General features: G+C 45.7%; 1 protein-coding gene and 1 long non-coding RNA gene across 4 annotated transcripts; both read right to left on the bottom strand.

Annotated features, from left to right (window-relative positions):
- Positions 1 to 32,492: 32,492 nt before the first annotated feature.
- On the bottom strand, positions 32,493 to 39,688 carry LOC118591631. The gene is made up of 6 exons (XR_004945949.1): positions 39,662 to 39,688; positions 38,690 to 38,849; positions 38,136 to 38,479; positions 36,584 to 36,740; positions 33,507 to 33,668; positions 32,493 to 32,778 (listed from the first exon to the last, which is right to left on the bottom strand). It is a non-coding gene; the product is annotated as an uncharacterized LOC118591631 (long non-coding RNA).
- Positions 39,689 to 54,890: 15,202 nt separating this feature from the next.
- Amer2 (APC membrane recruitment protein 2) lies at positions 54,891 to 58,144 on the bottom strand. 3 transcript variants are annotated; one of them, XM_036198982.1, is made up of 3 exons: positions 57,936 to 58,143; positions 56,626 to 57,860; positions 54,891 to 56,454 (listed from the first exon to the last, which is right to left on the bottom strand). In XM_036198982.1, exons 2-3 carry the CDS (start codon positions 57,620 to 57,622, stop codon positions 55,586 to 55,588), a joined length of 1,866 nt encoding a protein of 621 aa, XP_036054875.1. In that variant the 5' UTR covers positions 57,623 to 57,860; positions 57,936 to 58,143; the 3' UTR covers positions 54,891 to 55,585. The 3 variants fall into 3 exon arrangements, with proteins under 3 accessions (XP_036054875.1, XP_036054876.1, XP_036054874.1); XM_036198983.1 differs by having other exon boundaries at positions 56,833 to 57,860; positions 57,936 to 58,141; XM_036198981.1 differs by having other exon boundaries at positions 54,891 to 57,860; positions 57,936 to 58,144.
- Between the last annotated feature and the right edge of the window lie 13,777 nt (positions 58,145 to 71,921).

Here is a 71,921-nt window from a genome sequence, read left to right as displayed (position 1 = left end):
TACTTCTAAAAAATTGAACTAGGGAAGGAAGATCCACCCCAAATGTGGGCTGCACCATGCCATGGACTAGGGACCTGGGCTGAACAAAAAGGAGGCGGCTAGCTGAGCGTGAACATTCATCTCTTTCTGACTCTTGCCTGTACGTGTGGATGCATCATGACCAGCCACCTCATGCTCCCGTTACTAAGCCTTCCCCACCACCTTGGACGGCATCCACTCAACCCATGAGCCAAAATAAGTCCTCTCTTCCTCTCAGTTGTGTGAGTTGGGTATTTTCTCAGAGCAGCATGTAAAGTAACGAAGGCACTAGAATGCTGTCACAGCTGAGCTCCCAGGAGGGAAACCGTGGGCCTCTTCTGACACCCCAAAGCCTGGAGCAGTTTTCTTTTTCCATCCTCCTTCCTGGGACCCGTGGCCAGCCTCTTTCTCTGCTAGTGTTAGCAGTGAGGAAGCCCTAACTGCCCAGGCTAGTGTAGGTCTACTAAAGTCAACAAATACCTAAAAAGAGGATGCACGGATTATGCTAAAATCAGAATAGCTTTGTCTATATCTTTATGGCAAAAATCAAGATTTTGAGGGATTTTTTTTCATTCTTGTGCTTCTATTTTGTTGGTGTCCTAACTAAAGCCCCACCTGCCTCCTGGGGAGCTCAGCTCTGCTTTTGAGCCAGTGAATTGTCTCTGTCCTGTGCCCGACTCTCTCCTGTCGCCCCAGGCTGCCTCTCCAATACTCATTACTGGGTCAGGCTTCCCTGCTCTGTGTTCCTTTCCAATGCAATCAGTGCCAGCTGAATGCCTGAGCAGCCCCAGCATGCAGGATGCAGCATGGCTGATGGCCTTCATGTGTGACAATGCTATGGGAGTCCCCACAGTCTTGCTAGTGACCCTGCCTTGCCCAACCCCCACACTTTGGAATAGGTTTGGTGGAGCAGAGCAGATGTCCAGGCAACCAGCAAGGCCCTCAGTGCAGCCCTGCCCGAATCCAAAACACAGCTGTCCCTGCGCTGACCCTGAACAAGAACTTCTTAGTCTAAAACTAATGTAGCCACTACCCCCAAATCCAGAGTTAAACTTAGCTCAAATACATATGGGAAAAAAAATGCATCTGTACTGTGGGAGCCAGTTTTCGGGTTCCTCGTGGCTTTACCCAGCAGGTCCAAATAGAGCATGATTATGGACACAGGCCTGAGTGCAGGTGTCTGAAATGGTCTGCACTTGGCTGTGCTGGAGGAGGAGGTCTTTTGGTCCACCCCTTGGCGTCTCTTTAAATATCCTGGGGCAGAGACAGTCGGGCTTTTGGAAAAGGTTCCAGGCCCTCTCGAGGCTGTCCTTTATTTTTTATTTGTTTATCTCTGCACTATAAATCCTTCTATCTAATATTTCCTGCTGCTCACACTCACGAAAACTCTGGGGAGCTGTAGGGTTGGTGGGTAAACGCCCCACACTGTACCAAACATGTACAGACTCATTTTCCCTTATTGCGATCACGAAACAATACAGCAGTCACATTGTGTAGATACTGTGGGATCTTAATGCCTGAGAGAGAATGCTCACAGGTTCTATGCACACACAACACTATTTGAGTTGTGTTGAGCTCTTGAGCAGCCACAGGATTGAGTACCTGAGGGAAACTGGGGACCAGTGGCCTTGGACTGACGGATGACACACTTTCTCCATTTACATTGAAATGCTGTAGATGAAGTCACCCAATTATACCATTCATGGTGGTGAATAAACATTGTCCACTTGACTGGATTTGTCACCAAGTGTGTCCTCAGGGACCTTTCCAGAGAGCTCTGACTAAGAAGAAAAGCCACCGGGAGGTGGTGGCGCACGCCTGTAATCCCAGCACTCAAGAGGCAGAGGCAGGCGGATCTCTGTGAGTTCAAGGCTAGTCTGGTCTCCAAAATGAGTTCCAGGAAAGGTGCAAAGCTACACACAGAAACCCTGTCTCGAAAAACCAGAAGAAGAAGAAGAAGAAGAAGAAGAAGAGGAAGAAGAAGAAGAAGAAGAAGAAGAAGAAGAAGAAAAGCCCCAGCCTAAATGTGGGCAGCACCATCCCACGAGCTGGGGTCCAGGCTGAATAAAAAGAAGGTGGACTGAGCTCCAGCATTCATCTCTCTCTCTCTCTCTCTCTCTCTCTCTCTCTCTCTCTCTCTCTCTCTCTCTCTCTCTCCCTCCTAGACCTCGGGTGCCATGTCACCAGCTGCTTTATACTCCTGCCATGCCTTCCCACCATGACAAGCTGTATCCCCCCACCCCACGAGCCAGAGGCAACGTTTCCCTCCTTAGGTTTCTTGTGTCTGGTATTTTGTCGGAGCAAGGAGAAAAGCAACTAAGGAAGTCCTGAGTCCGACCGAAGTCTTGTCCTGGAAGAATTTATTAAAGGAATGTTTTAAAACCGCAGCCTTAGGAGGATGTCTAGATCTATATTTAGAAATCATCATATGGATATTTTGCTTTCTGACACTTTTGGGAGAGAGGCGCACAGCAGGAGGAAGCTGAGCGAAGCACTCTGAGCCTGTCACTAACTGGGGACCAGCCTCCACTTCCTGTTTGAGGGCCTGCGTGCTGGCCTCTCCTGAGGGCTGGGGTGGATGGACTTTTCATCACATTCCCTATTTCCTATTGGCATTCGGATGCTAACAACAGAAACACAGTCTCCCTCTCCTCTCCCCGCTTCCCACCGCCCAGAAGTCGTTTGCGGATGGCCTGCGTCAGAGGAAGCAGCACCTTGCCAGGGTGCATAGGTGGGTTAGGTGGGTTAGGCTCTTTCTGCAGAATCAAGATGCAATTCTGTTGGTGTTGACTTCAGGGTGGCTCATCTTCATCGCTGAGTAAGCTTTAGTTCTCTTATGCATCCTCCTGGTAAGATACAAAGATTCTGAAAGAATAGAGGGCGGTCGTCTGACTTGGTCCTCAGCCCAGGTAAGAGGGTGCTCAGTGTGGTGGAGCTTATTGTGGATTCCTCCAGAACCACACACAGTGAACCCGATGGTGGCAGGCTTTTTCCTGGCCTGGACAATCAGGGTACCACGGGTGGCAGCTCTGAGAGCAGGCACCCCAAGATCACTGCTACATGCTCTCCCTTCAAGCAGCCCTGTTCCAGCTTCTCAGGCAGGGCAGAGCAGGGGAGAGAGATCTGGACCCCAACGCCAGAGCATGGGCTCTGCCCTAAACTCAGGATATTGCTTGACATGACATCTCTCTCACAGCACCCAGAATCTCCATGTTTCCAAAGGCCTGGATCCTAGTGTTCCTAGCACACCAAGAACTGAGCCCCTGGGACCCACCTGCCACCTTGGTGATCTGAGGAGCACTCACAGAACAAGTGTGGGGGGAGTCTCGGAGCCTCTGGAGGTGCTTGATACATAAACACACCATTGCTGTCCCCCCGGTTCCCGTTGGGATGTGTTCAGGATGCAAATCTGAGGTATTTGGGGACTGGGGACATAAGCAGGGCTTACAGGTGAAGAGGGTAAAAGGAGGAACTTAGTTATTTTAGGGAGAAGATGACGGTCTCCATGTTTAATCTGTGGTATTTGAATTTTCCACTTTATTTTATTTTATGTGTGCACATTTTGTCTGCATGCATGCTGGTACCCATGGAGGCCAGAAGGAGACATTGGGTCCCCTGGAACTAGAGTTACAGATGGTTGTGAAACATCTTATGGATGGATGGGAATTGAACCTGGTCCTCCGGAAGAGCAACCAATGCTCTTAAGCTCTGAGCCATCTCTCCAGTCCCCAATCTGCTGGGTTTGAAATGTCTGCGGACCATCTAGGATAAAGCAACATCCAGCAAGACAGCGGCTCCACTGGGGCACCGAGCTCAGGAAATCAAATTTGAGGTCAACAGTGTATGGTGGTCACTGTACCCTTGTGATATGGGTCATGCCACTCAGGAGCACATAGAAGAACAGAAGTTGTTATTGGTATTTTGCTCTGTTGTGGGAGGCCCGCACCCAGCTCCCAAATAAATCACACATGGAGGCTTAATCTTACTTATGAATGTCCAGCCTTAGCTTGGCTTCTTTCTAGCCAGCTTTCCTTAACTTTAAATTATCCCGTCTATCTTTTGCCTCTGGGCTTTTCCTGTTCTCTTACTTCTGTAAATCTTACTCTTACTCTGTAGCTTGCTGGTTGTGTAGCTGGGTGGCTGACCCCTGGAGTCCTCCTCCTTCTCTGGCTACTTCTCCTTCCTCCCAGTTTTCTCCTTCTGTATATACTCTCTGTCTGCCAGCTCTGCCTGTCCTTTCTCCTGCCTTGCCATTGGCCAGTTCTTTATTAGACCATCAGGTGTTTTAGACAGACACAGTATCACAGCTTCACAGAGTTAAACAAATGCAACATAAACAAAAGCAACACGCCTTAAAATAATATTCCACAACACGGAAGCATGAGGCAGAGATTTGGAGAGGGAAAAGGAAGCAAGAATGGTCACCCCAGAGCTTGGAGAGAAAGTCCAGAAACACAGACACAATTACACAAAGCCTGGTCCAGCAAGGTACAGCCTAAAGGCTGGCTCTTGGAGGTGTAAACAGATGGCTGCCGATGTCCACCCAGGGTCTAGAGCACACTAGCAGGGGCCAAGTTTCCACCCTGAGCCAGTGTATCACAGCTTTGGAGTGTACTGGCCTTGTGCCACACCCCCCAAACATTGCAACAGTCAGACACTGTGAGCAGAGCTGCTGTCCCGTGCTCTAGCCACTTCAGGAGCCTCTTAGGCCAACCTGAAGCAGGATGTGGAGTCCACTTCTTCCTTGCTGAGGATGGCCAGGAAAGCCTGCACACCGTCTCCAGTCGGGTTAGCTACTCCTCAAAAACGTTACTTAAGATGGTCTCTGAGTGTCCAGGGAACAGGAGTCTTCTGCCCTTGACCTACGGTACTTACTGGCCTGTCACTTGGCTCCTGTTTCTTACAGCCACTCTTGGTTTCCCGCTGGTCAGTCGATGTACTACACTATGATCTGAGTCTACTCTATGAGCACCAGTCCTGCACAGCACCCAACATGTATGTGTGAGGGAAAGTCCCCAGAAAGACGCTGCACCTGCAAACTGGAACCTCCTGCAAGGCTGACGACAGATCAGGACTCCAGTGATTCTGCAGAGGGTGGAATGTTGTAGGTCTGGAACTGATTACAATTTATCATGGTCACCTTTAGTCCTCTACAGAGCCATCCCCTGACCACCTCTGGGTTGCACCTGACATCCCATGACTAACCGGTAAAGCGCTTTTATAGAGTCTTAAAAAAAACTCTTGTTTCCACCAATCAAAGGGCTAAGAACACTGTCAAGCCTCATCTTAGGCTTATTGCAGAGGTCTCCATATTTGGCTGTAACCTACTCCTCTGATGTTCCTACCAATACATTCGAAAAGTGTCTTGATTTATGACTTTCTCTGTTCCGATACTATAGAACCTTCATGAAATCACTTCCACATTGGAACACGGAATTTAAGGTAACCTAAATCTGTGTCTTTAGGCTATGATTGCTCAGATTTGGCTCCAGAATAAACTGTTTCTTATCCCCTTTGAAGTGAGAACTGTGTTTTTATGACATCATAGTGTAAGGAATATTAAATATGAGTCTTTCTATCCAATACTATAAAACTTGTATTTAGGACAAGGAATTGAAACCTTTTTTATCTTTCCCACCTTCGAGACTTTTATGCAAGTGTTTTAATTCCCCACATGCCCAATAAAACCTCTGCTTTCACAAGCCCCGCCCCCATTCTTGCATTAAAATGCTTAACTACTTTTCCCTTCACTTCCTTTGCCCCACTTCCTTTAAAAGTAACCAATCACGAAAGACTGAGGTCAGACACCAGCCAATGGGGACAAGACACAGTCACCACCCGCATTAGAATAAATACCAAGTGCACACTGTCTCAGTGTGTCGGAGCTTCTGAGTACACCCCCTTGATCAAGAGGAAAGCCAGCCTTTTCCAGACATGTCAGATGGGGTGGTGGTCTCTTTCTTCGGGGTGACCCCGAACTTATTTCTAACAATAGACACTCATAGACTCAGAAGTAGAGTACTTGGACTGTTTCTTGGCCATTTGCACAGCCAAGTCGCTCTGGCAGCTTTCCTGTGGAACATGGAGGCAGGCATCTCTGTGGATCAGATAACTCAGCAGCACATATGTGGAGCATTGTGTGCCCCGGAGCCTCCAGCCCCTCCCATAACCCCAGAGCACTGGTCCTTGAGACCCAGGTGGTAGAAGGAGAGAGCTAACTCAAACAGGTTGTTCTTTGATGCCCTGACCACACTGCAGTACATATACCAGAGCCAGAATAAATAAATAAATAAATAAATAAATAAATAAATAAATAAATAAATAAATGCAAAAAGGTTTTAAGAGTGCATTGTGCTTAGAAAGTGAGAACACAGCCCTCATTTCTGCATTCCAGTCTAGTTAATATTCTGATGTGCTGAGTTTGTTAGCAAAACTGGGGGGCGGGGTGGCAATTTCACTTTCCAGTGACCATTTTATTTCAGTGACAACTTTACTGAGTTGGGACCAAACAAGAAATTCAAAGGAAGAAAGGAAGAGAAGGAGGAGAAACCGAAAAGCGGGCGGCTGAGCCCACACAGCGCTTCACAAGAAGAGCGGTCCACCCGTCGCCATCTTGGGGTTATTTTTCACAAGAGCTCCTTGTGGCTAGCTGTTTTGCATACAGGAGGAGGCTCAGCGCTTCCACAGTTCCCATGCTTCAGTATCAGCAAGTAATGTTGGGGGAATCCACGTTGGCCAGCAACAGCCATTCCTTGTCTTTCGTTAAAACAGATGTGCATGGGGACCGGCATTAGCTCAGTGTGTGGTTTGCTTCTCCCAAGCTCAGGAAAAATTTTTAGTGGCAAGAAAGAGAAATTCAATTAAACACAGGTAATCTAATTCAAGCCCTGCTCAGAAGAGAAAGGCCGCTGGGACCCCGTGTTAGCTACCTTTCTCACTGCGGTGACCAAATGCCTGTAGGAAACTAAGGGGCAGAGGGCTTCTTTGGGATGGTGGTCCGAGGACACAGTCCATCAAGACCAGGAAGGCTTGGCTCTGACAGCAAATTAAGGCTGTTTGCTCACCTCGGGTGGATCAGAAAGCAGAGCTTAGCAAGAAACTTCAGGACCTGGTCCCACTGACAAACTATTTAGCCAGGCTCCACCTCCTAGATGTTCCACAACCTCCCCCATAAAACTTTCTCAGCTAGAAACCAAGTGTTCCAACACCTGAGACTATGGAAGACATTTCACACTGACTCATAGTAAACAAATGATGACGTCATTAGCCATTACAGATGAGGCCATTGCAGGAGAACCAAGTGCAAGGGAGTAAGAGACTTCATTACATCTGACTCCACAATGAGAGGTGCTCACCCTGCCCAAGGCTGCCTGCAGGGCCCTCTCCTGTGTAGTCTGGAATGTGCATTTTCACATTGCAGCAAGGCACTGGGGTGGTGAGGAGCTGCCTGTGCTTTCCCATGCCACCTGAGAAGAGCCGAGAGGGTTGGGCGTGCCCTCCTAGAGTTCACATGTTGAAACCTTAGTCCATCAGTGTAGCAGTGCTGGAAGCAGGGTGTGGTGGGACATGTTGAGCTGTGTGTGTGTGTGGCGGTGGGGGGGAGGGGGGAACAGGGGGGAGGGATGCTCTTAGGTGTGGTGATACTTTCTTCAGGGAGTTCACCCTTCTTGTCATTCCTCTTCTGCACACACTTTCTTGGCTCACCCACTTTCTTCCAGGAGTTGAAACAGCCATGAGATCCAACTCCAGAAACAAACATCAAAACAAACCTCTATTCTTTACAAACAACCTAGTCTTGTGTATTCTATTATAGCAACAGAAGCTGGGCTGAGAGGAACTGAGTGGGTGATTGTCGGGGTCCAGCTCTGACCTGCCAAAGGGTTCTTGGAAGAAGGAATGGGGAATTGAGAAATAATAGGGAGAAATGGAGATGGAGAGAAAGAGACACAGGATAGCTTCGGGAGGGCCCTGGGTCAATACCCAGCCACCCCAAGTTTACTCATGATGGGCTTTTTAATGCATCAGTAAGGGGAAGGACAAAATATGTCCCCCTTTCAAGGTTCAGATATAAAGTACCAACAAGTATAGACCCTTCAAAACACCAAGTAACCACCCTTTTGGCCAAATCATCCCATTATGCAGCCCTGCTGGGCAAAGCAAGCTCAGACTTTCTGACCTTGAATAAGCCTTTACTAGGGAGCCTCTGTGGGCCCCCACAGGTGATGGGCTTTTATTAAATTGGTTCTCCTCAAAGAGTAGGACCCCGTGAATGAGAAGGACCACAGCTTCATAGACAACACAAGACCCTACCTTAGACATACAAGGGAAGTACTATTCAGCCAACCCCTTTATTTCTGGGAGAACATGATGGAGGGGATGCTGAGGTGTCAAGTGATAAAGTACACAGGGGTCATTCTGAATGAAGAGATCTCTCTCAGGAAACACTTGTTTTTTACAAGTGAGCTAAGAAGTTGTTCAAACGCTGCGCTCTATAGAAAATGATGGTATGTGCACTCCTGATGAGCACAGGGTGGGTGGGTTGTAGAAGAGGGGAGTGGCTAACTGCAATGACAGTCAGAGAGGGCTTAGTGGGAGAACTGAGTTCTAGTCTTGGCTCAATACATGGGGGTGGGGTGAAGAGCAGGGAGGAGTCATGAGTGAGTGACTACTAGTTCCTTCGCCCCTGGAGCCCACAGTTCTTAAATGTGAGTGTGGTAATATGCAAATTCCTTCAGTGCAATTACTTCGGCACACACATGCACAGATATTAGACAGCATACTTTTCTGTGATCTGGATGTGATGTTTGATGAAATTTGATTGCAAATGTAAAAATATTGAGAAGTGGTGGGCTTTTATAATCCATTGTTATCCATCAAATCTTTGGGATTTACCATTAAAATGGTCCAGATTTCTTATAAGGCTTAGAGAGCATTGGGGTAGAGTCTTTATGATGTCCTTTGGCTGGTTCTGTTGTAGTAGGGGTGGAGCACTCCAAGGCGAGTGCTCTACCCTGGAGCTATGTGACCAGCCCGAGTCTTTCATCTCCCCATGCAATATAATTTCCACTTCTTATCTATGTGCTTCCCCTCTTCAGTTCTCCCTGGAGCACAGGGCTTTCTTGAGTCTCTAGCTTTGTGTGCTCTCTGTCAATCAATCTGAATCCAGCTGCATTTTGCTTGCAAGAGATTCTTTACAAGTCCCTGTACTGCCAATCTTGTCATGAAAATGTCACCCACACAGAGCTGTCACTAACACATGTCTGTGGCAGATCTGGGATATCACAGCCATCCTCAGTGTCCTCTGGGACTTCATTCAGGCCCTGAAACTTGCTCCAGCTTCGGTCATTGCTGCTTTTCTCCCAGACTTCTCTCTCCTGTGACCACTGCCCTAAGTGATACCTTCGCTAACAGTCTCCCTTGAGATGAGGGGCTGCATCCACAGGCTGTCTTCTCAGAGTCATTGTCCCCACAGGGTGTCTGGGGAGAAGTTACACAGTCCTCATCTTTTCCCTCCTCAAGCTCCCCGACACACCCCACTTCATCCTTCCATCTTGTTTAAAGCAGATGACTGGGTGGCTTCATCTGCCCTGGTACGGCACCCAGCGAACAGGCCGAAATGAATGGAAAGCAGTGACTAAATAAACCACTGACAGGTAGGATGGAGAGCCCTTGGTGTGATAGCTAACCCCTAACTGGGAGCCAGGCTGAGGATGGAGCCTGCTAAGGCATCCCCAAGTCGGCATGGACGCTAGTATAAATGGCACCAGAAACCACACATGTGGGATTTCCGAAAGACTGTTAATGTGCGCACACTTTAAGTTCCTGTCATTTTCCAGTAAAAACGTATTCATAGCTGGGCATGGTGGCACATGCCTTTAATTCTAGCACTTGGGAGGCAAAGGCAGACGGATCTCTGAGTTTGAGGCCAACCTGGTCTACAGAGTGAGTTCCGGGACAGCCAGGGTTACACAGAGAAACCCTATCTGGAAACAACAATGACAACAAGATGTATTCATAAGCTATTCTTGCTTTTTAGTAACAGAGTTCAAAGAAATCATGTGTCATGATAGACCAACTACCCTGATCTGAACATTGTACATAGTGTACATGTACTGAACCATCACACTATCCTCCATAATTCACAAGATTACTGTGCATCAACTAAAATGTCTTGGGCTGGAAATATAGTTCAGTTGTACAACTTGCTTAGCATGAGAAAGGCATTGGGTTCCATCTCCACCATAGCAAAAAAAAAAAAATTAGTAAGTAAATAACAACTATTATAAAAACATACAAGTGTTCCTTGGTATCTACAGGGGATTGGTTCCAGGAACAATGTGGGTATCAAAATCTACAGATGAAGATCTTTATATGAAATGGTGTGATATTTACCTATAAAATCTATACATAACCTCCTGTGTGGTATCAGCATTCTCTAGATGAGCTATGCAGTGTACTAGTTAGGAAATAATCACAAGATAAAAAGGTCCCTAGAGTTCAGCACCAGTGCAAAAAGTCTTGGAGCAGTGGGGAAGGGTCTCATTGTGTGGACAATGGCAGCATCCTCATACACTAAGGGGTTATGTGTGGCTAGGCACCTTGAAACAAAATGTTCATGGAATTGCGACGAATGGCTTGCATGGTGTGGAAATGCACTCATTTCTGTCTACTTCTCTTGAAGATCAGTTGCACATGGGGATCTCACAGAGCACTGTACAGGGAGTGGGACAATGAGCGGTCATCCTTGCCTTTGTGGCATTATCGTCTCCTAGAAAAGCAGTGAAGCTTATACACAGATGTAATATCCTGTAACCAGAGGTTCTGTCTTATTGGTTTATTCTGGGGAAAGGGACTCTCCTCTCAGTGCATCTGTGGTGCCATTAGATTAGAAAAGAGCTCCGAGACATCCATTCACATCAGACACCTACTAGAACACACCCACCGGAGGAAGTGATTCCTGAGTCACAGATGTGAGAAAGGAGGCAGGCTGAGAGCAGACAGAACATTCCATGAATGCAGGGCCCATTTTCCATCATTGCCAGACTAGTAGAATAAAGAGAGGGGCTTCAAATGGACCTGATCTGATGCTAACAGTGACATGAGACCCCAGAAAGCAAGCTCTGGTAGACAGAATTTAGCTTGTGTCGATATTGGAGAGCATGCTCTTTAGCTCCTGATTCCTCACAGTTGGTGAACCTTGGCAGCTCTTACAAGGGCCGAATCTGGAGTACCACTTTAGACTTACAGAATCCGAATGTGTGTTCCAGAGACACCTCCAGGTTCACAAACACAGAAGTCTCAGAAGTGCTGGGTAACAGATGCAGCCTAGGATGGAGACAAGATACCAGGATACTGAGACCTTCAACCCACAAAAATCAGGTCTTCACAGAGAACGGGGACATCTATTCTGAATGTGGTGTTTGAATGAGAATGGCCCCATAGGCTCATAGGTTTGAATACTTGGTCCCTTGGTGAAACTGTTTGGGAAGGATTGGGAGGTGTGGCTTTGTTGGGGGTGTGTCACTGTAGAAGGGCTTTGAGATTCCAAAAGCCCATGCCAGGCCCAGTTAGCTCTTGTTCTCTCTCTCTCTCTCTCTCTCTCTCTCTCTCTCTCTCTCTCTCTCTCTCTCTCTCTCTCTCTCCTGCTTGTGGATCAAGAGGTAAGCCCTTAGCTGATGCTCCAGTGCCACGCCTGCCTACTTGCTGCCATGCTCCCTGTCATAATAGTCACAGACTCACACTCCATAAGTCCCAATAAACTCTTTCTTCTACAGGTTGCCTTGGTTGTGATGTTGTATCACAGCATCAAAAGGTAACTAAGACACTGAGCTAGGCTACTTGCTGCTTTTCCTGGTATGGTTTGAATGTGCTCCTCAAGCAAGGTTCACATAACTGGGGGGACTTTGAGAGATGATCAAGATGAGGAGCTGTCATAATGTCCCCATGATGGCATTAATTACTTTATAAGAGGAGGTACACGGAGCTGGCTAGGGCTTATCCTACCTCTCCACAGGATGCCCTCACCATGTTATAATGCTGCTAAGGGTCCTCTCTAGCTGCTGGCCACTGTATACTGGACTCTCCAGCCTCCAGAAGAGTGACTGAAACAAACCCCTACTGTTTAACATCTGCCGACCCGCAGTATTCTATTATGACAGCATGAAATAACCATGGCATGTCTTACTAAAGCCAACACCTGTACAGCACCCTGCCATCTTCCAAAGGCCTTGCTAGGGTGCAGTGACCTCCCTAAAGCTCACAGAGACAGCAAGCATCAGAAGCAGGACTCCAGCTTAGGTACAGTTGCTCCAATTCTGGGGTCTTTTCCACCCTGCTCTTGGGATTTGCAGGGTCTTGAGATGTTTGCACTTGCTTTTTGTTCTGGTTTCGCTTAGCGTGTTTCCCTTGCTCTATTTCTTGGGTATTACCCTTTTGATTCTGCTGTCCCCAAAACAAACAGGAGCCTGATGTGTCCTGAGCTGGAGCATGCAAGCTGGAAACCAAGGGCCGAATACAGGTCTTGCTCTTTATAAGTGTCTTAAAGATTAAAACATTTACAAAAAACCAAAATTAAGAACTAACTCATAGCCAAGCAGTGATGGTGCAGGCCTTTAATCCCAGCACTTGGGAGGCAGAGGCAGACGGATCTTTGTGAGTTCGAGGCCAGCCTGGTCTACAGAGTGAGATCCAGGAAAGGCACAAAGCTACACAGAGAAACCCTGTCTCGAAAAACCGGAAAAAAAAAAAAAAAAAAAAAGAACTAACTCATGACCCAGCTCTATACCTCTTGGGTATATTCCCAACATACCATGGAGGCACCTGCACCTCCGTATTTATTGCTGCATTAGTCACCATAGCCATGATCTGGAGCCAGTCTAGATGGACACAAACAGATGAATGGAGAGAGAAAATATGCATATAAACGTGGTGCATATACACAATGGAATTTTACTCAGCTTCAAAGAAGAATGGAATGACCACACATACATACGAAGATGTGGAAGCAGAAAGGGGACTGAGAGAAGGGGAAGATGTGGAAAGGAAGGGGAAGTGGAAACAAGAGGCGCGGGGGGGGGGGCGGGGGCGGGGATATATGTGGCACTGTATAGCAATTTTCTCTAAACTAAAACATTCCTTTCTGGAGGGAGGGTGGTGGTGGGAGACCCTCAGGAGTTCAGGCAGTTAAAGTATCAAGACCCCTCCCCTCAGTTATGAAAGCGTAAGCAACTGCTGGGGGAGAAAAGTCTCTGATGGCCCAGCAGCCTGTGAGTGTTGCCACAAGCTCCAGGGAAGCTGCTTTTGTGAACCATCATCCCAGCTGGAGTGGGCTGTTAGTGATGAACTCCTTCCCGCTCACCTAGTAAGCAACCCCTCACCCAGGTCCTGTAAGTTGCCCCCGTAAACTCACTGGCTCACCAAACTAGAGTTGGGGGACACTGTGTCTTTGGTCTGTTGTCTGTTCCCTGTCTGAGATGAATACACGTTTGTTCACATCCCTCTAGGAAAAGTCACACAACAGACATGAAACCAGGAAGGGATCTGTTGTGAGGATGGCTGGGCAGAGAACAGCGAAGGGATAGGGAGAGGGATGTGGAGGAGGACAAACTAAAACAAAGTATAATGGCTCATATGTGTGAAAATATCAGGGCGAAACCCATTCCTTTGTATATTATCCAAAAAATTAATGAAAAACTTTACACCAAGGTCTAACTATTCACATTATATCACTCTTTCTGGCTCACCACAGTACCTATTACTTCCTGGGGAGCTTATTCTGGCTGTTACATGGATTAGTCTGTTTTGTCACAAAGGGACACCTTCCCTCATTTGTCTCCTCTGTTCTCCAAGCTGCAGGAAAATGCATGTCTTCCATTAGTCAGTCACCTGCCTCACGCCAGCCCAACACCATGCCTGAATAATCAGCTAGATTGCTGATCCATACTTATTACCTTCATTAAAATATAGAGTAGGAGTAAAATGTCCAAAGTAGAGTGGAAGGCAGTGTCCAGAGGAATGACCACCCTAGGAAGTCTGGGGGCCAGCAAAGAAACCTGCAGAGGGAGGCTTCTGAAAGTCATTGTGGGCTCACAGTGATCCAGAGACAAGCTGTTGGGAAATCCCTCTCCTCTTTGAATTGAACCCTAGTCCCAAGTTCTATGGAAATGTGCCACGTTATATCAAGTAGCTGATTTCTTAATAAGCTAATTCATCTCTTTCTTCACTGTAGCACACTCTTGCCTCCATTCACCATCTGGCCTTCTGAGTTTGTGTTAATGGAAGCCAGCCAAGACGTACGCAGGTTCTGAGTGGGAAGCATGTGTGCACAGGCCCCACTGCCAGTGGTACTGTTCCACGGCCCAGAGCCAGGACAGACGTCTTCCTTGTCCTCTTTCCTCCAAGTGTAAGCATTTGTCATTTACAGAGACATGGAAATAGACCTTTTTAAGGGAATGGTACTGTGCTGTCTTAAAGGACAATGCAAATAAAGCTGGTGGCTTTGTGGCTTTCATTTGGAAAGACCTAGGGCTCCATGTTTCTACTTGGAGATTCAATTCTGGAATATAGTTACAACCATAAAGGAAGAAACATTTTGGGTATAGGAGCTTGCTTCCAAACCAAATCTTCATTTAAAGCAAGAGACTATTTTCAGCCACTTTCAGTAAGTAACAACTTTTTAAAAAAAAATCTACTGGGAAAATAGCCAAGAGGAAAATCAAAGCAGGGGACCATTTCTGGGAGGCAGAGACGAATCCTAAGATCTTTGCTGAGCGTGAGACAGAAGTGTGAGGGCCCTTCATTCTTTCTCTCCCATCCCCCCATTTCTCTCTCAAATCCATGTTGTTGTTTTGTTTTGAATTTGGTGACCGTGATGGTTAATTGATGTTAAATTTGATGGAACTTGGAGTCATCAGGAAAACACACCTCTGATGTCTCTGAGAGTTTCCTGAGAGGTTTGACTGAGGCGACACACCCTTCACACAGACAGCCACACACCATGGGGTGGCAGCGGGGCTGAGAAAAGGAGAAAGCCAGATAAACACCAGCACTTGTCTCTCTTGGCTTCCCGACGGTGGACACAAACCCTTCCACAGAATTGCCCCAAAGTGATGGATGGTAGCCTCTCTGCAAGCCAAAATTAACCCTTCCTCCATGAAGTTGTTACTGTTGGCTCCTTAGTCTCAGCAACAAGCAAAGTCGATGACATAGTAATGCTTATGCCACTGAGTTTTAGCCTTTTCAAAGTCCCTCCACCATGGCTAGGTGGAGAAGCAGCCTCACTTGCCCTTTGCTTTCTATTGTTCCAGTTATCAGCTGCTAACTATAATTCAAACTCTTTATATGGGAAATTGCATGAATAAATAATTCACCGATTTCAAATGGCACCATTTTGGGTAGCATGATACAATCCATCCACTCCGTAGGGAAAGCATCCATTTATCCACTCTATCCACACAGTATGTACCATCTGCCCACTGTTGGGAGCCATCTCAGTTTTCAGACTATCTTCTGCAGTTTCAAAGGTGATGTTCAAGAACTCCTGTATAGTGTCCTAACGCTACCACCCACTGCCCTTATCATTGACTCCACCTCCTTGTTTCTCACAGTACTATCCCAATGAATGTCGTCTCATGAAGAAGGGTGGGTAGAGTGTAATGGGGTATTTTGAAGGAAAGACATCACATAACTTACTACAGAAAATGGTTATAAATATTCTGTTTTATTGTGAAGTATTATATTTTATGTATTTGTTTTATTTTTAAGTGTGTGTGTGTGTGTGTGTGTGTGTGTGTGTGTGAGAGAGAGAGAAAGAGAGAGAGAGAGAGAAAGAGAGAGAGAGAGAACAAACACATGTGTGTGTGTGCACGTGCTGGAAGAGGACAGAAGAGGGCATTGGGTCCCCTTGAACTGGAGATCCAAGTGGTTGTGAACTGCCCAGTGCGGGTGCTGAGACTCAACCTCAGTTCCTCTGCAATAGTGGCAAGCACTCTTAACTACTGAACCATCTTTCTAGCCCTGTTATTTTTAATGTATAAATTGTAAGTTAAATTTTGTCATAGTGTATGTGTATGGAACAATACCCAGTAGTTCCCTTCTTAGGGAAGGAGACACATGCCTGAAGCTGAAGGTGGAGCCACATCTTACCTACACCCTCTTTTCTCCTGTACATACATGCCCACGATCAATTCAATGTATAAATTAGGCACAGGAAGGAATTAGCAACAATTACACAATAAAGTAAGCAATTATAACAATATGCTGCAAGATAGTTGCCAGCATCAATACTCTTGAGCTTTGACACCATTGTTAGAGATTTTTACAATTATTCATTATTTTGTGTATTATATTATGTGGAGGGGAGCAATGCCTCAGTTCCGGTTGCAGAGAGCAGAGGACAACCTGCAGGAGTCAGGTTTTCTCTGGGGGTTGAAGTCAAATCATAAGGCTTACATTTCTCTGTCTCTCTGTCTCTCTGTCTCTCTCTCTATGTCTGTCTGTCTGTCTTCTCTCTCTCTCTCTCTCTCTCTCTCTCTCTCTCTCTCTCTCTCTCTCTCTCTCTCTCTCTCTCTCTGTGTGTGTGTGTGTGTGTGTGTGTGTGTGTGTGTGTGTGTGTGTGTGTGATTATGTGGGCTCACATGCTAACTCAGGCTATCAGGCTTGATGGCAAGCGTCTTTACCTACTCTTGCCAGCCTCTCACCATCATTAAGCAAGACAAGACTTAACACAAGGACTGTGGTGATGACATGAGTTGAGCTCAGGAGAGCTTTTGCCAGGCTCTTGGTGGACTTGGCTCAGGGGAAACTCAACTGTTACCAAAGCCACCAAAGCCAGTGGCTTGCAAATGCCTCATATTCAGGAATAAGTAAACACAGACAAGGAGTGAGCCAAGCAAATTCGGGTTTATTAAGGAAAAGTGAGAAAACTCCTGAGTACGACAGGGACCCCAAGGGACATGCAGTCTTCCCTGTGGCTCTTTGTGGGTCTTACGGTAGTAAGTGGATGAAGACTGGGTGGTCTTTATCATGATTGGTCATTTTTTTTTAGTGCATTATGAGCCAAAGCAGTAAGGAGCCCACATATCTTGACCAGTTGGATAATTATTTGCCTGTTCCAGGCTGGGGTCATGAATGCCACATAAGTAGCTCATGATCCACCATCAACCCTGTCCTTACTGCCTAAGGGAAGCAAGCTAGTTCCTGTCTCAATACTCCAGCGGTGGGTCTAGTAACTGAAATGACCAGGTATCATGCACAGTATGGAGACACTAGACAGAGACGGTTCACTGTCCGTCCCAGGCAGGACAGGAAGGACAGTGTGAGGTTTGAAAATGCTATTTGGGAGCCGAGCGGTGGTGGCGCACACCTTTAATCCCAGCACTCAGGAGGCAGAGCCAGGCAGATCTCTGTGAGTTTGAGGTCAGCCTGGTCTACTGAGTGAGTTCCAGGACAGGCAGAAAACTACACAGAGAAACCTTGTCTCAAAAAACAAAACAAACAAACAAACAAACAAAGAAAAAAAAAAAGAAAAAACAAACAAACAAGAAAAAACAAAAACAAAAAAAAAATGCTATGCTATTTAGGCTACCATGCAATTTAAGATGTATGAGGTGTCTATTTCTGGAATTTTCCATTTAATAGTTTAGAGGTTAAGATAATTCTTTCCCATCCTGTCTTAAATGCCATTGTCCTTACCTTCATTTTCTCCCACAAGGGACTCACTTTGCTGATCAGGTTTTGTCTGTTCCAGTCTCTCTCTGAGGTCTTTAGAAAGCAATATAAAGACATTAATACCTGACCCCTTTTGGTAATATTTGTTCAACTCTTTGAAAAGAATGTTTATTTTTGAATAGCAATGTCGGAGTTGGGTATCATGTGACATGCCTGTAATCAAGCCCTTGGGAGTCAGGAGCAGAAGGATCAAGGCCAGTCTGGACTTCACGGGATATTGTCTCAAAATAAATAAATAAATAAATAAATAAATAAATAAATAAATAAATAAATGCAAGAACAAAAATATATGCCAATGAAAAATTCTTCAAAATAAAATGGTGCCTCATAGTTGATTGTGAGCAAGTGTTTTTGAATGTATAATCTAGTTAACTATGAATAATTTGAAATACATGAGTTCTTGATCACATAACTCTGAGAAATGTGAATAACTTTGTAATGGCTAATTTAATTTTCTGTAGAATTTGCTATTTTGCTATTGTCCTGCTTTTCCAGAAACAGTCGTGGCTGCCATCTCCACACACTCACTTGGCACATCAGAGTGTATATGAAGCTCACTGTATGTGCATCTTCTAGTGCGGTCCTCCCAGGCTGTCTGTGAAGCAAGTGCTATAGTCTCATATGTGCATCTTCTAATGTGGTCCTCCTAGGCTCTCTGTGAAGCAAGTGCTATAGTCTCATATGTGCATCTTCTAATGAGGTCTTTCCAGGCTCTCTGTGAATCAGGTGTTATGAGCTCATATGTGTATATTCTAATGCAGTCCTATCAGCCACTCTGTGAAGCAGGTACTATAAGCTCATATGTGTATCTTCTAATGAGGTCCTCCCAGGCTCTCTGTGAGGCAGGTGCTATTTGAAATGTAGGACAGAAAAGAAATGTATGTGAGACAAATGGCAGAAGCCCAGGCTGAGATTGGAAACTATGCCCTCAGGCTAGCAGATGGCTCAGCTGGTTAAGGCACTCGCTGCCAAGACAAACCTGATGACCTGGGTGATATCACAGGGACCCACATGTTGGAAAGAGAGAACAGATTTTTTACACTGTTCTCTGAATTCTACATGTATGGCATGGTACACATGTACCCACACACCTTCAACCCCCCACCCCCATACATGACATGGTACACACATACCCACACACCTACAGCTCCCCATGCTCCCATTAAATAAAGACTTTAAAGCAAATTTTTTTTAAAAAAAGAAAGAAAAAATATAGTAATTTTTTTTTCTCAAAGAAAGAAAAAAACAAACAAACCTTGCCCCCCTTTGAGCTTTCTTCCATCATAGCAAGAAAGGCACTGTTCAGAATCCCTGGGTGAGAAGTCTGACACTGAGGTAGGTAACCTTGGGTCTGTTACCTAACCTCTGTGCTTGTCTTCTCTGTGCGGTGGGAACAATAGCTACATCCTAGGGTCCTCGGCAGGCTAAAAGAAACGAGCACACTGTACACAGTGGCAGAGAAGGCACTTCCTTCCGCCTTCCTATGGGCAAATCTAGGTGAGGATGTCCGTCTTAACTCTGGATGTCGAGTTCCCTTCCCTACCGTACTGGCAGCAGTGATCTGGAGTCTTCTCCCCCACACAAAGAGCGGCATCCGTGACTTCAGGCTCTTATCTCTGTGAGGCTCAGATGCTCAGCCTCTCAGCTTCATCATCAGATAAAGGATAGCGTGACTTCATTCCCACTTCAGTCTTCCCACAAAAAAAAAGAAAAAATGAAATCTGGTAAGACAGAATGCTAACACACTTCAAAGCTCCTGTTATATAATTCAAAAGGAGTTTAGAGGCTTGCTTTATTTATCTTAAATTATTCATAGCATAAGTCTTTAAAATATTTAAACTCCTATACCGTCAAAAGAAAATGCTGATGGAGTGTTTTCTATGGAGAAAAGAAAGAGGCACGAGGGAGGCTGGCCTTAGAGCAGGCTATGGCAGAGCAGCCGTGCAGGCTTCAAAGGGATGTTCCTGCACGCTCCAATTTCCAGACCAAGGAATGCTTCCCTTTGGGGATCAAGGTTTTGCCAAATGGGATTAATTTTTTTCAAATGTTGCTTCCAAGGAGGAGCCTTCAACAAAACATGCAAAGATGTGAAGAAGTGGAAATGTCCTTCCTTCCATAGCTAATGAAACCACTCATTAGCGGAACACCAGGGTGCTACTAGCTAGACACTCTGTGCAGCTGGCACTCATTCTGAGGAAGATGATTCATTGCCATGGTTACTGATGCTGGAAATATTACCTTCTGCAATCAGCATGCACACAGACCCTTTAAGAGAGTGTAAAAATTAGAGCACTTAAACAATTGGTGAAAATTGCCTGCTACCCTGGGGCTGATCTTACACAATGCTACCTTCAGGGCATAAAAGCAGGGGGGCAGTGGCTGGAACCAGTGAATCTCCCAGAGGCAAGACAGAAATGCAGGGAGTGAGCTATAGGTTCCACTCCTGCCCCTCCCTCACCATGTGTGTGTGTGTGTGTGTGTGTGTGTGTGTGTGCAAGCTTGTGATAAGGAACCTGGTAGAGTGACATCTGCCTGCCTGATTAGTGTTTTTACGATCAAATTCTGGTTTGCCAAGTGCACAGTCAGCTTTGCAAACAGTCTTGGGAAAATGACTGCGCATTGTGGTGAAGTAGTTCTAAAGTCCAGCGTGGTTCCTTGGAAACAAGGTAGGATAAAGAACTTCAGGAAAGAATCCAAAGGTACCTCAGGGTTGGAGTGTTTGCCGGATCACATATTTGATCTCCAGTACACACAGAATATACAGTAAAAATAAGTGGATGCCTGCAACCACAGCAAAAGTAAACAGATTTTAAAAGGACAACAGAGGGAAGAAGGAAAGATGGGAGGAAGGATCTGGGACTGAGAGGAGAAGGGGTGGCGGGAAGGGATGGCGAGGAGGAAAGAAACTACTTTTAAGGAAGGGAAGCTCATCAAGTGCATGCAGATTCAGATTTCAGCATCTCTGGATTACTTCCCAGCTTTGGGAAGAGGAATATAGACAATTCATCTCTGAGAAATCTTTGACTGTGAGTGAATAGCTGCTGTATACTTTCAGCTCCATTGCAGGAAAGCTAGCACCTTCAGACACTCCTTTCTACTGAGAAACCTGCCTGACTCCATTTTGAAGGCCAGAGCCATTGTGCTGTATTGTTAAAAATAAGTTTCTATTTACTGAGCTGCCCTCTGTTTCCTGGAACCTGACCTTCACCAACCCATGATTTGTTTTTGAAAATACCTTACACTCCCTGACCCCCCCCCAACCCTTCCTAATCACATGGGTGACCATATGATAGTTTTTTGTCTTGTTTTGTATTTTCCCTGTATCTCCTTATTGCCCCATTGTCTCTCTTCTGTAAAACTGCTCATGATTTTCTCCTTAAAAGGGACCCAAGAGCCAGATGGTGGTGGCGCACGCCTTTAATCCCAGCACTTGGGAAGCAGAGCCAGGAGGATCTCTGTGAGTTCGAGGCCAGCCTGGTCTCCAAAGTGAGTTCCAGGAAAGGTGCAAAGCTACACAGAGAAACCCTGTCTCGAAAAAACAAACAAACAAACAAAAAGGGACCCAAGAAAGGGATTCACCGCTGCTCTCTTTAACTCAACTTAGGAGGCAGTCTCTAGCCAGCTCTTGGGTGTACCCCAATAAAATATCAAGCTTGCTTCGAATTTGGCTCAAACTATGGTAATGGTGTTATTCTCACTGTTGAGATTAACAATTTCTGGAGGCCCCATCGAGATTCAGACCACTCACCCAAATTCTCCAGAACTCCTGGGGGTGGTGCTGGGGGACTGCCTTAGGAGGCACGTGCCTTGAGAGGTTCCAGGGCTCTGAGATTGCCTTCCCTGTGCTGAGAAAAGCAGCAAGCATCTACGGAGGCCCTCTGGTGAGTTACAATCTGCTTTTGCTTTGTGGGATCCCTATATTGGATGTGGAGGGGGTTTGACAGGACCCCAATATTCTCCTATCCAGGGCAAAAAGTGAGACGTTGCATCACCCACCTGAGGTTGTTGGTCTGTTTTAATACCCTGTTTGTCTTGTCTTTTTACATCTTGTCTTATCTTGGCTCCATTTTTACTGTTCTCTTTCTGTCTTTTATACTTTCTGTGTTGATTGGTTTGTTTTGGACTTGGGACAACTGAACTGATGAACAGTAAGGGTAATAAGACTAGCAAGCCAAACTGCCCTCTAACCGGTATTCTAAAGAATTTTGATAAATCTTACCCTGCTATTGTTAAGGAGGATTATTATTCTCCTATCACCAAGAGTCACTTCTGAACATCTTCAGGGTTGACTGGTCCTTCCAGGGTACTTTTGATTCTCAGACAAAAGACAGATGGGTTTTCAGGAAAGAACAGGTCAGAACTATTAGAGATAGCCCAGAAGGTGTCTGACGGTAGAGACAGTGAAGATCTTCTGATAAAGAAGATGGAGCATGCCATCGTGGTTGCAATACAAGCCTCAGATACTCTCAACTCTCGGCATTCACACCATGATAAAAAGGAGGAGACATTTACCAAAGGACCAATGTGCCTACCATAAAGAAATAAGTCAGTGGAAAAATGACTGTCTGTGCCAGAAACAGGTAGACCCCCAAATGCAAGCCAGTCCTAGCTATACAGGATTAGTGAGGCTGAGGCTCCTTTGAACTAGGCCCCCAGGAGCCTATGGTAACCTTTACCATAGGGAGCCAACCAATTTCTCATGGACACAGGGGCTACTCATTTGGCATTACAAGGGCCTCTGGGCCCCCTTATCAACCAAACAATGGAAGTGCAAGGGATAACAGGGGATGTCAAAGAATACAAACGGACCACTGACTGGACTGTTAACCTAGGACAAGTAGCAGTGACTCATTCTTTTATTGTTATTTCTGAATGTCCCTACCTTTTCACTGGGGTGGGACCTCTTGAACAAGCTCCAGGCAACAATATCATTCTCAGGAGACTCCTAGGTTGCAATTAGGAGGCCCTGCTTTAACTATAACCTGCCCAATAAGTGAGGGATAGCTGCCCCTCCAAAATCCAACCCATTCCCTGGAAGGGGAATGGAAAATGTTGCTGACTCAGGAAATTCCCACAGTTTGGGCAGAGGACAATCTTCTTGGCTTGACAAAACATGTGCTACCCCATCATAGTGCAACTAACATCTGGGGCAATGCCCATTGGAGTAAGCAATGCCCCATCAGTTCAGAAGCCAGGGAAAGGATTAAGATTCACATCCTTGAAGCAGGCATACTTATTTCTTGCCAATCAGCCTGGAATACCCCCTTGTTGCCTGTCCAAAAGCCTGGAACTCAAGATTATAGACCAGGACAAGAATTAAGGGAAGTAAACAAGAGGGTAGAGTCCATATACCCACCTGTTCCAAATCCCTATGCTTTGCTCAATTTCTTACCACCAGAACATAAAGTTTACATTGTATTGGACTTAAAAGATACATTCTTTGAGGCTGGAGAGATGGCTCAGAGGTTAAGTACACTGGCTGTTCTTCCAGAGGACCTGAGTTCAATTCCCAGCAACCACATGGTGGCTCACAACCATCTGTAATGAGATCTGGTGCCCTCTTCTGGCCTATAGGCATGTGTGAAGGCAGAACACTGTATACATAATAAATAAATAAATAATTAGATAATTTTTTTAAAAAGATACATTCTTCTCCATCCCTCTGTCAAAATTAGGTCAGCCCATCTTTGCATTTGAATGGGTTGATCCTGAATATCAGGATAACTAACCTGGACCAGACTGCTTCAAGGGGTCAAAAACTCCCACCATCTTTGATGAAGCACTCAGCCAGGATATAAGTCTCTTCCATAGTAAGTACCCTGAGCTGACTTTTCTTCAATATGTAGATGACTTATTATTGGCTGCTAAAGATGATGCGGAATGCCTGAGAGCCATCAGGGGCCTTTTGGAAACTCTAGCCCAGTTAGGCCATAGAGTTTCTAAAAAGAAAGCCCACATTTGCTCTCTCCAGGTTACTTACTTGGGATATGACCTGAGAAGGGAAAAGACTGTTGTCCCAGGCCGTCATATCAGCTGTGCTGCAAATCCCAACTCCAACCACCAGGAAACAAGTTAGGGAATTTCTGGGAGCTGTTGGATATTGCTGTCTTTGGATACCTGGGTTTGCTGAAATTGCCAAACCTTGTACTCTGCTATGGCTGCAGGCAACACCCCTGCAATGGACTGAGGAACATGGACAGGCCATGTAAGAACTTAAAAGAGATCCTGTTACAAGACCATGCATTAACTCTCCCTGATAACTCTAAGCCCTTTCATCTTTACACCCATGAAAGAAAGGGCATTGCCAAGGGAGTCCTGACTCAGATCCTGGGTCCCTGGAAAAGGCCCATAGCTAACATCTCAAAGAGACTGAATCCTGTAGCCTCTGGGTGGCCCCTTGTTTAAGAGCAATCATAGTCACTGTAATTCTTGTAGAAGAAGCTGACAAGCTCACGTTGGGACAGATCCTAACTGTAACAGCTCCACACGTTGTGGAAGCTCTTCTGAGAGACACCACCAACTGGTGGGTGCCTAATGCCCATCTGACCCAGTACCAATCCCTTCTTTTACATAAGAACAGACCGACTTTTGATAAATCCCTGGCCATTAATCCCACCACCCTGCTTCCAGTTGATGACCCATCCATGAATGCCTAGAGATGCTAGACATCATCCAAGGTATGTGACCTGACCTGACAGACATTTATCTCATTATCAGAGATATGCAGATCTCTATATGGATGGCAGCAGCTTCATTCAAGAAGGAAGCGTGTATGTGAAGGTGGCAATAGTCATAGTCCAAAAGGAGGTCATTTGAGCACAAGCCTTGCTGAGGGGCACATCTTCCCAGAGAGCAGAAATAATTGCTCTGACACAGGCTTTAAGATGGGCTGGAGGGAAAAAGGTGAACATCTACACAGATAGCTGATACGCTTTTGCCATGGCTCATGTTCATGGACAGATATATAAACAGAGGGTCTTACTCATCTCAGAGGGAAAGACTATCAAAAATAAATATGAAATTGTCCAGTTACTGGAGGCCATCTGGCTACCAACTGAACTGGCCATAATTCACTGGACAGGACATCAAAAAAACAAAATCCCCAAACTCAAGGTAACAGCCATGCAGATCAAGTTGCCAAAAGAGGACACCCTTGGGGAACCTAAGCCCTAGACTGTCCTGGAACTATCTGCTGTCCCTGAGCATCAACTCTGCTACAATGAAGATATTCCTGAGTACAATCCAGAAGAGATTAAGTCACATTCTGACTTGGGGGCTCAGGAGAGCTGCAATAGATGATGGATCTTGCCTGATGGAAGAATCTGTATGCCAAAGGTACTGGGCCAACATTGCCTAACTGCCTTGCATCATGCCATGAACTTGTCACCTGAAGATCTCAGAACTCATCTCCAGCCCCCTACGTCTGGCCACCTGGACACTGAGAAACTTCAGAGCATTTCAGACCACTGCCTGACCTGCACCCAGGTAAATGCAAAGAAGGACATACTTCCCCTGGGTCTATGGAGTCAAGGTACAGTAGTACTCAGTGAATTTTGGGAATTGGACTTCATTGAAGTCAAACCAGGATTGTGTGGTTACAAATATCTGCTGGTCATTGTTGATTCTGTCACAGACTGGGTAGAGGCCTTTCCATCCAGAATAGAAACAGCCCAAGTGATAGCTAAGAAATTCATAATGGAAATTATTCCCAGAATTGGCCTTCACATATCTCTGGGATCCGACAACAGCCTGGCCTTCACAATCAAGTTATCTTAATTGCTCTCTAAGGCTCTTAACATAAACTGGAAACTTCATTAGAGTTCAGGAAAAGTAGAGAGAATGAATAGAACTTAAAAGGAGATTTTTAACTAAATATACTCTTGAAACTGGTGGTAAATGGGCTGACCTCTTTCTTGCCTTATGCCCTTCTCAGAGTCTGATGTATCCCTTATCAAGAAAAGTTCAACCCATATGAAACAGTCTGTGGGTGACCACCTCCCATGATCTCTAGGCTACTAGACTGTTACCAGATTGCTTCACTCCAATCTCTGAGTCCTTAAAAGGATTGAAATTAACTTTGGAGAAGATTCTTCCTCAGGTCCCAGCTGCTCAACCTGTTGGATACCACCCACCTGATCAGCCATTCCAGCCCAGAGATGCTGGATTACTCCATAACTTCAAACCTGACCAGCTTGAACCTAAATGGAAAGGATTCCTTACATCATGATTCTCTGGACTCCTACTGCTGTGAAAGTCACTAGTATTTCTGCCCGGATTCATCACTCACACTTCAAGAAGGCACCAGAGGAACCTACATAAGAGGAGCCCAACCCCCAGAGGTGGAAAATGACTGAAAAAGGACCAGTAAAAATCAAACTTTCTAAGGTTTGACTGTCTAACATAACTTTGTGTTCTTCCTGTTAAAATTTGCATCATGATTACCCTATGGCTAACAGTTTTGTTGTTTTATTTTCAACCTTTGCAGACAGAACTTATGTGCATCTTGACAGGAGAAATAAGATGCACCCTCTTATAGGAAACCCGATATTGTCTTGCCATGAAAAAGACTGCTTTTATCCACCAGGGCCCATAGTTCGGACAAAAGAAGGGAAACAAACAGTCTTTAGGCAGATGGATGGAGGATACTTGGGATGGACTCATCTAAGTAGCCAGTATCAACGTAATAACACAGACTTAGCATAATCAAATATTCTTTAAAGGGTTCTGATAATGAAATTACAGGAGAGCTAAAGTAAGAAGGAGTAGGGAAGATTCGTTAATCACTTCAATTGAATTTAGCATGCCCAGAGTAACCCTGTCTGTAACTAATAATGTGGAATACAATCTCTGGGTCCATCTAGCACTAAAAAGCCAATGAGAAAACTCCTTCTGTATTGGAGAAGATCCCTCTATTCCCTGGCTCTTAAAAAGAGATTTGTATGAAACAGAGGTTTCTTCTGAAAAGTATACAATGATAACGGAGGACAAAATGGAACATGCCCCTGCTAATGTTTTAAAAGCTGTGACTGGTGTTCCTGTTGATAACATCTTTTTCCTCCTCTGTCTATATTTTGATTGCACACATGTCCTTTCTTATTGTAATTCCACTTCTCATCACCTACCCTACACAATTGCCCTTAAGATGGATTTTTTTTCTGTGAAAATAATACTTATTCTACACTCCCAGCAGGATATAAGGGTTTATATGGGATAAGGTATGTTTTACCTATTTTATTCAGAAAATCTTTACAATCTGTTAACAGAACTATAAGAGCTCTTCCTGAACACTATGATGATTCCTCACATCTATTAGATCCCACTACAGTTACTGGTACCTCAGCCCTTCTGTTACCTGTCCCAGACATGCTGTTGGCCACAAAGAGAGGTTTCTAACACAGCCTGTCTAATTTCAAAAACTACTAAAATTACAGTAGAAATATTAGCAGAAATTAATCAAGAAATGGGAGAATTGAGAATAACTGTTCTTCAAAATAGAGCTACTATATGTTACCTGTTACTTAAACATAATCCTGGTTGTCAGCAATGTACTGGAATGTGCTGTTTCAATATCTCTGATTCTCTCATACTATTGACAACCAAACTGATGATCTACATAAAGAAATAGGCAGAATCTCTCAAACAAATTTAGACTGGTCAATATGGCTAAGATGTTTCTCCCTCTTCATTGGCCACCTAATACTATTTCTACTAATTACCACAATCAGGCCCTGTGCCCTCTAGTGTGTCACTAACTTGATCACCCACCACATAAACAATTCTAGAATCATTGCTGCTCGATGATATTATTAAGACATCCCCCTCTCAAAGATTTGACAGGGAAACACAAGTCAAGTGGGGAGCCTGACTCCATCATGATATATTGTTAAAAGTAAGTTTCTATTTACTGAGTTGCTCTCTGTGTCCTGGAACCTGACCTTCCCCAACCCATGACCTTGACTTGTTTTTGAAAATATCCTTACCTTCCCAGACCCTCCATGAACCCTTCCTAATCACATGGTGACCACATAATTTTTTTTTGAATTTTTGTTTTTTTGTATTTCCTTATTGCCCCATTGCCTCTCTTCTCTAAAACTACTTGTGGTTTCACCCCTTAAATAGGGGGCCAAGAAATGGATTCACTGCTGCTCTCTTTAGCCCAACTTAGGAGGCAGTCTCTGGCCAGCTCTTGGGTGCACCCCGATTAAAAAAAATCAAGCTTGCTTTAAATTTGGCTCAAATTGTGACAGTGGTCTTATTCCCACTTTTGGGGTTGGCACTATATCACAAGGTCTTATCCACATCCAAAGGTACCTCCATTCAGAACCCTCTTGTTTGTAAGTCACCCTCATTTGAACATATTCTGGAGAGAAGCCTCCTTTCTGCAGCAGAATCTTCCATGAACATCAAAATCACTGTGCTGGTTAGTTTTGTGTCAACTTGACACAAGCTAAAGTCATCTGAGAGGAGGGAGCCTCAATTGAGAAAATGTCTCCGTAAGATCCAGCTGTAAGGCATTTTCTTAATTAGTGATTGATAGGGAAGGGACCAGCCCATTGTGGGTGGTGCTATCCCTGAGCTGGTGGTCCTGGTTTCTATAAAAAAGTAGGATGAGCAAGTCATGAGGAGCAAGTCAGTAAGCAGCATCCCTCCAGGACTTCTGCATCTGCTCCTGCCTCAAGGTTCCTGCCCTGTTTGAGTTCCTGTCCTGACTTCCTTTGAAGATGAACAGTGATAAGGAAGTATAAGCCAAATAAATCTTTTCATTCATAATTGCTTTTTGGTTATGGCTTTTCATCGCACACTGGAAACCCTAACTAAGATAATCACTAAGTTAGTCAGTGGTCCAAACAAGAGCACAGCAGGGGATAGATTCTCTAATTACAACACAATGCTTTTGTGCCTTGCAGCAAGCTCATAAGGCCAAAGAGAATGCTCTAGATCTCACACTCATCACCATCATCATTATCATCACCACCATCAACATCATCGTCATTATCATCGCCAGGATCATCATCATTAAGACAAGGCCTCACTCCATAGCCTAGGCTTTCCTGGAGCCCATTATATCACCCACAATGGCCTCAAACTTGCGGCAATCCTCCCTCCTCAGACTCCTGGATCCTGAGATTACAGATGTGAGGTACCAAATCTGACCAATGTGACCAATCACATATTATTTGAAGAATAGCAGTTTACCAGTACTTTATTAGCTATCAGGATGAGGTCAAACAGAGCCAACTTGATAAATATGTACCTATTCACATCCACATCCACATAGCGACATCATAAAGATATACTCTCCACTGAGCAAGGATTTGTTTATAGTTGTCATTAGAGCCTAAGCATGTAGGAAAATGCTAGTATATATTCTAATATCTGTAGTTTACACACACACACACACACACACACACACACACACACACACACACACACACACTTGAATCAATATGCAGACTCTCTTTCCTTTGAGTACAAATTATTGCTGATTAATATTCAATTCTCCCTTTCCAGAGTGCACAGTAACCAGTCCCTGGGAAGGTTCTTACAGTATGTCATACTTCTCAGTAGCACAGAGAGAGTATGCACTGGATTCTTGCTCTTGGTTCTTCAACTTGACTCCTGCCTAGTGGCTCATGGTCTACCTGGTGTGGAGGATGGGTGACACCTTCTGTTTCTGCCCCAGATCGTGAGTCTCCAAGCCCAGACTGGAGCATCCTGGGATTCTTCTTTACTTTATATATTTTGAACTTAGTAGCTGAGATTGACGGCACTCCTCTGGACCCTTCTGAACATGATACTTTACCATGAACTTCTCCTTGGTGCCAATGGTTCACGCTGAAGTACAAATGGTCTCTGATTTACTGAGGTTCTTTGTATGGCAGGGAAGAAATACTTGTTCAGACAGACACACAGATTTTTAAAAATTGCATCCTTATTTATTTGTGTGTAGGAAAGCATGTACATCTCATGACATACCTGTGGAACTCAGAGGACAGCTTTTCGGGATTCAGTTCTCTCCTTCCACCATGTAAATCCCAGGGATTGAACTCAGGCCATTGGGTTTGGCAGCAAGTGTGCTTACCCACTAGGCCCCTGGATTTGGAATTTTGGATGTGGTTCTTTTCCTGAACAGTCTGATCCTGTCTTGATGCCAGGAGGTGACAGCAGCAGCCACAGCTCCCAGCCAGCCCCACATTCACAAGCACACAGCTGCTGTTCTAGAATACACCATGTTGCTGAGATAGGTCCGATGCTGTAGATGTAACCATCTTGTTAAATAAGAAACACAGAGCCAGTTGCAGAGTTAAAAACCACAAGGTCAGAGCAAGAGTGGAAAACCTTACCCTACACTGCTTCTGCTGTCCTTCCTCTCCACAAGAGACCTACTTCTATGTGTCCTATCTTTTTTATAGACTTTCTGTTCTGTTTTCTCATTGGTTGTAAACCCAGCCACATGACTTCCTCATCACTGCCTGTTTGTACAGACCTCCAGGTCTTCTATGGTTGGTATTGAGATTAAAGGCGTGTGTCTGCCATGCTGGCTGTGTCCTTGAACACACAGAGATCCGCCTAGCTCTGCCTCCCAAGTGCTGGGATTAAAGGCATGCACCACCACCACCCAGCTTCTGCTCTGGCTTGCTCTGACCTCAAGGCAACTTTATTAACATACAAATAAAATCACATTTCAATACAAATAAAATATCACTATAGGATGCTCCACAGGTTTTGAAAATTCAGTGCAGTTTTGACTTGTGATACTTTCAGCCTGGAGTGGGTTTGCAAGACATAACCTCCACTGTAAGTCAAAAAGCCTCTCTCAGAACGTATTCAGCTGCATGCCCAAGCATGGCAGTAAGAGCCAGGACCAGGCTACATTGATTGATAAGCTTCACTCAGTAGTTCTAAGCAGATTTCATCTGAAGTGATAGGTACATCAGCAATCATGTAAAGTCTTGCTTTTTTTCCCTTCTGAAGAATTCCATACTTTCCTGAGAATAGGCCTTAGTCAATGCCGTGTCTGCTCAGACTCCAGAGGAATCCAAGGATGCTGCACTAGATCCAGGCATACAGAGGTGCTCCTTTCTCCCAGGGCCTGGCTTTGGAAGGGTAGGGAGACTTAACAGATCCTCGTTGCTCCCCTCCATGTGATGTCCCTGTGTCCTGTGGAGACCCTGAGGATAGAGTGGCTTTCCAGACTGGCTTCTTCCTTGGTAGGGACTGTGGTAGAGGGAGCAGAAGCACTCAACTGTCGTCCATCCAAATGGACTGTGAGCTCCCCTCTGCTGCTAACTTCTCTCTGGGTCGTGCGTCACTTCTCTGAGCTTGGATCCCTGGCGGAGGAATTCACCTACCCAACATTAAGAGTGAGTCACTGAGATGGACATTAAGAGTTACAAACAGCCTGCCTTCCATGGACACGCTGCTTCCTGGCCAACCACCTAGAGGTGAGGAGTCCTACCCCACACTCCCATCAGCACGACTTCCCATCCTTGTGGACTGTACCCTCTAGGTCTGTGAGTCAGAGTATCCGTCTTCTCTCAAGCTACTTGTTGGGGAACTCAGTCGCAGTGATGAGTACCTGACACCGGGTGGTGATGGACATGGATATTTTACTCAAGGCTTCACAAGGAGTCAATAGGAAGGACTCATGGTACACAACACTCAGAAGCTGTGGACCCCCTCAGCAGACAATTTAGTTCTTCCAGGGCTTTCCTCACCATGATCAACCTCATCTCTTCTGCTTTCCTTACAAGAGAAAATTTAAAGATACCACTGGATTCTCCCAAGAAATCCAGTCCCTGCCCTCAGCTTTGTGCCCTGCACAGACAGGGGCTGAGAACACACAGTTCAACTTGGACCTAAAGCCTTTCAGTTTTTCTGACTGCATCTCTCTGGTACTTTCCTTAGAGATGAAGAGAAACAAACAAACAAACAAAACAACAACAAAAATAAAAGAACCCTCATGTAAGAAGTAAAAACTTTCTCCCACATCTAGATCTCCAGAGCCTCTGACTCTAAGGCTTGACTTGTTCAGTTCTCTTATATATGCTACTCCTGGTCTGTAACAGATGGCTGCTGTTTCTATCCCATCATGCCTTGGGAGAAGTTTAACAAGAATATTAAAAGTGTGGGGTCAGCAGCTTCCATCTGCCAGAGGAAGTAAACCAGAGCATGTAGCCTTGGCATTCTCTAAGCAATCAACAAGGGGCCTAGCTTCCTGGCAGAATAAAACCCTCCACCACAGACTCCATCCCCACCAGCAGTGAGTGTGTGTGGCTTACCTCTTCAGCTGCACCCTGCTCCCACCTGGAGGCCTGGGCACATACAACTCCTCTCAGTGTGACAGTAAGAATAGAGTTAAGCTTCATCCACCAATGTGTCAGTCTGCATCTTGGATAACAGCAGGTTACTTATTCTATCTGGACCTCAGTTTCATCATCTAGAAAGCATACTCTAGTGGTTTGAATGAGAAAGGTCCCCACAGGCTCACTTTCAAATGCTTGGTCTCTAGTTAGTGGAACTGTTCTGAAAGAATTGGGTGTGGCCTTATTGGAGGAGCTGTGTCACTGGGGTCTGAGGTTTCAAAAGCCCAGGCTAAGCCTAGCTCTTTCTGTGCCTCCTGCTTGTGGACCAGATGTGAGCTCTCAGCTACTGCTCCAGGGCCATGCCTGCCACCACGCTCCCCACCACGATGGCCATGGACTCACCCTCTGAAACAGTCAGCCATCCCCCAGTTAAATACTTTCTTTTACAAGCCTTGGCCATGGTGTCTCTTCACAGCAACAGAAAAATAACTGACACACATGTGTATTTCCCTCCTCAGTGGACTGGGTTCAGACCCAGAACCTGACATAGCAGAGTGATGACCTCCTCCTGGTTGGTCTCGACCACCTGAGTGTGGGCTTCCAGTCCCCACCTGATTGGCTTCATTCTGAGGGAGAGTTGAAGAAGGCCACATGTCTTCCTCAGAAGCTGGCTCTTCTGCCATGTGAGTCCACATTCCTCTTTCCTTCCGGGACCGCAAAACCATCACTGTTTTTCTCAGATAAGAGAAAATGAGCCAGTGCTCATCAACTGGGCAGATTTGCCAAGCCTCCAATCCCCAAGGCATACTTGGGGATGCCTCCAGACATTTTTGCTTTTACAGTTGGGTTGGGGTGCTAATTGATGGAGGCCAGTAATGCTGCTGAACATCTCGCAGTGACCAGGACAGACCACCACAGCAAGGGATCCTCCCTTCAAAATAGTGTCAGGGCTGAGGTTGTACTAAACCTAGTGGGTCTTTGGCTTTCATCTGTATCTCAAATGTATATGCTCATGGACAAACAGTATATTTTTATTAATTGGGTAAAGAAGTTGTCAGAGGTAGCCATGTGAAGGGTCCCCTCAAGGACAAATTCTCTGGGAGAAAAATACCAGTTGTTATCAAGTGAGTAAGCTCTGAGATGATTTTTTCCATTTGTTGAGTGGTTGTCTGTCTGTCTGTCTGTCCATCTGTGTGGTGCTGGGGAAGGAACCCAGAGTCTTGGGGACACTGGAGAATCACTTTACACTTAGCTACATTCCTAGCCCTGGATTCTTTTCTTTCTTTTTCTTTCTTTCATTCTTTTCTCTTTCTTTTTCTTTTTTTGGACCGGATTTCTCTGTAGCTTTTACCTCCACCCCTCAAGTACTGGGATTACGGTGTGTCCCATCCCGCTGGAAGGTCCCCTTTTATTTTAAATCGTAGTATGATTTGGGCAGTAAAGATAAACGAGTACCTTGGGCTGGAAGTGTAAAGCAACAGGCCAGTTCCTGCAGGCCCAGTGACCGCCAGTCTCGGCCCACCAGCTGGGCCATCTGCCGACACCCAGTACGCTTTGAAAATGCATGAGATGAAATCACACCAAGAGTGCGCAGCATGTGTAGGAAAATCCATCCATCTGAAAACAATTTAAGTAGGGTTTTTAAATTCATTTAGTCTCCACTTCATTGTTCGGTAAGTCAGGAAACGGCAGCAGTGACAGCCACGAATAACGGGTAGAACAGTCAGGAAGAATTTCTAGTTGGACTAATTTTTTTCAAACCAATTTGTGTATACACGGAGTCTAGGTAGAACAGGCGAGTGTGGGAGAAAAAGCACTTAAAATACTTCCTACATTGTAGGACATGTAGCTTTCTTAGTAGCGAAAGAAAAAAATGACATTTATAATGAAGTGAAGTTGTGATTAAAATGAAGTGGGAAAGACTCCAATAGAACACAAAAGGTTCATCGGCACGAGACACTTCAACGTCCTTTTCATTCAAAGCCATTGAGAGACTTAGATCCCAAAATACTACTAGAGGACTCGTCACTCCCCACAATTCTTAGCTGAGCATGTGGGATACAATAAATGCTGTTAGTCACTGTCAGCAGTGGGGGGAAATTTGCATATGATGTACATACAGTCTTTTAGCAAGCAGATTAAGGCTTCACAAGTCTAATCTTTCTTCTAAAAGGGGATCCATTGACAAGTGGATTGTTTTCATTGTGTCAGACTTACATCAGCTCTCGCCCCTGACTCTAACCACTGGATATTAGCAAGCTCATAGATTGTCCTTTTGATAAGTATATTAATATTCTGATCAGGAAAAGGAGGCATGACAATATTTGATCTTGATCACTGAATTTTGCAGTGGTCAGGGAAGAGAGGGCTGAGTTTGGTTCTTCACTGAAAACTGCCAATGTTAAGAAACTGTAAAGCACATTATTTATGAAAGAGAAACATGGCCTGCCATGAATTAGTGTCAGTGTAGACTTCGCTAATGGACACAATTTATTTGATGAGCTTATCTTACTCATATATTCTTGCTATAATCATCTACTTATGTACTCCTTGATTCATTTATCCTGCTTCCCACAAATGATTCTGGGAGGCACTGGTGCACATCCAATATATTAGCTGCTAGGCGAGTACTTTTAGGGGCAATCTCTTGTGCTTGTAGAGAATGACTGGTAATGTGCCTGCAAAGTTGTGTTTGTTTCAAATAAGACCTCCAGAAAAGCTGTAGTGAGAGAGCTGTTAGCAACATCACTATGGCTGTATATTTCCACCATGTTGGGATTTACTGAATGTCAATAAATCACTCTATATGGATATTTTTTTCAGTTTTCACTCACCACATACTCATTATTCCCTTGGAACTTGTAGCCATCAACAAACACAAGTTCTTTCAACCCAGTTGCTAATACCAACTGTAATCACATTGAGTTTCACACAATTCATAGGTGCAGAACAGCTAAGGAAGGGTTAAAGTGGTTTCGCCATTCAAAGGGTTTGATACATGATATACTCTGCACTGGACCGTGACTAAAGTCAGGGCATGGATTGGAGGTATCTTGATCACGTGGGTGAACCTCATTCTCCTCAGAAAGTTTATCTCTAACACTACTGAGACATTCCTTCACTGGTATCAGAACCTACTTTTTCAGGATTCCAACACAGTCTGAAGACCAGCTGAGGACATCCAGCCTTGTGGACTGAACAACTGCTGGATTCTTGGTCTTTTGATCAGAAGACAGCCATTGTTGGACTATGTTATAGTCTGCAAGCCACTCTGAGAAATCCCTTTTAAAATATATTCATTCTGTCAGTTGTATTCCTCTAGAGGACCCTGACTAACACGATGGATGGATGGGAAGGATGCATGACTTCAGGATAGGGTATCCCTAGAGTGCAGTAAAGGCAGGAACGTGGTGCCCATGACATTGAACTCTAGATGGCCTTGCTAGGCACTGTACCTGCAAACCTTTGCTCAACAGAGCTTAGACACAGTATGAAGACCAACTCACACTCTAATCTTGGGTATGGGAGCCAGATGTCTATTATATTCTTCTAGAAACTTTTCAGTGTATGGAGCTATCTAATGTTTAAATGGTGAGAGCTTAATGATGTTTAAGTGATGAACAGGAAGCTTGAGGAGTGATTTTTTTTCCTCCTCTCAATTCTCTTAACCAGTGCTTCTCAACCTTCCTAATGCTGCCACCCTTTAACACAGTTCTTCACATTGTGGTGAGCCCCAACCGTGAAATTATTTCATTGCTACTTCATAACTATAATGGTACTACTGTTATCAATTGTAATGTAAGTGTCTGATATGCAAGATAGCTGGTATGCGACCTCCAAAGGGGTCATGACCCACGGGTTGAGAACCACTGCACATGAAGACCGCTGGAGCAAGCTGCTGTTCTTGCAGCAGAATTGTTTTCCTAGCCACATAGGTAAGAGCTGTCCTAGGAAACTATAATAAAATCTCTAGTGAGATAGATGGTATAATGTGCTATACATTTTAGAACACATGCAAATACTGGCTTACAGAATACACACCAACATCTTGCTCCCCTTGTTACTGCAATGCATAACAGACTCCATCTCTACACTCAGAGGGTATGTTCCCAGATGCTGGTCTGTGGGTTTATTTGACACTGCTGACCTGCTTCATCAGGTTCGGGGCTCCCTCCGACTCAAATACAGATTTGTAGAGAAATGCTCGGCTTACTGTAGAAAGTGAGCAACAAAAACAGAGGCTTGGATAGAGGGAGACAGCGATCCGAAACCAAGGGGCGCCGCTGCTGTTATTAAGAATGTCCGTGGGGAGCAACATAAAATTAAAACTGAGAGCGGACTTGGGGCAGATCATGTGCCAGCCTCCACAGCCATCTCTTTCAAAGGCTGGCTCAGTTGAACATGATTAACCCGAACACACCCAGTTCAAGAAGGCTTTAGACTCACACTCTTCCATGCAAGGCCCTTCCTCCTGCCCGGGCCACACTAAACGATCCTTCTAAGCCATTCATTTTTCTCTGGAGTCCACTTACCTGTGTGGGAGCTGCAGATGGTGTCTGCTTCCCTTGCCACAGGTTCAGGATCCCCTGTTGGACATCCCCATCCAGCTAGACCTTTGGAGGGCAGTGGGTCTATTTCTGCTGACGTTTCTGCTCTCTCGACTCACGTGCCAGGATTGGCTACTAAGTGCTTTTACAAATAAAAATTAAAGGGTCTCAAAAACGGTGCTGATTAACTCAATCGTGTGTCTGTACTATGTACCCCCCCCCAAGGCCCTCATCAGAGCCCTCCAGTCATATTTGACCATTTCCTCCTCTTCTAGGTCTCCACAGGGCCTTTTCAAACTGTGCAGCACCCTAAGTCCTCCACACTCACTAAGAACCCAGGTGTCCTTTGTTCTGATGATGGCAGCTTGCTTTATCCCTTTGCCTTCCCTACATCTTCTTTGGGGTTCTAGGAAAATGGTTTGAGTGTGGCCTAGCACAGGTCTGAGGGATGGAACCTGTGAACAGGTCTTGCTCAGTTACCTCTGGAAATCCCACCACCACCACCCCACATTGGCTCAGAGGTGATCACATGCCCCAAGGGCTGACCAATAAGAACCATGTAAATCTTTGTTCTACGCTTTGGTGTAGTACAGGTCTTTGCCTGCTCCCTTATTTCTAACTGTGCTGTAGTCTCCCCTTATCCACAGATCCCTGAAACCATAAATAGTAATGGACCCTGTATAAAGTTTAATTTAAAATTTAAGAAGGGCATGTTAGCACATGCCGGTAATCCCAGCACTCCAGGAGGCTGAGGCAGGAGGATTGCCACCTGTTAGAGGCAAAGTATTAGCAAAAACTAAGAATACAAAACTACTATAATAATGTTATATTAAAGTTTGATGAAAGCATTGAATTATTTCTGGAACATCCCATTTGGTATCTTCACACCATAGCTGACCACCAACTAAAGCTTTGAAAAGCAACACCACCAGGCAGGAGGGACTGCTGTACTCGATCTTCAGAGCTGAGCTGGCTGTAGCCAGGGACTGGGCAGTAGGCCTGAGGGCAAAAGCCAAGGCAACAGGGAGTCATGGGCAAGCTCTCTCCCCTCCCCCAAACATCACTGTAACTGTGGGGCACCATGCTGAAACTAGCCCTGGCCTCTTGTGCACTGCGTGCTCACCTTCCTCCCGTGGCCCATAGCCCGCCTCCCGCTCCACAGGGAAGACAGAAACCCCAGGCCCCCGCCTCCCTCTGCTGCCCCCCCCCCACACACACACCCTCAACAATAACTGGGCTATCACAAAAGATGCCCTGCCTCCTGCGGGCAGAGGTCTCACCGCCCTCCCTGGATCCCGCATCCCTTCTCCAGAGCTTGGCTTGTCATTCACCCCTCTTCCTTTGACCTCAGTCTTTTCTGCTCAGAGGTATCCTTATCCTCAGCACGTGAACTTAGGAAGTGGGGGAGGGGAAGAAGAAGGGAGCAAAAGAAGGGAAGACTTCCTTTCTCCCAGAAAGCCAGCCCGCCGCCGCCGCCCTCTTCCTGGGCTCTACAGCCTGCTCTGTGCAAATGCAGTCGATGCTGATTCTTTCTCACCGTCCACTACAATTAGGATTCTGCCGCGTCGTTTCCGAATCTGCCAACTTTCAGCGCTGTGCTCTTCTCTCACAGCCGGCCTGGCAGGCAGCCCCCTCCCGGATCTCACCGCTCCAGCTCAGTGGCTCTGCCTTCGCTTCCCTCCAGCCTCTTTCAGATCACAAAGCCTGTTGACATGCTGGCAAAACCCACCGTTGGTTTCCCTAGAAACAACCACTTTGTATGGTGCTGGTCCAGATCCTCAGCAGCAGACTGCAGCATCCCCAGCAGATAGGCGGTTTGTATAGTAGTAAGCCGGGTGGAATTTTCAGAAGTTTGACCCATACAGCAGCACTGGCCTGCATCTGTCCAGGGAGAAAGCTTCCAAATCAGAAACTACCACCCAACTGTTGACACAGAAAAGCTGTCTCTCTAGGGTTTGTGGGTCCATATCCCACATCAAGTCTACATGGAAGAGGTTTCCTGATTTTATTAAGTACCCCCCCCCAAAGCTCCTTCATCTCAGCCCGAGGCATAGCTATAAAAGAGCAAAGTGAGGTTTCCACCTTTCTAACCTCTTCTGTTAGCTTTTGCCTGAGTGCGCTCGAATTTCTTGTCATACACAGGAAGAAGCATGGGTCCATGGTTTCAGAGTTTCTTTTCAGTTCATCACAGCAAAACAGCTCAGTTGGTGACCAAGGGGTGTGTGATGGAGGCTACTCCCATTAGAGCAAACTAAAAAAAAAAAAAAAAAAAAAGCAAGACAGGAAGTAGTCAGACAATGGACCCCCAAGGACCCACCCGGATTGGAGGCACATTTCCAGTGTAAACCCTAACACTTTGCCTGATAAAGGGTTGTAAACATCAACTGGCTGTGTAACCGCATGCTTGTCTTAGTTACTTTATCCTGACAAAGACAATTTCAGGGAAGACGGTTTATTATTTGGGTTATAGTTCTTAGAGTACAGCACATCATGACCCAGAAGTCCTGGCAGGGGAGTATGAGAGAGCCGGGCACATTGGGCCCACAGTTGGGCTGCAGAGAACCTCCATCCATGGGTGTTCACTTATTTGTGTGCAGACTAGGACCTGAGCTAGGGAATAGTGCTGCCCACTGCTGGGGTGGGTCTTCTCATTTCATTTAACCCAATCCAGACAGTTCCTCACACATGTGAGCAGAGGTTTATTTAATCTGTATAATTCCTCACAAATGTACCTGGAAGTGCGTCTCCTGGGTGATTTCAGATCCTGTTGGCTATCCCACAATGTCTTCATTTATCATGGTATCTCTTTCCTTGCTCTCCCACTCTATCCCTGTTCCAGCTCAAACCTCTCATTCCCCTATGTTCTCATCCCCCATACCTTGCTCTCTATTACCCCTCTCACCCCCAGTTTGCTCATGTGAATCTCATCTATTTCTCCTTTGCTGGGCCATCTATGCATCCCTCTTAGGGTCTACTTTGTTATCTAGCTTCTCTGGAGCTGTGGGTTGTAGACTGATTGTGCTTTGCTTTATATCTAGTATCCACTTATGAGTGAGTACATACCATGTTTGTCTTTCTGAGTCTGAGTTACCTCACTCAGAATGATATTTTCTAGTTCCATCCATTTGCCTGCAAATTTCACGATATCACTGTTTTTAACAGATGAGTAATACTCCATTGTGTATATGTGCCACATTTTCTTTATCCATTCTTCAGTTAAAGGGCATCTAGGTTGTTTCCAGGTTCTGGATATTACAAATAATGATGCTATGAGCATAGTTGAGCATGTGTCCTTGTGGTATGATTGAGCATTCCTTGGGTATATGTCCAAGAGTGGTGTAGCTGGGTCTTGAGGAAGATTGATTCCCAATTTTCTGAGAAACCGAGATACTGATTTCCAAAGCGGCTGTACCAATTGCACTCCAACAGTGGAGGAGTGTTCCCCTTGCTCCACATCCTTTCCAACATAAGCTGTCATCAGTGTTTTTGATTATAGCCATTCTGACAGGTGTAAGATGGTATGAGGTCACTTTATTCATTGGTTCAAATGAGCAGCAACTCCAAGAATGGTGCCAACTTTAGGAACCTTGAGAGCATGAGCATTGGGCTTTGATGTCCAGAATCTCTTTGCCCTTCCCAGCCCTGCTCACCAGCTTTACCTCTGTGTCAGACTCCCACTGCAAGATTAGTGAATGGCAATTTCCAGTTAAATTACTGTCAGTATGCAACACCAGCAAGCATAGGGCCCTTCCCCCAAATACTCCTCACAAAAGACACAGAAGGATGTCTCCCTGAACCAGTGCCTCCAGTGGACTCAGTGGGTTACTCGGTGGAGACTCAGTGTAGTCAAGACATTGGCAAAGATGCTGTCTCCTGTCTACAGTAAGTTTTATTTTTCAGGGGGAGAAGGTGGGAGTTCTGAAATACAAAAAAAAAAAAGTATGTGCATCAAACACACAAACCAGTTACAGTCACAGTAGCATGTGCCACCCACAGTTGTGTGCACTGCGCTTATAGTGGGCAGTTCGGTAGGTCTGTGTCCATCATCGTCACCCACACACTTTGCCATGGCATTCTAAGGGCTGACAACAGGGCCTTTTCATTTCCACTATGACCTTATAATGAGGCCACTGTCATGTAGTTGGTCATATTTTTTTATTATTTTTTTTTAAAAAGTAATTGTGATGTGGTCTATGGATGGACATGTGGTTTAGCAAGCGGTGTTGCAAGTTCTTTAAATTGTGTCATGTAATTTAGGAAGAACAGATACCAGACAGGTGTTGTGGCTAACACCCCTAACCCTAGCGCTTGGAAGGCAAGGCAGGAAGATTGTGGTGAGTTTGAGATCAGCCTGGACTATAGCATGACACTGTCTCAAAACAAAGAAACTCTCAAAATGAAGAGCAAAATAGGAAGTTCCCAGGAAGAGTTTAATATGGCCTACCTATAAAGTTCGAGGAGAAAACATGTTCACACAAGTGGGTGATAAGATACTGAAAACCACTTTGCAAACCTCTCAAAAATTTATAACAGTTAAAATTAGGTTTAAAGAATCGAGAAGCTCTGCTCTCTCCTTCTTCGTGGCCATTCTTATGATGAGGGCAAATGGGTTTTTTAATTCAGTTGGATGCTTTGAGGCTGAGCTTTTACAGTGGAGACTCTTTGCTCTGCATTTCTCAGATGTTCCAGAGTATCAGTCCACACACCAGCAGAGTGTGGTCCAGAGTGCGATCCATACACATGAAGTCAGAGACTCAGGTGAGGCCCCCTTATCTCCACCTCAATGCAGGCTGCAAAGACCTTCTTCCTTAGATGTTTCCCACACAGACTCCATCACCAGCCCCACCTCCCTGTTCCCTGTCCTGGCTTGAGGCAGAAGAAGGTTTTCAAGTGCTGTGTCACCCTGCTTGCCCTTCCCAGCCCTATAGGCAGCTGGGTTTCTCTTCCCATCTCTGCAGGAAGGTCCAGATGTTTCCTTCCCAGTCCTGCAGGAAGGTCCAGATGCTCCCATCCCAGCTCTGCAGGCATATCCAGATGCTCCCTTCCCAGCCCTGCAGGCAGATTCAGGTGCTCCCTTCCCAGACATGCAGGAAGTTCCCAGGCATGACTGAGGAACTGACATAAAGGCAAATAGGAGTCCAGTCCCAATATCCCCCAAAGGCATGCCTCCCAGTGACCACATGTCTTCCCACCATGTCCTACCTATTAAAGGCTCCACCACCTAGCTGTGGCATCATGGCTGGGGACCATACCTAAGACAAGGGCCTTTGGGAGACACTTAACTCAATCTGCATCAATTCTTTCCTTCCCTGGCATTTGTAGGTCAAGAAGTCAAGCTGATGACATTTGGCTCAAAGCGCCACCCTTTCTGGCATAACCAGCTTTATCCTAAATCATCACTGGTGAACTCAATGTGGCCTCAGGGAACACCAGGAAGCAGGCAGATGCTTTTGAGAAGTTCCAAAAGCTTTCAGGTTCTCTCAGAAAGCAAAAACAAAGACCAGATTTTATTCTTCCCAAATGCCTAAGAGACTATCAATTTATAACCATAAGATAAAAAGGCAGATAAATCTGCAATGGTAATATGAAACAAAATGATCAATTAAAATGTACCAGCCCCTAAGCTGGGAGCACACAGATCTTTCGTCATCATTTAAAGATCTATAGGCTGGCAAATGCCAATAGCAAAAGACCAGTTTGTTCTTGAACCAAACATTGGGCTTGTGCTTGCTGGCCAATAGGACTGTACACTCACTATAGAAAAGCAGAAATCCCCTTGGATCCCATAGAAAGGCACATAAAGGTGGGCATAGTCAACACATTGGGCCTCCGGCATATCTAAGAAGCTGAGAAAGCAAGGTGTGACACCAGGGCCAGATCAGGAGCTGGGAGCTGCTTAAAAACACGTCGCCATCTGGGAAAGGGCACAAGACTTGGGACTATGAGAAACTGGGCTCTTCTGGGAAATACTGAGGTACCAGCAGCTAACAGAGAAAGATGACAAAGTTGTCACTATAAGCTTGCCTGCCAAGTTGGGAAGACAAGGTGTCCAGCATGCAGACCGTTTGCTTGCAAGTGAGAAGCATGTAAAAAAGCATGTACATAGCCACATGTACGTTCTTCTTTCTTCCTGTGTCCTGACAAGTGTACCATGCTGTATAAGTCGATCACAATTTTCCAGAAGGTTTAAATGAACTAAATTTAAGTTGTTCCGAATGTCTGACCACTTAGTGTGTATAAATAACTATCTTTCCCCCACAGAAACTTTTACTCTCTAGATACAGAAGACTATTCTAATTAAACTCTTAACAAATGGGCCTAGGAAAATAGTTCAGTCAGTAATGGGCTGGCCTTACAAACATGAAGACTTCAGTTCAATCCCACATTTTAAAAAGGAGAGCCCACATTTAAAATGCATTTCTTCAGGAACCCACATTTAAAACAGAGGAGATGAAAAGAAAGGCTAGACATGGGGGCACACACTTGTAATCCTGGTGCTGGGAAGGTGGAGACGGGCAGATCCCTGGGGCTTGCTAGCCAGCCATTCTGGCCTGCTTGGCAATCTCTTGGCCAGTGAGATACCTATCTCAAAACAAAGCAAAAGGTAGACAGCACACAAGGAATGACACCCCAGGATGTCCTCTAGGCTGCATGTACACTTCCACATACATGTGCATCCACACATGCAAACACACACACACACACACACACACACACACACACACACACACACACACACTGTTTTGAAGAAATGCATCCTTCTAAGTCACCCATTTCACAATTCTGTCTTCAGAATCAGGTGACTCTTTTGATCAATAGTATCTTACAATTCTAATGAACAGTATTTTTCCTTTCTTTATGCTAAAGAATGGCATAGCATTTTAGATTCGGATGAAATAGAAGCAACTGCTGTTTTAAAGGTGTTCTGAGGCAAAGCATTTAAACTTTACAGCGACTTACTGTCCTGAGAGCGTGCTGCTGTCGGAGCACAGGGAGAGCCAGGCAGCCAAGGGAGATGCTAAGGGTAAAAAGAGCGGCCTCCCAGCAGTGACCACCACTGAAACCCACCACAGTCCCCTCCTGTCTCTTTAAACAGCGAATCTTAACAGGGTTTCTAAAACAGAAAGCCATCTTTACATTTCTGGAGTTAAGACCAACCTGGTTATGATCCAGTGTTAGTCCAGTATTAGCTTTACAAACAAAATTCAGTTCCATTTTTTCTTTTCCTTTTAAATCTGTGTGTGTGTGTCTGTGTGTGTGTGTGTGTGTGTGTGTGTGTGTGTGTGTGTGAGAGAGAGAGAGAGAGAGAGAGAGAGAGAGAGAGAGAGAGAGAGAGAAAGAAAGAGAGAGAGAGACCGGGTGCACACTTCTGCCACAGAGCATGTAGGGAGTTAGACACACGTTGGGCGTCAGCCCTTACTCTCCATGTTGAGACTCTTGTTTACTAGTTTGTGTAATGGTAAGTGGCTCTCAGGCCTCCAGGCATTCCCCAGCCTCCACCTCCCACTTCTCCACAGGAGCACTGGGATTACAGACATGTACCATCATGCCCAGCTTTATGTGTACGTGTGTACAAGTGTGCACATTTAGAATTTTTTAACTAAGCTTATTTTTAAAACCAATTACATAACTACGATGAATTTCCATTAATTTTTATCTCACCACAACCAATTCATTCTGATTTTTTAAATTTTATTATTTTTTATGATTTTTTAATTTTTCCAGAGCTGAGGACCGAACCCAGGGCCTTGCACTTGCTAGGCAAGCGCTCTACCACTGAGCTAAATCCCCAACCCCTCATTTTGATTTTTATGTCTTTCCTCTTTTTCTTTAATTTTTTTTTTTTTTTTTTTTTTTTTTTTTTTTGTCAAGACTGATTCACACATGAACTCACAGAGACTGTGGCAGCATGCACAGGGCCTGCACAGGTCTTAGAAGCGAGAGTGGCAGTGGACACAAGACCCCATCCCTAGCCCAGAAGCTCTCTCCAATGGATAGACATTTGCAAATGAAAAACTGGTTTTCTCCAATGGCTCCTCACTGGGCATATTACCCACACTAGGAGCGGGTCCTACATCCTGCAGCAAATGGCCAGCACACACACACACAAAAACCTCAATGGTAGTTTTGTAGAGTTTTTCTCTCCTCTGATTTGTTTGATCATTGTTGTTTTGTTTTACTGGACTTTTGCTTATATAGTATGGTTTCTGAGTGTGTTTTTTATGGATTTTGTTTTGTGTTGTGTGCTTGTTCTCTCTCTCTCTCTCTCTCTCTCTCTCTCTCTCTCTTTGGGTTTTTTGTTTGTTTGTTTGTTTGTTTGTTTGTTTGTTTTTTGAGACAGGGTTTCTCTTTGTAGCTTTGTGCCTTTTCCTGGAACTCGCTCTGTAGACCAGGCTGGCCTCAAACTCAGAGCTCCACCTGCCTCTGCCTCCCTCCCGAGTGCTGGGATTAAAGGCGTGCACTGCCCCCGCCACCACCCGGCATCTTTGTCCCTTTTAATGTTTTTTTTTTTCTTTGCCTGTTTGTTTTCTAAAGAGAGAGAGAAAGAAAGGGTGTGGAGGATCTGGGAAGAGTTGAGGGAGGGCAAAGAGTGATCAGAATATATTATATAATGATTTTTTTTCAATGAAAAATAATTTATGGTAAGATTTCTTTTCAAAGATTGATTTATTCTTATTTTATGGGTGTTTTGCCTTCATGTATGTCTGTGTACCATGAGCATGCTTGCGTCTTCAGAACCAGAAGAGGGTGTCAGGTTTTCTAGAATTGGATTTACAGACTTCAATGAGCTCCCATGTGGGTGCTGGGTATTGAGTCCGGGTCCTTTAGAAGTCAGTGCTCTTAACCAGTGAGATGTCTTTCCAGCCACTCTCTTCTCTTAATCAGTGTTGTTAGATGGTATGAAAGAACTAGTTTTTGTCAGAGTTGACTGCTTTAAAGTAGCTCTGCTGTTTTATTATTTTCAGACGTTATAACACAGTACTTCTTTAAAACTTTTATTCATTTTAATGTATGTCTATGTGTGTATGCTTGAATGTATGTACAGCACATGCGTGCAGGTACCCACCAAGTTCTGAAGAGCGTATTGGATTCCCCCAGAGCTTGAGTTAAAGGCAGTTGTGGGTTGCCTGGTGTGGATGCTGGGAACTGAACCCAGATTTTCTGCAACAGCATCAAGGGCTTCTAACCACTGAGCCATCTCTCAGACCCCTCCACTGTACTTCTTACTTATATGCCTGTAAGTTTACTCTGGTATTCTTTTTCTAGTTGGTCTACTAGGCTGGCCTTGAACTCTGGTAATCCTCCTGCCTCAGCATCCTGAGTGCTAAAATGACAAATGTGAGTTAATGGACCCAGCCTGAATCTGTCTTCTGCATGCTCTGAGATGTTGTGACATATTACTTTAACTACGTAAAGGTGTGTTGCATTTGTTGGTGCTGTATTTGTTTAAGTATATAAAGATGTGTTGGGGTTTCACCTTGCCTGCCTAAGGTACCTGATTGGTCTAATAAAAAGCTGGATGACCAATAATTAGGCAGTAGAGAAATAGGTGGGACTGGTGGGCAGAGAGTGTAAATAGGAGGAGGAATCTAGGCTCCAGAGAGGGAAGAAGAGAATGAGGGAGAAAGAGAGGGAGATTTTCCCTCCTTTTCCCAGTTGGCCAGACATGGAAGAAGCAGGAAAAGTAGAACATACAGAATGAAAGAAAGGTTAAAAAAAAAAAAAAAGAGGCAAAATGTAGATGAAGAGAAACAGGTTAAATTAAGTTATAAGAGCTAGTGGGACAAGCCTAAGATAAGGCCGAACATTGGTAATTGATGATAAATCTCTGTGTCTTGATTTGAGCGCTGGTTGGTGGTCCAGGAAAGCCTACTACACTGAGCTTGAAAGTCTGGTCTTAGCTCTAGATTCCTCACTGCCTTACTGAAGTGAAGGGTCGTGCCTTCCGAATTACTTCTAGAAAAAGAAGAGAATGGAAGACAATGGAGAGGAAAGGGAGGGGCTGAAGAAGGAAGATAAGGGATGTTTGTAAACTTGCCATCCACCATTATTGCTCTCCTGTTGTATATTTACTGTGATCAATCAGATTCTCATTTGAAATGATTTCTGTGTAATGTTCTGCTGATAAACATTAACTTTTATTGTCATTTAAGAAAATTATGCCTGGCTGTGGTGGCGCACACCTTTAATCCCAGCACTCAGGAGGCAGAGCCAAGCAGATCTCTGTGAGTTCAAGGCCAGCCTGGTCTACAGAGCGAGATCCAGGACAGGCACCAAAACTACACAGAGAAACCCTGTCTCGGAAAAAAAGAAAATTATAAGCATCCATGGTACAAACAAGCCCATTTTAAAGGAGGTATACTTCAAAACATACATGGCCTCCCATTCTTATTTTTCAAACACAAAATGCTACAACTTCGTTTTTCTTCACACAGCTTCTGTGAATTTGAATCTGTAAAATACAGGAACGGAAAATCTGCCACCAAACACAAAGTACACAGAAAACAACTCTGGAAAGACATCTGTGACCTTATTTTGACTCTTCCCTAAGAGTCAGACAGATTAGCTGGTCTCTCAGGGGATTACAGGCAGGGAGAGTTCCCCAGCAAAGGGTTGGGGAACCAGGACAGGATAACAACAAGCACGTTTTCAAAAGGCAGCAGAAGCAATCAATTTTCAGTTGTTTACGAAGTGTGGGAAGAAACACCCGCCTCCCATTGGTGTTTACACATACAAATCACACATTACACACTCACACACACAAAGCACACATCTCACACATTACACACTCACACACACAAATCACACATCTCACATATGTGAATCACACATCACCACACATATCACAGGCATATCACACACACATACACACACACACACACACACACACACACACACACACACACATTCCTCACTCACACACACACACATTCCTCACTGTCATTAGTATACATCCCCAAAATTTAAAAGTCTAGAGGAAAATAAAAACTGGTCCTGGAAAAATAGCAGCCAACAAAATTTGCTTTAACTGCAAAGGAGCAACAGAATTTATTGACGGAATTTAAACACAGCAGTTAAAATGGCAACATTGTATTTTCAGTGTAAGATGAATGAGAGAAGAGAGCCAGTCAGTCCAACCTGTTTACATTTGTTAAAAGAGTGGTTATCAAAACCAGCAACATGCACAATAGTACATATGCACAAAATGGAATTATATCAACAAATATACAAAATATTCAAAATAAAATATTTACAGGTTTAAAAATATAAACATTGATTCATCTATCCCATTAGAACATTGGAGTAGTGAAGGATAAAGGACCCTATCGGTGTTTAGAACCCTTCTTTGAAGTAGGTTTGGAAAGCATAGAGTTCTTTCTAGGAGACTAACTTTTTGATGTTTTTCAGAGGATTAACATTCTATTATAAAAATAATATATATAAACCTACCAATTACCAGCAATTTTCCTCCTGTGCACAAAAGTGATGCAGCCAAGCCCTGTCCTCAGAGGCTCTCTCCCGCCAGGAGTTTCTGCTTGGGTTTCCTTAGCCATTGCTGCCAAACAGCCTGCACTTCCTTATACCACACTGGGATGCTGCATGGGAATCAGGGGCCTGCTGGGCCGCTGAGGACAAATGAAAACCACCGGGGCTTTATCATCAGAGTCATTTCCACTGATATTCTTCTTAAATCCACCACTATCCATCAGATCAGCTCTGCTGAATTTATTCTGGAGGCAATGAAAATGCTCAGTAGTTCTTTACTAGGCAGTGAAGAGCATTCATTAATTCCACCTGGATACTGAAGCAATGTCACAGGTTGTACCTGCATTGTACACATTGTACACAGTGCTAATGCTGTGTTTACCCTTCATGCCCCTGTGCTATTGGACCACACGTGATCTAGTATTTCTACTTTAGTTTATTAAATGACTCAGATTTGAAGATGTCTGGGAAAGTTGGATGCATCTCAAAGAACCGGGCACCACGACTGCATCAGAAATGTGGGTTCTCCTATAAGTCAGGAAGTTAATTACTAAATACACCCCCTGACTCCTAGCTTACCATCGACAGGGTGAGAAGGGCCAGCATTGATTCTCCCACCACATCCCATGACACTGAGTCAGGGGGAAAGTAGACCAAAGGTAGGTAGCATGTATATGAGTAAAATAATCTTGTTAGTTGTGATAGTGATGCAATTTCAAACTGATTTCCCCTACATACTGAGAAAGGCATCTCTCTGGGAACAGAGATAAAGGAAACAAGGTCAAGGCCTAATGGATTCCCCACTGAAATTACTTTTCTGGCTATGTTATTCGCAAAACAGAGATAAGAGTTTATAGCCTATAAGTACAATCTAAATATATGAGGGCTATGACCCCCAATTTTAACTGACCTAGACAGGAAAAAGCTTGCTTGTCCCTGAATCAACCTTTTAGACTTGTTAACACAGATTTTTATGAAGGCCATCAATGGCTATTTAAAAACCAAGTTCAGTTTTAATTGAAAGAATCATTTAAATAACAGCCGCCATCATAAAAATGGAGTTTGATTCTTATAGTTGAGAACATCCACCAATTTCTCACTTAAAATGAGTCATTCAAAAGGTGTGTGATGGCCGAAAAAAGTCCCCAATTAAAGCCTGGACTGTGGGGTCAGTTTCAAAGGCTGTCCCTGTTACTCAAAATGTGACTCAAGCCTCAAGGATCTTCAAACTTCTCAAGAATCAGTTTCTTCTTCCACAAAATGGAGCCTAGAGAAGCCTTACGTGGTTCTTGTGAGCAATCAAGATAATGGCGTAAAACAAAGTAGGGAGTTCCATTTCTGACACTCCAGGAAACAGCATGTGCAAGTCAGTAGAATTAATCATAAGCTGGGCGGTGGTGGCACACGCCTTTAATCCCAGCACTTGGGAGGCAGAGGCCAGCCTGGTCTATAGAGTGAGATCCAGGACAGGCACCAAAACTACACAAAGAAACTCAGTCTCAGGGGGAAAAAGAAAAAGAATTCATCATAAAATGATAGGATGTGCTCTGTAAATGCCACTTGAGTGAATTAATGAATTGGAAAATGTAGATCAAGATTCCATGGCCACTGAGGAAACAGGATGGATGGCTTGTGATCACAGGTACTTGCATCTAGAATTCAGAGCTGGACTAGGGCAAAGGATAACTCAGCTGCTCCCCTTTTAAGAAGACAACAGACAACTAGTTGATGGTGGAGAAACTGGGCCCTTGGGTACTGATGTTAGGGGTATAAAATGATGCATCTGCTGTGGAAAACACAGCATAAGGAAAGGTCCTCAAAGGCTTAAAAATAAAATTACTGTATGGCCCGGCAATTCCACTTTGGGGTATTTATCTGAAAGGCTTGAGGTCAGGATCTTGAAAAGCTATGTCCATCCTCATGTACACTGGGGCATTATCCACAGTAGCCAAGACACAGTATCTGCTGACAGGTGACTAAAATCATAATATGCCGTAGACATGCTGCACGATGGGATTGGCATCCAGAAAGGGAGAGAACTCCTAAACATATGACAAGGTGGACATTGTACCTGGGAGACGTTATGCTCAGTGAAATAAGCAAGTCGCAAAAGCACAAAATCTGCCAGATCCCACTGCTCTGAGTTTTTAAAACAGTCCGACTCCTAGATTCAAACAACAGAATAGTGGTTGTCAGGGCTGGAGAAGGGGGCATGGCTGATCAGTGAGCAATAAAATATCCATGACTCCAATATGCATAAGTTCTAGAGGTCTGCTGTAAGCCATGTGCCTATAGTCCTGTGTACTGTATTGGACACACAAAAACCGAAGAGGGCAGACTTCATATGGAATGTTCTTACTATAATAAAAATAACACCGAGTTCTCAAAACAAGGCTAGTCTAGGCTTAAGGTAGGAGAGTGAAGAAGCATGCCGGGAATGGCCAAAATCCTATCAGGGAAGAAGTGTTGCCATGACAACAGAAGAGACTTCTGTCTATACTTTCCATGTTAATCCCTGGAAGGAGAGGGTGCTCCAAAGAGAAGGAAGCCAACTGTTTGCCTATGGATCACAGAGGAGCAGGGGCTGGAGGTTCCCTTGTGTGTGACCCAAGCACTGATGTCTCAGACACGAAGCCAACCTCATCAGCTTGGATGTGAGTTAGCTTTTACTGTTAGGCGTGAAGCAAGGTCAATGACTTCAGCAGCTCTTAGCTCTGGTGTTACCAAGACACTAAACAGTTACAGCCCTGCCCCAGAGACTATGGAAAGAGGAGAGAGAGAGAGAGAGAGAGAGAGAGAGAGAGAGAGAGAGAGAGAGAGAGAGAAATGAAATGGTCAGAAGGAACAAAAGTCTGAAGTAAAGTCCTGTCAGGGAGACAGTGTCACCTCATGTGGCTGCTAAGAAAGTGGAGTTACTCAGTAGTGCTCCCAGGAGGATTGGCACACAGAAGAGTTGAGCAAGCACTGGCCACTGTCAGAAGTTCTAGAAGCATCTGTGGGACTTGATTTACCACCATTCTGCTCCAACATACAAACTATAAGCAATATGCACAAATGCAAAACATACAGAGGGGAGATGGGTCAAATGAAAGTGTTTGAAAGAACATTGAAAAAAAAATCCAATAACAGCACAGCAACATGGGAGCCTCCAACTAGATTTTCACAGTTAAGTATTAGATACAGCCAATATCCTGGAAATAAGAGTTGCGATGGGTTCAAGTCAATATCATAAAAGCTGCTGTCCATCGGCTGGAGGATTTGTGACACTTTAACCTTCCCTGTTTCTGTTCAAGGAAGAACTCCTCTCCCTAGTTCAATTCCAAACCACCTTTTGAAGGCTTGTCTGTCTGCAGGTGAAGCAATCCCTTCCTTTCTAAGTGGCTATTGTGGAAACAAACTCCTTCCTTCAAACCATCACCAGAGAAGCACTCTAGAACTGACAGCCACTGGAAGTCTGGAGAGCAGAGGCAGGTGACACAATCAATGACCACTCCGAGCACACACCTAAGCACCCTGAGGTAGGTGCTCCTAAGCAGTTCTCTTCTGCCACAGAAGGGGCCCTCTGCTAAGACTGCCCCTCACGGGTTCGTTTTTTGCACAGTGAATCAAAATTTCCAAGGCTGAGCTTACACAAATAATTGAGTCCTTTCTTAGTGGGCTGAGAAAGGATAGGACCAAGGTTAGCTGAGGTGTTTGGATTCTCATGCAGAGCCTTCTAACTGGCCGTCCTGGAGACAAAGAGAGGTGACTGGAAAATTCTTGCGTTAATATTTTTTAGCACTCATGAGGGAAGCAGAGTGTAGGTGATTGGCTTATGTCTCAGTAGAGGTTAAGCACAGAGAGCCAAGTTCGCACATTTCCAGTGCAAGGAAGACATTCACAAAAAGCAATGAGGGAGCAAAACTTGCTAACGTGGTCCAGAAGGCCAACAACCACGTGGGGAGTGTCGTATTCTCACTAGCCCAGGGCAGGAGGTAACTGATGAAAACAAAGGGAGATAAAGCCACCAGAGTCAACCTCTTCAGATAATGCTCTTAGTAAAGACCTTCCCCAGATAGATCAGAGAGAGGGAAAAGTTAAAATGCTTAGAAAGTTTGGTCAAAGAAACCTTAACACCTGATAGAGCCTCTGACCTTGACAGTTGAGTCAGCAAAGGGTACTTTGCATATTAATTTCAATGAATGAAAAACAACTGAGATGAGTGAGTAAGCCCTCTATCTAAAGCTAGGCAAGACGTCATCTGCACAGATGAAACACTGAATGTGTATTTGCATGTCAATAGGCAGATAAGTTTCGTGCAAAAATACATCTCAAGGGAATCCTGGTGACCTGTATTGCACTGTCGTTACATGAAATCACAAAAACGTATTTCCTCTTGTGATTATTTGGAATGCTGAAGAAAATGAAATGTCTCCCACTCCATGATGGAGGAGAATAAGAGCCCATACTGCCAGCAGAACCATGGCAGGACTAAATTGGCTTTGAGTAGTGAGGGAGGGAGGGAGTGTGTGTGTGTGTGTGTGTGTGTGTGTGTGTGTGTGTGTGTTAGATATTAAAGACAGGCTGTCTTTGTTCAGAGCCATTAATCTGATAAATTCCTGCCCAACAGTTGATGTGGCCGTTCGTTCTGTCATCCCAGGCAGCTCTTTACCCAAAGGGTGTCAATCCAACGGGCCTTAGAACTGCACATACCAAGAAATCATCACTTGCTCACCTTTCTCTAAAAAAGTCAGCAAAGAAGCCTGTCCAGTTCTCAGAAGACTGTTAGATAACGCATCCATAAACAGTTGCATGGAAATCTAGAAATGTCTTGCAAACACAAGTAAGACAAAGTAACCCTTGGCACAAGAAAGCAATTCTGATCCCTTTTCTGTGTTTGGAGAAGGCTGACCTCTGTCCGAACTGCTAACAACTAAGTCCACTGCCAAGTCCTTTACTGGACTGGCATGGGTGCTGTTCTTAAATGTGCAGGATAAAAGAGACAAATGGGAGTGGGGAGGAAGTGTGGTAAAAAGAATTTTATAAATAAAACATTTTAAGTCTTTTGTAACTGGTTAATTGCCAGGGGAAATTAAGGTAAATGTTGCTACAGTTTTCCTTCACTTCTAAAGCGAGGATGGCATAGTGGGTGAATGCAGAAATAAACCTCCAAGCTGGGAAGGCTTGAAGGAGGGGCTTCTGGTGCGTCAGCAACCACCTGCCATTGCTCTGACACTGTCTGAAGCCAGTCTTCACATGCTGCCTTCCCCACACAGCTGCACAAGCACAAACAGAACCCAGCCATGCAGTCCTGCAAAGGTAAATATGATCTTTGCAGGGAAAAGCACAAGGAAAAAGTGCCTTTGTTTTCCTGCGAGAAGTAAAATGTATGTCCTCTCCGGTTCTAGGGGAAAACAAATGTATTTGGGGGTCGAAATAATTCTATCAATATTAATCAGATTTAAAGTCTTTTCTCAAGGGCAGAAGTGATTTTCAAAATATTGCCAAATCCCAACGATTTTAAAATGTCTTCTGTTAATTTTTATCCGGATGAATTCCTGAGCATGTATGAGATGCTTGCTTGTATAGTTTCTGATTAAAAAGTCCAGAATGCTTAGGATGATGAGTACATGGATGGTCTCATCTCTAGATACAAGGAAATTAAAAATTAAAGCATTGCTTTTCGATAACATCAAGGACCTGAGACAATACAGTAAAAGTCAGTAATCTAAGAGATACAGCAGACCTCTGCCCCCTCTTCTAAGGGAATCGCTACAAATTGGAAATGGGAATAGGTTCCTTTATGCCTTATCAAGTTTCCCTTGATGCCCACTTATCTTTGCTTCCTTCACACTATTAAAATAAATTTTCATATATTTAGCTTCTTTTTTTCTTTTACAAAATATAACTAAAATCTTAAAACACAAAATAGCAGACCATTTCTTAATCATCTCTCTAAAACTCAAATTACACTGTGCTCACGTCATTCACACACATGCAGGGTCACTGGGATATGTGCCATCTTCCCGATGTGCCACAGCACCTCCGGTAGAAGCTCCAGCCCTTTGAGTTAACTGCATCTCCAGAGGACATCAGTTTTTAGTCAGCAGACACTAACAGCATTCGAGGAAACCCCTTCACTGTATTGTTCAAACTGCCAAGGCATCAGAATTTCAGCTAAAATATTAGAAAGCAAATACCGAAGCAAACCATTTCTCAAAAGTAATTTAGTAGAATGCTTACACACTTGGATTTGGCAGTGTCACATGAAGAATACACCTGTTCAGGCACAGGTTTATATAGCAAAAGTAAAATGAGCAGCTTTAAGATTGTATTTTTCTATTATTTCTTGATATGTTCATTTTGGACTTCCTAACCTTGGGGAAATGGTTGGATTCAACATGTTTATAAACAAGGTAAAAAAAATCTCTGGTTTGGGCTGAGAAATGGACTCTTAACCAAGGCCAGGCAGATCATTGTTCAAGGGCATTGGATATACATACATATATGTATATGCAAAGAGCCCTCATAAACCAAAAGCATCCCTGCCCCAGGTTACAGTGCACAAAGAACCACAATGGTTTGTCATCATATCCAGCTATAAGACCAGACTCTAAATTCTGTATCATTGACGGGTTGTAAAATGTTAACTGTGAGACAAACTGTTAAAATATGCATTATCTACATGTAAGAAGGTTGAAGTTTACAAATGACAAAATACTTGTAATTAGCATTTAGTGAGATCTTTCCCTGATCCTGATTTTTGCACCAAGAGGGAGGAGTGGATCCAAAAAAATACACAAACAAACAAACAAAAAAAACCACATAAACTAATCACGAGCCTTTTATTTCTCCTCAGACAAATGATCTGAACCAGCCAAACTAAAACCTTTCTGTTTCTGTAGAGATAGATCTTTACCTATTTGTGTGTCTGGCAACTGGCTGTTGGAGTGGGGGTTTCTGCCAGCCAGCAGTCCCTCTTCTCATCACATAGCTATATGGATCTTTAGGCTTTGCAGGTGTTTCCCACACAGTGATAATAAGCAAAGGGTCTTTTTTTGTTTGTTTGTTTTGGTTTTTGTTTTCCTGGAAAGAGAGGCAAGAATTCTGTTGTTAGTGATTCCACAAGGCCCTCTTGACTCTAGAACAGCCCGATATCCTGGCATGAAATATTTGTTAGATTTGGTTAAATTTTATTTTCTGCAAAAGCAAGGGAAGGCGACTTCTGATCCATGAATTAAAGGAAAAAAGCAGAAGAAAAAAAACCAGATTTTTTTAAAAGTTAAAAGAAAAAGAAGTGCTAGAAAAGAATTCTCAGGAACTTATCTGAACTCCAGGTGTAAAATCACCCTTCCAGGGTGCCCTGTCCCTGTCTCCAACAAAGACTTCTGGCCCATATGGAGAAGGGTGGGTCCTAAATGGTTTGCTTTGGGGAAAGCAAACTTCCTTCAGTGGTTTCCGGGGGGGAAAAGTTGTATTCCTTAACTCACAGAACATCCATCCTCCTTGGCCTTGGAGACCTCACAACTTTTTGGCACTGTCATGGCATGCTGCTGCCCTGATGGTGGTCCCAGCCAAACCCCGGTTGCTGACCCTGCGGACCAGCACTTTGGAAACGGGGATTTTTGTTCTGGGCATCTCACTCCTGGCTGGCTGCTGGTGCACCACAGGATGGCTGGATGGAAGGTTGGAGAGGTGCTTGATGCTAATGGGGATTTTAGAGTCCTTCAGCAAGCTGCCTGGTGTTCTCAGTGGACAGGTGATGGTGCCTGGAGACACGGGCTTTAGCCGGGACAAGCAAGGTGGGTCCTCTGTGGCAGGAAGGGCGGCTGGGCTTCCTTCGGGTTCAGTGTAGAGATCATAGAGAGCATCGCCACTGTCGCTATCCCTGGGGATGACTGCCTTCTTACTGCTGCTGGCGCTGTCTTCTTCTGGACCAGGAGTGGTGGAGTCCCAGTAGCCCTCGTCGCTGTTAGGGACGCCTTCTTGATGCTCCTTCTCCGGGTGCTTTGGCTCATCCTTCTGCTGAGCCTCAATGGGGATCCTGTGGAGCCTCCTGCGCTTGACAGAGGACACGTCCTTGACTACTTCCCCACACCGGGCATCATTGGAGGTCTCGGGGGCCAGTTTGGTGTCCGAAGCAGTGGCAGCCTTCGCTGCGCCCTCTTGGGGCCCTTGTCCTTGGTCCTCAGTCTGGGACAACATGTCCCAGAATTCCGGGAGATAGGTGTCGTCCACCTCATCCGGGCTGGCCATCTCCTCCCCTCCTCCTTGGTAGGCCACCACGCTGGTGTTCTTTTTAGAGAGCACTGGCTTGCCTGGCCCGGGGGCATGCTTGTCACAGCTGGGGCCTGCCTCTTCTTCTGGGTCTGCAATAATATCTCCACAGCCTGTAAGAGAGTCAAAGCTTTTCAGTGAAGTCACGTCAGAAAACATCAAACAAATACGATCTGCCGACGGGTCTGAGGGTGGATCAACAGAGGAAGGGTCAGGGACGGCAGACGCCCGGCCGCTGCCACCTTCGGAGTCGACAAGGGGGACGGTCTTTATCGGAACGTCACCTGTCCTGGACGCATCCTCGGCCGCCTGGACCTCGCCGGCTCCCGACTCGAGGGCTGCCCCGGGCTTCTCCGCGCGCCAGTGCCCCTCGGCGTCCTCTCCCCGGGCGCTCTGGTCGCCAGGGCCGGCGGGGCTCGCGGCCTCGAGGCAGGTCCGCGCCGGGGCGCGCTCGGCGGACGCGGGCGCCTGCTCTCCCCCTTCGGGCTCACCTGCTGCGTGTCGCGGGGCGTCCTGGCCCGGGCTGTCCGGGCGGCGCGCGGCTCGGGGCGGCTCCTCCTTGACGCACTCCAGGCTGGCGGTGAGCGAGCCGGGCAGGACTAGGCTGCCGGGGCCCGCCGCGCGCGCCGCCTTCTCCTCCTCCTCCTCCTTGCCGCGCTTGTCCCTCCGGTGCCAGCGCATGCTGCTGAAGATCCCTTTCAGCCCCCTCTTTTGTTTGCCGCCAGCCTTGCTCGCCTCGGCAGGGTCCCCCTTGCCGGTCTCGGATCGCCCGTTCTTTTTCAGCAGGGAGAAGAAGCTGTGGGACTTGGCCACCGAGCTGCTGGCCAGAGAGCCCAGACCAGGCCCGGCGGCTTTGGGGGGCCCGGGGTTCGGCCGGGCCCCACCGTGATCGCCCCCGCCGGGCGGCTCCTCCTTCTTGCTGCCCTCCAGCACCAGTACCTCCGCTAGTCCGTCGTGGGTCCTGCTTCTCACCATCCCCGCCGGCCCCGCGCTCTTCCCATCCCCTTTGTTTTTGACCCCAAAAATGCTGGGCATGGTCCCCCCCGATTTCCTCTTCTTGAATAACTTGAACGCAGCCTTATTGATCTTCCCCGACGGCGGCTCTGCGGCGGGCGTCTCCGCGGCGCACTCACAATGCGAGTCCATGTCTGCGGCGAGGGCCCCGGCCTGCTCCTGCCTCCTGCAGACCCCCGCGCGCGCGTCGCCGCGCTCGCTGACAGCCGCGCCGCCGCCGCCGCCGCCGCCGCCGCCGCCGCCGCCGCGGCTCCTGCCCGTCTCCATGGAAACCGAGCGGGCTCAGCCGCTGTCGTCAGCCGCAGGCTCGCGCCAGGCCACTGTCACCCGCGTTCTAAATCAACCTGAGCGGCTCTCGCTGCTGCTGCTGCGCCGTGGCCGCTGCGACTGCGGCGGCCGAAGCGCACAGACCGGACTATCTCCCCTCCTGCCAAGGGCTTATATAATACCCGGGGCGCCACATAGGTTTTTGTGTAGCAAGAGCCCTCCTCATCACAGACTCGAGCTGAAAGAAAAAATAATAATAAAATGAAATTCGCAACAATGGGCTTCGGATCCCAGTGCGTCGACTCTCACCCACCTCAGGTTCCTGCTCTAGACTGGCTTATCCTAGGAGCCCAATTTCAGAAATCAACATGTTCTCGCCCACGCCCCAAAAGAACAAGGCTGTTTCCTTTATCATCTGTCTCGGAATTCACGCAGCCTCCAGTCTCTCTCAGGTCCTTCACATAGGTCTTAACGTGTGGGCATCAAGCCCAGGAGGCACCATACCAATCCGTCCTGTGTCGGGCCCTGTGCTAAAGTGTGTTTTGGGGTGGATGCTGCCTTCGGATCATGTGGTTCTGATTCCTGTTACAGAATCAACAGCCATCAAATAGCAATTAGCAGCGCTCAGCAACGAAAGTGCAACAGTCCTCTGGGGTGCGGGTTCACTGGTCTTTGGGAAACCATGAAGCTTTTATCTCACACTCCAGTGACATAGGGCTTAAGTCACAGAAGTCACTGTCCAGCCTACAACTGGTCACAATAGCTTGAGCAGACAGAGAACTTCACTTGGAAAGCTCTGGTCCCTCTACAAGTGGGCCTTAGAGGTCTGGGTTCTGTCTTCCTCTTCCATTCAGGGGTATGGTAAGTATGTCTGTCCCAGCTGTGCCTACCCTGTCCCTTGCTATGAACACCCCATAAGCCACTTGCCATCTTCCCCAATAGGACAGGAAAAAAAAAAAAAAAAAAACCAAACCAGACAGGGGTCAGGGTCAAAGACAACTCCATTCCTGAGAACAACCCAGTCTGGGGTACTTTCCTGTGTTCTATCTTTGAAGGTGACCAATAATATTGTAACTTTTCCTAATCAAGGGCTTGTCAGCAAAATAGGGAAGGATCTGGGAAAATGTTATGTTTTATAATGTTTAATAACACTGTTCTTAAACATTATTTGATTATATATATACTATTTACATATGTATACAAATGCCAGTTTTTCCTGCTTCTCTTGTATTTATTTTCTGTGGCGCTTATATTAAGCAGGTTCCGTTGTTGGCCGTGGCAGCTTCCATGGTTCATGTTTAGGCTGTGGAGTTCAGAGCAGTGCATTGCCCTTACTCAATTTGATGAAACATGTTGCAAACTGAGATTGGGTTCAGCGGTGCTTTCTGCTCTCAGAGTTTGAACCACGCCAGCTCTCTCCACTGATTAACAGGACTCTTCATGAACAGGGATGTGAGACTGACTTTTCTCAATATCCTTTTTTAAAAAATTATCTTTCTTTTCAAAATACTTATTTCTTTTGTAGTGTGTTGGGGCATACATGTGCCACAGCGAGGGACAATTTGTGGAAGTTTTCACCTTCTACTGTGTGGGTCCCAACAATGAGTTTGTCTGTCTTGGTGGAAAGAATCCTTACCAACTAAGTTATCTCTCTGGACCATTTCCTGAAATTCTAATTGACCGACCATGTGACATGATGGAACAGAGCCCCATATGCCCTGCAAAAGACGAGGAACTATAAAGAGGAAGTCATTTGTTATTTCTCTGAAAGCTTTTGGAGGACAATTGGAAATCTGTCTCAGTTCTTAAACATACACGCACACGCAGACCATGCTGGCTAGATATGTGGGTTTTACTATATCCGTAACTATGTCAGACTGGAATTGCTTCAGACCACAATGGAGAAGAGCAAGCAGTCTAGAAAAATCACAGGTCTGAGCCTAAGTGGAGTAGGTGGCCTATACAACTGTCATCTACCAAGGCAGGCCAAATGTAACTCATCTACATAAGAATTCTTCAGTCCCCAGGGAGAAAACTGACCCAGGACGCTGGGATTGCTGTCATTCCTTTGGGACCTAGATGCTTAAGAGAAAGGGACAAAGCAGCCTTCAGTGTGGGGAAGGCGTCTTGGTGCCAAGTCATCACCTGTGGAGGAAGGAAGCAGGACACTTAGAGCCATCTGCTAGCCCGATGTAGCCAACAGGCAAGGTGAACTCCAGACGGACTGAGGACTCCCCACTTCCTCTCCAGGTGGGAGAGAGCAGCTTACAGGGGATCCCATCAAAAGGATCACATAGGTTGGCCAGAGGGCAGGAACAGCAAGATGGCCTGAGGGTTACGGCTAAAGGCATGCTGTTGAGTGGCAGAATGAAGGATGGGGCTTCAGAACCAAGGCAAAGATTTCTACAGACCTGAAACTGCTCTTTGCTCTTCAGAGCTAAGCGATGGGCAACCGGCAGGCCTGGTGGTGTGGGCCTGGAAACTCAGATACATGGAAGTCTGAGGCAGGAGGACTGAAAGTTGAAGGCCTGACTGACCTGTAGAGAGGGGTCAAGAAGGCTAGACATGTAATGAGACCCTGTCTCAACATGAAAAGTAAAAAGAGGCTCAGGATATAACTAAGGGAGTTTCCTAGTTTGCACAAGGCCCCAAAATCAATCTATATCCCCACCACCTCCATAAAGCAGGGCAAGAGACTATATTTGTACAAAACAGAAGAATTTTTTAAAGACAAGCAAGAGATTCAAGATAATTTTACCAGAAGCACCCCAGTTGGTTTTTTTAAGAATTTATTTATCTGTCTATCTATCTATCTATTTATGTATGTATTATACAGTGTTTGCCTGCAGGCCAGAAGGGGGCGCCAGATCTCATTACAGGTGGTTGTGAGCCACCGTGTGGTTGCTGGGAATTGAACTCAGATCTTTTGGAAGAGGAGCCAGTGCTCTTAACCTCTGAGCCATCTCTCCAGCCCAACACCTCGTTTTTTTATTGTATCTCATTCTTTTCCTCCATGGAGGTTCGATGTAGAGGGTGAAGCTGGAGAGAATGAACAGCAGGGCTGAGGGAGAATGTCCAGCAGTAAAGCTGCTCCGAAACAATGAGGCTCCCCACAAAGGGACCAGCAGCAGACGGCTGGAAAACCCGTGTGAGCTTTGCTTTGCAGGCAGGACAAGGGAGGATTCATCATTGAGCTGGGACTTTCCTCTTTGGAGGAAGACACTCAGAACCAGAAAAAAAGGTTGAGAAACATATCCTTTGAAATGTAGCATCATCATGGTCATCATCATTATCCCCTTGTGGAGTGTCTTCTACCCAGCTGACCCCCGTCTCTGTCCTAAGCTTGCCAAATGGAATCTTCAGTCAGGAGAACCGCACAGAGCACCACATTCAAAGGGCTGGCTGAGGGTTCCCCTCAAAGTCCCTGTGTGACTGCTGCTGGAGGACACTGCCTCAACAGCAGTCAGGATGGAGGAGCTCACTGGCTCTATATTCAACTGGCCGCAAGCCTTTAAAGTATTTAACCAAGGTGGTTTGGGAATGATTCCTGGATTAGGACCAGCACTTGCCACCTGAATACCAGTTGGCCAGTCTAGATCCCACCCCAGGTGGAAATGCCTAGCCTCTGATTTTGTCTGTTCTTACCTATGATACTTCCCCAAGGTGTGCCCTTGAAGTGGTCCTTCCAACGAGAGTCAAAAGTCCAGCCCAAAGTGTTTGTGAGGGACGGTTTTCAACAGTGCCCGTATGCCCAGGGCCAAGATGTCACCTGGGTCCAGTTTTGTACCCGAATCAAAGATGTAAGTGATCCAATACAAGCAGAAAGAGCACTTCTCTGTGATGCTAATGGGTGCCCTGGGGACACAGGCCCGGGCAACAGCTCACAGGTCTAGCATTTCTAACAACAGCAGCAGCAGCAGTCTGTTTCCAGGGGCTACTGTAACAGACTACCACAAGCCTGAAGGCTTAAAAACATCAGGGATCTATCATCCTGCAGTTCGACAGGTTAGAAGTGCAAGATCAAGGTGGCAGTAGGGCCAGCAACTCTGTCCTATGCCTGTCCCCTGGCCCTGGGTATTGCTCAAATCCTTGTTGCCTCTTGGCTTTGAAGCATTTCATTCCACTCTCTGCCGCCATTGCCACAGACCTTCTCTGTGGCGCTTCTTTTCTCAGAATTATGCCAATTGTATTAAGGTTCTACCCTTTGGAGGTGCTGAGATGGCTTGGTGGTAACAGCATTTGCTGCACAAGCATGAAGACCTGGGTTTGAATCCCCAGTGTCTATGTAAAAAGTCAGGCATGATCGTCACCCCAGTGCTGCGAGGCCAAAAGGATTCCCAGGGGTAGCCAGCTGCCTGCCTAGCTCTAGTTTCAGCGAAAGATGCTGTATCTGAGGACTAAGGCTAGCAGGACACCTAACATCCCACTCTGGCCTCCATGGTGACATGCATGTATGCAAATAGACACACCCCATACACATGGTCCACCCTACCCTGGTACTGTAAGTAAACTGGTTGCAACTCTGTGGGTTTGGTACTGGGTTTCAACACCAACAATGTAAATAAATCTGTTGCAACAACTCTGGGGAAAGGTGTCCTAACTACTGGGGAGTCAGGCAACACCTTGGGCTGCTTAGGACAGCTCTGACAGCTGGAACTGCAAGGAGACAGTTTTGCCCTGGAGAGTGAGATATCCCGGACACCTGGAGCTACTTAGAACAGCTCTGCCCTGAAAGTCTCTGATGGCTGGAACTGCAAAGAAGCAGCCCAACCCTGGAAGGGAAATCTTCCTGATTTCTCGGGAAAAGTCAGGCCTGGAACTGCTTCAGCAGGGAAGGGTATCCTGACTGTTCAGGAAAGTCAGGGTATATGTGGTATGATGGGGGATGGTCTTCCTGCAGGATATAGCAATCCTGCTCTGCTACAGCTGAGCTTTGCTCAGCCCCCACTTAAGGGGGCTTCCTGGCAGAGCTCTGCTTCTCAGGCCTAAGATGCTGCTTCTTTTGCTTCACTCTGCAAAAGGGGAAACCCCTGCAGAAATGTAGCAATCTCCTCCAGCTCAGGAGAAAAGTGTTACTTTTTCAGCTCTCTCTTACTCTGTCCACTGAGGGATGTCTCAGCAAAGATCTTCTGTTCAGCTCCTTCTCGCTCTGCCCTTTCAGCTCTCCCTTGTTTTGTCCACTCAAGGACATCTCAGCAAGGATCTTCTCTATGCCAGTGAATGAAGATCTTCACACCCAAAACTCTTTTGAGAAAGGGATTTATTTGGGAAGGAGGAGTCCAGGAGAATAGCTGCCTCTACCAGGGTGGAGAGAACAACCCATCTTTCTAACTGACTAGGCAGAGCAGTTTACACAGGATGTCTTGGGGATGGAGTCAACCAGGGGTTGACTTGGGGCCCAGGGTTCTACTGTTCTGCTCTGTGATTGGTTGGCCAGGGGCAGAGATGACTCTGATCTGACTGAGCCAATCTGTGTTTCTTTCTGCCCTGATCTGAGACATCTTTCTCTAGTTCTGGGCTTCAGAGTCAGGTGGGTTTCTTTAGCCAGCCCCTTTTCCCTACATGTACAATCTCATCTTACCTTTTATCTTAGCTACATTTGCAAAGCTCTATTTTGCAATGAGGTTCCATTCACAGATGCCAGTGGCTAGGACTTCTCCATATCTTTTGAAGTATACAGTTTAACCCACAGCAAGCATTATTGCCTGTAGTGGTGGCCGCATCCAACCTTCCTTCCATCCTTCACAGTCACCAAGTTCTTTGACACAGACATTGTTTTTGGTCAATTCACACTAAACATAGGCCACTCTGATGTAAAGTTTCCCTGGAAGATATCTGGGCTGTGGATGGCCTTTCTGGGGATATCAGCAAGATGGAATTGCACCATGGTCAACCCAAGTAAACAACAGAGAAAATGGTGATGACCAAGAAGAGCAGGTGCCTCTGTAGACAGTGAGAACCATAAGATGCAGGAGACTCATAAGAGGGCGTGAGAGTTCCCATGTAGTAGGGAGAATAGAACAGGGACATATTGATGGGAGCTTTGACAATTCTGTTCATGCACCTAAGCCTGAAAAACACCTCACAGAATCTCCAGCAGTCTGTTCTTCCCAAACATCTTTTGCTCCTGCTCTGTTTTGTCAGAGACACTCTCAGAAAAGATTCCATCTTAAAATGCAGGGTGGGATGGGGTCCCAGCTGTCAGCTCCAAGGCGAGGCCAATAGCAGAGCAAATGAGGTCAAATAGCAGAGGGTGTGCAGACAGCATGCCAGGGCTCTGGCTCCAAGCAACAGCGGTAGAGGGCAGCCACATGGACCACGGAAGTCAAGAAGTCAGTGGATCCCGATGGAGGCAAATAGAAAGCTTGGCAGGAGAGCCCTCAGCAGGGAGCTGGGAATCAAGGCTGGGAGGGGGCTGCGGAACCAGGCTGGGTCCCAATGGAAGGATGATGAGGTCTACAGAGTCTATGACCTTGCTCCTAGGGGTCCTTCGGCTCATTTTAGGGAAACTCTCATCTACATCCACTTCTGACAAAGTCAGCATTACACAGAGACTTGGTCCAAACCACTCAACAGATGTTCAAGCATGGGCCACTCGGAAGGGCTAGAGCAAACCCTCTGTTCAGGTTCCTCACCTTTCTTTCACCCTTGCATCCAGCCATTGCAGCAAGTGGCCCTGACATCCTGATCACAATCCCCACAATCCCCACAATCCCGAGACTCTTCTAGAATGACTGCCCCCTTTCTCAGTCAGTGGCAGAACCCCTCTGCTCTCAGGTCTCCGAGTTCAGAGTTAGGGAAAGAGAGAATCTCCTCCCTACTCTTTTGCAGCTTACCAAGGCAGAGCATGCAGAACAGAGCCCTTCCTGAAGAACCTCAGCTTGGCTCTGTTTCTGTGAAGCAGATTCACTGCATGCAGGAAGGAAGTTCAGGGAGAGATTCTGAACACTCAGCCAGTACCACACACCAGTTCTCTTCTATTTGCAAATGCTCAGGGAAGCAGATCTAACACCACGGTTAAGTGACGCAACCACATGCACATGTGTGTACACAAACCTGCCCCAGACACCTGCATAAACCCCACACATACCAAACTCCGAAAGCTAAGTCTTATATTTTTCCTGCACCTCTGTCTACTTGTGCTAGTAAATTCCCCAGCCCTGACCTGTCACCAAACCCCAACAATACAACAATAACATATGCCCCAACTACTCTGAGTATGCTCCCTGAGCATGTTTTTGTTTTGTTTTTGTGTACACTGCATCCGACTCCTGGAACACCTCACCTCAGCTCTGGAGCTAATGATGTCCTATGCATCCCAGGTGGCAGTTGGGACCACGGTTGTCCTGTGTCCCTCTGAAGCCCTGCAGATTTCTGTAATATGTCACATATGGAGAGACCATTTTCTACATAGTGTCAGTCAGCCTGGTCACCTCCCATAAACTGACTCGGACTGGACTCAGCTGGTAGCTGACAGGACTGCTGTCAAGCGGCTCTATCACTTCTGTCAGGGGCTGATGGGTAGTTTTCTGAGTAGTGAGCTCCACCAATCTTGTCACGTGGGAGGTGGGTTACTTCCCTTAGTAGTGTGGTATGTGATATAGGGTTTTGCTAGCTTGTGTACCAGATACAGCCCCAAATCGCAGGAGTCAGCCCAACAGAGGCCTGTGTCTTGCTTTCTTGGTTCACTTGTATCATTATAGCAAAATACCACAGAATGAGTAGTTGGCCATTGTATGTATTATTATCTTATTTGCATTTACTTATAGAGCCTCTTTATCATCATCATTATTATTATTGTTTATCTGTGTGTGTGTTCATGAGCAAGCATGCACATGAGGGGCACATATAGAAGTCAGAGAACAACTTTCAGAAGTCAGTTCTTTCCTCCCATTGTGGGTTCCAGGATCTCAATCAGTTCTCCAAGCTTGTGCAGCAAGTACTTTGATCCACTGAGCCACCTCACTGGCCCCAGGTCATGTATAAAGAAGAGAAATGTGCTGTATTCTTCTGGAGCCAGAGAAGTCCAAGATTAAGGTACCAGCAGATTTTCTATGTGGTGAGGGTTTGGCCTTGTGGTTCTGGATAGCATTATCTACCTGTATCTTCAGATGGTCCCCTTCCCTCTGGCCTCTCTTATAAAGGCACTTATCTATCACAAGGCCTCCACCATCATATCCTAATCACCACCAAGGGCCATCACCTTGGAGCATTTAAGCATATGGGTTGAGGAGTATACAAACATTCAGACCACAGCACTCACCTACCTGTTCTAGACAGAGCTACAAGAGAGGGCAGGAAACATGTTCTGACCCTGATAGGCCATCCCACTTTCCATCTTCAGTAGACAGACTTTTTCGTTTATTCTCCATGCTCCTCAAAACTTCTGTTAGTCTCTACCAGCTGTCAAAAACAAAGGAACCTGCCCTCCCGTCCCCCCCAAAAAACCCAACTGCTCTCTGCTCCCAAATAAATATTTTGGCTTCACCTCCCTGTAGTCACTGGCTTTTAAGTAACTATAGCTAACATATACAGTATTATTCATTCATTCATTCATTCATTCATTCATTTATTGATTTGTTTATTTATTTATTTATCTAGCAGTGTTGAGGCTAAACCAAGAGCCTTGAGCATGCTAGGCAAACTGTGTAACTCTGACCTTAGCCACTTTTTAAAAATACAGAGTCTTGTGTAGCCCAAGCTAGCCTCGAACTTTATATATATTCATCTGAGAATAACCTTAAACTTCTGATACTCCTGCCTCTACCTCCCATGTGCCAAGATTAGGCATTTTGGGAATTGACTAAGGGCATCATGCAAGCTAGGCAAGTACTCGACCAATTGAGCCTGACTGTAGCGAACACTTCTGACATGTGGGTCACGTTGATGGCCTACTGATGAAGTGTGATTAATACTCAGTCTAAAAACAGCCCCCAAACTCTTCCTAAGGAGACCTAGTTGGGACTTGCTCTCCTGTGTCACATCCTTGGCCCCATTATGAATGAAGCTGTTCTCTTTCCCCAAAGTCATTGCCTCAATAGTTAGTCTGTCTCAGGCCTGGCTCAGGCATTCTACTCCCAGCTGGGCTCTCCAGGTCAGTTTGCCTTTTCCTTGGAGTGGAATATTTTGGGTTAAAGTAAATACACTTAGTACCTGCATGAAACAGGCTAAATTAAACACCTGGCTGAGGTTACACCCACTTCCAGGGTATGTTGGAGAGGGCTTCCATCTAGTCCATTCATTTCAACTGCTTGCTGGGTGCTGCTCTTCACGGCACAGAGGACGCCTGCCACTGGCCGCTCTAGGACACTGGCCCAGGTGAGGCACTATGCTACCCTCCAACTCACTAAGCTGGTGGCATCTTTGTTCCTTCCTCAGACGCTAGGCCAGGGTAGCCAGGCTCAGCAGCTTGGATGTTATTTTGTCTCCTTGCGAGTAGGGTGGGGTTTGGAATCTGTTTTCCTCCACGACGGGTTAATCCCCAAATAGCCAGGCTTCCTTCTGTCCCACATCCTAACCACCCAGCGGGTATTCCTGATGGGCTTTGAGGGTAAGACCCTGATCTGGATTCACTAGTCTTTTATTTCTGCTTCTCCCGTGTCTGCCCCAGCAAGCTTACTGTTTTCAAAAGACGGACATCTCAGCAGATGCATTCACTCTGGGCTTTATCCTGGGCTCACACCAGCGAGCTCATTAGCCAAGTTAACTAGGGTTTTTTTTTTTTCCTTCCCTTTTAGTTGGTAGCAAAGACCGGGATCACATGATCTGCCCCCTAGCAGCCCTCATTCCTGTGTGTTTGGGGGAACAGTGACTCAAATTACCCCTAAGCAGGAGAACTATGCTTTCTAAGCATGCTTCCTTCTTACAAGTGTCTGTTTTAATTTTAGCAGAAGACTAAAGCTCCAAGCAGGAAATTTGTAGGTCAGCTGTACTTCACACACACACACACACACACACACACACACACACACACACACACACGAAGCAACTCCAGCCAAAAAGAACAGCAAAGCTATGGCCTGGCCTTCTTGGAGTGTCCTGTCTGATTACCCAATTGTTACGGTATAGATTAGGAAGGATTAACCCTGAGGTTGGACAGATGGAGAGCACTATTAAAATACCCCATGTGGGGCTTCAGAGTAAGTAGTGGTAACCACCTGTCCCCATTTTGTAGGTCAGTTTGTCTGTCCTCATTTACAGCCCTAAGATCACTGGCTTTGGTGCCCATGTCTGGAGAAACTGAATAGCCCGGGTCAGCCCTGTCTGGCCTAGCAGCTCTGCCCTCCTGGCCTCTCCCTATCTCTCCCCACGTCCTAGATTAGATTGGTAGAAGTGCACCCTGCTGAATTACAAGGGACTTTAGGGTTATCTCCCAGGACCTGGGAACAGATCTGGGCATGTTATGAGACTAACAGAGAGGGGGTTTTCAACTCCAGGCCTGTTTGGTTTCCATTGACTATTAAACAGCTGGTGCCGCTTTCTTTGATTGTCAGTAATGGGGCTCCATCAGAACCATGGACTTGTGATTTCAGAAGCAGGGAAGAGGAAAGTGCTCCTTGAGACCTTGTTCCTTTCAACCCTACACATTGGAGACGAGTAGGCCAGCGCAACAGCCTGGGTCTGCATCCACTTTGACTTTCTAGGCAGAGTAGTACAGAATGTTCTAATCAGTAACTGAAAATACCCAGGCTCCTCCACTCCCAAGTCTTTCATCTTCTTGAATAGGAGTGCTGACTTCCTAAGGATGTGTTCAGCGGCATTAATGGCTAATGAAAAAACATAACAAATCAAATGCGGTAGGCATCTCCAGCAGGAATGATTTAGCCAGAGTGCTTCTTCCTTTCATATTTATCTCAAGTCAATAAAAAAAAAAAAAGTATTGAGCAACAGCTCCATCAAGACAGGCCCCGGCACCATCAAAACCGAGCACATGAGAGAGGATTCACAGGTCCCAGGGTCTACTGACACCACCACTCATGATCAAGTGTGTTAGAGAAAGCTGACTCCAAATAAGGCTCATGATACACTCACTGATTCCACCAGAAATGTTCGGTAGTTGAGATAAGTTTTGGTAAATCTTCACAGCTTTCTCCCTTGACCCTTGTGGTTTGAATAAGAACAGCCCCTTGGTTAGGCAGTGGTAGCAAACGCCTTTCATCCCAGCACTTGGGAGGCAGAGCCAGGCAGATCTCTGAGAGTTTGAAGCCAGCCTGGTCTACAGAGTGCGATCCAGGACAGGCACCAAAACTACACAGAGACAAAAACAAAAAAATAAATAAATAAATAAAAAGAAAAAAGAAAAGAAAAGAAAGAATGGCCCCACAGGCTCATACATTGGAATGCTTAGTCACCAGGGAGTGGCACTATTTGAAAAGATTAGAAGGATTAGGAGGTGTGGCCTTTTTTGAAATGGCAAGTCACCAGGCATGGGATTTGAGGTTTCAAAGGCTCATGCCAAGCCCAGTTATCTCTCTCCGCTTATGGATCAGCCACACTGATAATGGACCAAGCCTCTGAAAGTGTAAACAAGCCCCCAATTAAATGCTTTCGTTTATAAGAGTTGCCTTGGCCATGGTGCCTCTTCCCAGCGACAGGACAGTGACTAAGGCAGATTGAGTGGCATATGCAGGCCAGGGCTGTTATGGGTAATTCTCATGTATTCATTCAACTACACAGTAGAGACTGGATTTCCCACTTCACAGATGAGGAAATCAGCACACAGAAATGTTATGCTTTGTCTAAGAATGAATGGCTAGTAAGCAGCAGGGCAGATCCCTTCAGGATCACTGGCCATGGACTTCCAAGACCCACTGGTCTGACTGTCGTCGATGTATGCACAGTCTGGTCTAAAATTCAGACGTGGCACTGGCATCTTCTTGGCATTAAGGAGGCCCTTACTCCTACATCACAGCATGGCAGAGACAGTCCATGACAAAATAGGACAAAGAAGGGAGCCTAAGTCTCTCCTTCCTCTTATGAAGTCACTAATGCCACTATGGGGGCCCCAGTCTCACATGTCATCTCATTATTTCCCAAAGGCTCCTGTTGTGAGACTCCTCCCTGGAGCAGACATAAACAACATCTACCTTATCCTCATAAGGTCCCAACTGCAATCTATGGTTACACCAGAGTTCATCTTGGGGGTTTGCTCCCAGAACATGAATGAGGGGTCACTGACAGAAGCATGAGTGACCCCAAAGCAACCATACCACCAAGTCTCCACCTAGCATTCATGGTGGCTTCCCCAAATTGACATAGATGGAGCCCCTCCGGCTGACTTTCCCCAGCTTACACACTCTCGCACCTCCAGAGACCCAAGGAGGCCTGTGCAACAGGGACAGAATTGCATACAAGTGGCCTGGAGAATGGCTGGCACCTCAGAGGAGGATTCAGACCTTCATCATGCTCTTCTTCTGTGAGGGGATACCACGTGTCAATGTTCCTGCTTCTGAGGGCCTCTAACAAGCAAGCACAGCTTACAAGATGGCAGCTGCTTTGCTTGAAGGACCATATTCAACAACAGTGCCACAATATCCTACATTACCAAAAACCTCTCTTCACATTAAAATTCATCCATGGATCTGCAGCTTTTGAGAACTAATAAGGATGTTCATGCAAGTCTGGATCCCTCAACCTAACTGCACATAAGAACCACAGTTTCAGACCTTGCTGTACTGGCTAGTTTTTATCATTCTGATAGAAGGTAGAATCATCTGGAAAAAAAGAAACAACTGAGAAAATGCCTCCATAAAATTACAAGTCTGTGGGGCATTCTCTTGATTAGTGGTTGATGTGGGGTGATGTGCCCAGTCTACTATGGATGGTGTCATCCCCGAGCTGAGAAATCAGACTGAGCAACCCATGAGGAGCAAACTAGTAGGCAGCATCCCTCTATGGCCTCTGTCTGCATCAGCTTCTGCCTCCAGGTTCCTGCCTTGAGTTGGCACCCTGATTTCCCTCAATGATAGACTGTGATGTACACATGTAAGCCAAATAAACCCTTTCCTCCCCAGGTTGCTTCTGGTCATGTTCCACCACAGCCGTAGTAACCTACCTAAGACACTAGTCTCAGGAGCACTGCGGCAAACACAGCCAGTCCCAGACGCAGAGGTCAGACAATGCTGTCTTCCTTTCCCGTGTGCCACCCGTGATCCTGGCAGTGACAGTAAGATGCGATCTGTCTGAATGGCCCCACAGAAGCTCCGGATTTCCTGGGATGATAAACTGTGGTCTTAGCACTCCAGGCTAGACCCTCCCCTCATTTGTGTCTTCCAACCACGTCACTGTCCACCCATTTCCAGCCTTCCCAGTCCAGAGACTGGCTCAGTGGGGGCAGTCCCCAATCCGTCAGCATCTCTCTGAACTTGATCCTCTTATGAATGTGGGTCAGACACGACATCATAGTGACAGGGGCTATCCACACTTTCTCCCTCGTCTAACGTGGTGTGGCAAGGCCGGAGTTCCAAGCTACGCACCATAATTTGAATCTCTGCCACTAGGGACAGTTTGCTGGTGACTATGACACTTAGAGAGGGGAGAAAACATACTATTTCCTTTGTGCAGGTCACAAAGGGCTTTGTGGTGGCTACGGGATATGAAAGGGGTCCTGCACACTAAGCCAGCTCTCTGCAAATTCATAGACCCACACGTTCTTGATGACACTCAGGAGTTCACTTGGCACATTTGCGCAGTCCGACCTTTTGGCTCTAAAGTCCAAAGAAATAATCCAAACATAAAGTTGTTCGAAGTGTTATTTAAATGCAGTGTGTTGGATGTTCAGCGGAACCCAGAGCAATTATCAAAAGCCTGGGCGATCAGCCTGACACCAGCTGCGGCAACAGAGTCTTTCCTATGCTCTGATTAACATGCCCTATTTCTCCAAACCACAATTTATGAAAAATGCATATCCTCTCCATTAACTTTGTAGATCCCCGAGGGCTTCCTTCTCCAGGCACTTTCTGGCTCTGCCCTGTCCAGCCCGGGGGCACTCAGTTCTCCGTTGCCTTCCAGTTTCTCATGATGTGCTGATGCACTGTGGTGGGGAGGGTCCACAAAGGGCCTGGGACTGTGTCTCTCAGCTCTATCTCTCACCCTCCTCTGGCTCACAGTTCCCTGGAGCAACTAACAAATTTATTCCCCACGCTTCTCCCCAGAGCTTTATTACTTTTTTTTTTAAAAAAGCCAAGTTTCACCCTAAAAGGAATTCTTGTGTCAGTTGCTAATAATATATATTTCCCCCTTGTATTATCGTATGAAGAATTTTTTTGTGACATGGGAAAATGCTTATGATAACATGAGC

The sequence above is a fragment of the Onychomys torridus genome, chromosome 9 (assembly GCF_903995425.1).
Source record: "Onychomys torridus chromosome 9, mOncTor1.1, whole genome shotgun sequence".
In the NCBI taxonomy this organism is placed as follows: Eukaryota; Metazoa; Chordata; class Mammalia; order Rodentia; family Cricetidae; genus Onychomys; species Onychomys torridus.
Note: the sequence above shows the minus strand (reverse complement) of the source record. Positions and strands in the feature narration are given on the sequence as shown.

Excerpts from the sequence above, each read along its gene's own strand:
- Amer2 (XM_036198981.1), bottom strand. The coding sequence starts at position 57,622 with ATGGAGACGGGCAGGAGCCGCGGCGGCGGCGGCGGCGGCGGCGGCGGC.